At 39.5% G+C, this 72,089-nt stretch overlaps 2 protein-coding genes across 5 annotated transcripts; one reads left to right on the top strand and one right to left on the bottom strand.

The window, feature by feature from the left end:
• Window positions 1–7,002: 7,002 nt before the first annotated feature.
• Window positions 7,003–8,654, top strand: LOC105035124 (presenilin-like protein At1g08700). The gene has a single exon (XM_010910548.4). It carries the CDS (start codon window positions 7,177–7,179, stop codon window positions 8,464–8,466), a length of 1,290 nt encoding a protein of 429 aa, XP_010908850.1. The 5' UTR covers window positions 7,003–7,176; the 3' UTR covers window positions 8,467–8,654.
• Window positions 8,655–42,846: 34,192 nt separating this feature from the next.
• Window positions 42,847–68,751, bottom strand: LOC105035125 (phosphatidylinositol 3,4,5-trisphosphate 3-phosphatase and protein-tyrosine-phosphatase PTEN2A). Of its 4 annotated transcripts, none has more exons than XM_073248714.1 (14): window positions 68,631–68,751; window positions 68,409–68,524; window positions 65,438–65,934; window positions 64,021–64,122; window positions 63,876–63,932; window positions 62,395–62,460; window positions 61,664–61,840; window positions 61,457–61,543; window positions 61,304–61,368; window positions 61,124–61,200; window positions 59,383–59,429; window positions 44,928–45,058; window positions 43,976–44,045; window positions 42,847–43,565 (listed from the first exon to the last, which is right to left on the bottom strand). In XM_073248714.1, exons 3-14 carry the CDS (start codon window positions 65,843–65,845, stop codon window positions 43,029–43,031), a joined length of 1,824 nt encoding a protein of 607 aa, XP_073104815.1. In that variant the 5' UTR covers window positions 65,846–65,934; window positions 68,409–68,524; window positions 68,631–68,751; the 3' UTR covers window positions 42,847–43,028. The 4 variants fall into 4 exon arrangements, with proteins under 4 accessions (XP_073104815.1, XP_073104816.1, XP_019702793.1 ...); XM_073248715.1 differs by lacking the exon at window positions 68,409–68,524 and adding an exon at window positions 66,791–66,849 and having other exon boundaries at window positions 68,631–68,750; XM_019847234.3 differs by lacking the exon at window positions 68,409–68,524 and having other exon boundaries at window positions 65,438–65,924.
• Window positions 68,752–72,089: the final 3,338 nt, after the last annotated feature.

Raw genomic sequence — 72,089 nt, 5'->3', positions numbered from 1 at the left:
AGATTAACAGATGATTTTGTATATTCTCAAGATGTTGAGAATTTGAGACATATATTATTAGTAGTTAATTTTTAAATACTTTCGATCATAAGATCATTACAGAGGATAGTGATCGATCTAGTTAGCTTGGTGCACAAATCACCTCCCTTCCGGATGGATGAGTTTCGAGTCCATAAGTATGGAGACACTGGAGTGAAAGTATAGGTAGTTGTTAGAGAATAACTTGCACTGAGTATGACCATCATGAAAAACTCCTTGAATGTCTACTCACTCGTCAGTGATCTTCTTGATGCTGCAGTGGTGTGAGTGGTGCTTTAATCTGTGGTGGATTGGTTATTCGCAGTGAGGCTACTGAGTTTGACTGCAACTAAGCTTGAACTCTTAGCCATTTAAGTCCTTACGAGTATGTTGGCTTCAGTGGGTTCAGATTCACTATTAAGAGTAGGATGTATCTAGATAGAATCTATCAATCTTGATAGAAAAGAAGAAGTCCTATGAGATTTGCGACACCGAGTTTAAAAAATCTTTGACCAAAGCAAGTGTGAATACTGAAAAAATTTTTTTACAGGATTCATAAATGAACTCAAGTCGAGTCAATCTAGCATATGACTGATGTTGGGATTTGATGAATTCTTCATGACCTCCATCGAGTTGGGACTCATGATAGAAGGATTGAATCACACGATAACTGTATTTAGAGGATCAATATTTTTATTCTGCTGGATTGTCACTACATACTGTCAGATATCATTGGTGGATTGTGGGACTTATCGAGCATCATCTTGATGATCGATGACCTTTGAAAGATAGAGTTGGAATTATTCCAACCCATCGAAAAGAGTTTTGATAATATTATGATGAGGATCATAATATATCTCACTACCAGATAGAATAGAACCTATAAGATCACACATTAAGAGATTTAATCTTGGATTAATCAATTAGACTTGTGAAGTTCCAATTAGGTTAGATGAAATCCTATTAGGTTTAAGATAACTATGCTAATACATGGTTAAACCTAATTCTTCTCTGGATTTAAATTTCTTATTGGATAAGGATTAGATCAAGTCTATAGCCTTGAACCTAATCTAAATTTATTTTGATTTGAATTTAGAGGGGCACCTAATTAGGCACCCAAGAGGATTGGATCAAGCCAATTAGGAGATGCAAGCATTCTTTATTTTTCTCCTTTGAATTTCCTTGTTTAGCATGGATTAAAAGGAAGGATGAGTGGGGGGTGCACGCCACCTCTGGATGAGATCCAGAAGGGGCACACGCCTCCTCTTCTTTTAGAAATTCCAGGGGCGCATGCCCCTTGTGAAAGCATGGAGAAATAGAGGGGCGCATGCCCCTCTCTACTTTGTTCATGGAGAGAAAGAGAGAGGGCATGCACCCCCTCTCTTGTTGCATGAGATGACTCATAGGGGCACCAAAAGTTGGCGCCCCCTCTACTTTCCATATTGGGCATGGGCCTTTCCAATTGGGCTAGATTTTTTTGAAAAGAAAATCAAATTAAAAAAAAAAAGATCCTTATGTGATAGGACTAGCCTTTTAAGCCTGATTGGAGTTTGATTTGGAATAAAAAAAAAGCTCTATCTAAAAGGTAGTCTCCTAAGGTTTGCTTATGAATTTAGAATTCAGATTCAAGACCCCTCCCTGTCTCCATGCCCTCCTCTCCTTCTCCTCTCTGTCCAATGCCCAAAGGTTGGACGTCCCACTTCTCCACACACCCAAGGTAGTTAGGCAATTCCTTCTATGCCAAAAGAAAAGGAGAAAGGCTATGAGTCAAGAGTTGAGATCGTGGATGAAGATCAACTATTGATCAAGGATCCAAAAGGCTGTGATTCATCTTGGGAGAGACTTATCTACAATGAGAAGAAAGATTCAAGATTGATCCTGATGGATATCTGTAGAGATCGGATACGTGTGTGGCTTAAAAAATCTTCAAATCTATGATCGTCAGCTGTGGTAAAGTTCGACCCGCACTAAGATATTGAGATCTGATCTCAAATTTACATTCTAAATTTTAGATTATGTATGCCATAGATCTGGGCACGGATAGTTTATAGATTAGATTTGATGCATGCTGGGTTAAAAGGGTTTAATCTAGATCTCTTTCACTGTATTCAAAAATATTTTGAAATACATGCATGAAACTGCCTTGGTTTCTAACAATTTGTCCTCCAACAAATATCACAGTAGGTCCAAGTATGAAGTTCCTACCATAATGAATGAGATAGAAAATTTGTTTGAAGCTATATCTACCAATACTCTGAGGACCAAATTATATAGTCTTTGTAGATTAGTAATCATTTAAAAACAAGATATATATTTTAAGAACCATAGAGATATATTATCCTATATATAAGATATGTAGGAATATAAGAATGTATAAGAGAGCAAGAATTATATCTAGAATAACATAAGAATACATGTTGACATAAGAATGCATAGTTCCACCATGAAGTACAGGTACAATGATAAAATAATGTACTACTAACAATAGATACATGTGTACAAACAAAATAATCTATAAAGACATAGACTATTATTTTTCCTATGTTTAAGTTGTTAATAGAAACTCACATTATAAGGACCAAACTTAGTTGGTTTTCGAAGTTTGTGGACCATTTAAAACCTTCACATATACTCTAAGGACCTATCAAGATAGTCTAAATGATAGCACCCATCAACTTCAATCTAGCCTAAATAGGGCATAGTAGATCATAGAGCATAATGAAAATCAGGTAGTAACAAACAAAAGGCAGTAACAAAAACATACAAATATAAACATACCCTTTATTGAATCCTTTCCAAATCCATCTCAACAACTGCACTAGGGCACAATCAGTGACAAAGAAAGGCAAGCATGCTAGTGGAGTCACACATCCTAGTTCATGATAATGCATAGCTTTTTATCGACTCCCTTTGTTTTAATAATCTTAGTTCATGATGTCCTAAACCCTTTGATTTCATAATCCCAAACAAATAGAAACAACTTTTTAAAATTTCTGGTTATCAATTCCCAAACAATAGATACATACACATTATAAACCTAATATTTTAACTTGCACTAGGATACATACCTAAGTTTGATGGAAAAAAAAGATGCCGAAGACAATAAGAAAGAAAGATGATGAACAAATCCTAGCCAACGAACAATGTCAATGAGAAATGCCGAATGTATGACCTTGATGAAGATTGCTGGATGATCAGGAAGAACCATATGAAAATTGATTGTCTTGTTCAAATTAGGGAAGAAGAATGGTTTTCAATTAGAGAAGAAGAGGAGAAGTCTTGTGAAATTAGGGCACAAGCTGGAAAATAGAAGATAAACCATCTATTTAGATAGTTTTAGCCATATAATCATCTATTTTGGCCACATCATTTGAATTTTTAAATGTTTAAAACCATATCAAGTCAGTGCCGATTTCAACCATCTAAGCAAAGTTAACACCACATACACTGAGGTTGCTGCATCAGATTTTCGAAGAGAGAAAGTTGTCACAAATGTGTCCAAAGACCACATTTAAATGGTTCAAAAAGTATAGGGCCTAAACATTAGAATTTTCTAGTTTAAAGATATTTTAATAAAATGTGCATTAGTTCAAGGACTAGAAGCATAATTTATCCTAAATTTAATAACTATCTTTTTTAATGAAAATAAAAAAAACTTTAATTATTTTAAAAAATTTGTACTTAAGCATAGTTTTCAATTTTAACATATTATTTCAAGTTTTGCAATTAGGCATAGATACTTTATAAAATATTGTAGTGTTGGCCTACTATCAACTATTATCCAATTTTGCCATTAACATGCTCCTATAGAAATGTGTTTGGAAAAACATGAAAAATAAAAGTTTATGTATATAATTAGAAAGGGAAAAGGGGAAAGAGAGAGCCTTGATGACCATGAGGCCCTTACCAACAGGAGTCTAGGGAAAAGTTGACGGCCTGAATGAGATTAGCAGCTGCATGGTTTAGTGTTACATATATCATTTAGGATTAGAAGAACTGGTGAACTCTTACCTTGGCTTAGGTAAAAGTCCTTGACCATGCCTCCATGGATGGTTTTCTAATGCACTATAGGTGGAACTTTACACTCAATAGCATTGTTAAAGGAGTATCATTAATTATGAGTAGAACTCCTTAAGGATGTAACATATGTTGGTGAAAGATCGGATGCATTCTAACTATCCCCTTGTTTCATATATCTCCCTTATCTAATGGAGTCTTAGGGAAGGAACCGAAGGATGGTGTTCCTTCTCCAACACCCTAGAGAGACCTACTCAAGCCTCCACCTTTTTCAAGCTAATGCTGTAGAGTAATAAAAATTATAGGTCCTCTTTCCACCAACTAGTGGTATTGTATTAACTTTGCTCTTAGCTCTTCTTACCATGCCCCTCCTTCTAAACATCTGGGTCCTTTGTCCAATATGTAAAACCTAAGTAGTTCCATAGTTCTAAACCTAGTGCCTACTTCCTCATAAGGGTGTGGGACTCTTCTCCAAGCATCATCAGGTTGGCCAAAAGAAATAGAGAATATGGGAGAACTTTTTATTGAAGGAGAGCTAGAAAACTCTAAGATTTGCTTGCCAACTGAAAATATTCATTTGCAGTGCTATTGGGAGCATCGCTATTGGTGTGGTCCACTTCTATCTAGTGATAGAGGATGTCCACCATCTGAATGCATTGCAAATAGCTAAAGCTCTATAACACCTTCATTTGATGTTTGACTAGGAACTAATTAAGTTAGTTTAATATCTACTTAATCACATTCCCATCCTAAAACTCTCTAATAATGCTTGCTAGCATGGCACTATGTATCACATCTTTTTCACTTTCTTTATTCAATCTTGGTCTTATAGAGATGGGGCCACTCCTTATTATCTATAGTATAATGTTTTATTTTTACAGCATGCCATCCTATACTTGGGACATAATAACTACTGAGAAGCTTGTTTCTAATTTCACACACATTGGTCAAGTCAACTCTAGAACATTAATTGTTAGAGATTTATCTATCTTCAAAGTTACAATCTTCTATGAGAACTTAAATGAGATCTCTCGCTCCATCAATGCGACTCTTGGAGATGCCCCCTACATAATTTTGGTTTCTATTCATAATGTTGAATTTGATTATTCGATCCATTTTGATATTTATTTGAGGCCAGATTTTGAGCCAGATTGGACTCCCTCTGGTTTGCTGTTTCAATAGGAGAATGTTGTAGGGCCTCCAGACAATAAGAAGGATCTTGCCCCTTAAATCCTTCTTCATTGAATTATACCACTAATGAAGACAAGGAGGACATGCCCTAAGATCTGGAAGCAATGGTGAATGAGCCGCATGAAAATGGAAAAAATAAAGACCGGAGGAGTTTATCATCTCCTCCTAATATTCCTGATGCCTGTGCCCTTGTTTCTCCTATCAACTCTCTTATTGTACTTATAAACTATATTTGAATCTCAATTTGATGTTTTATAGTCTCTTCTTTATACCAAGGCATCTATGCATGGATTTCTAGGAAAAAATAATGTTTAATGATTCTCGTTATTGATTTTAGCAAATTGTATAAATTCATGATGAAAATTGATTGTATTCAGGCAAGGTATTATGAAAACCTACTTTCTTCTATTATAAGCTTTTATTGTCTCGTGATGAAAATATGCAATTCGATGATGGTGTAGAGGTGGGGCATAGGAGAGGTTAGGGAAACAAAGGGAGGATATGGTTGCTCTCATCTTGAAAAATAGTAGGTGAAGGAAGTGTTGAGAGGTCATGAGAATAGTGTTTGAAGACAATAGGAGAAGGAAGCAAAGTGAAGAAGCGAGACAAATGCTTGGAGAAAGAAGAAGATGGGAATAGCTTTAGGGAGGACCTAGTGATAGATGGGAATTAAGATGGCATTCGAGATCTAATGGGTAGTGAGGATGAGACCCTTCTTCCCAAGGGCCTCTTAAGTGGCACTAGAGGAAAAGACCATATTGGTGGTGACGAGGATTTCTAATTATTTATAAAAATATATATTTTCTACATCTTTTTCAAAATATTTTCATGTCATTTGTATAAAAACATGTTAACATCAAAATTGGATGTTGATTGATAGTAGGCCAACATTACAATATTTTGTAAAATATGTTTATCCAATTATAAAAATTAAAATGATATGCTAAAATTTAAAAAGATTAGATATAAAATTTTTTTCAGCAATTAAGCTAATCAAAAATAAAAAATAAATAGTTAAAAATTTTATAAAATTTTAGATAAATAGTTTGTATATTTGCATAGAATGAACGTAATTGTGGGTTTGAAAATTATATAATAATGAGAATTTATAATTTTATTATATATTATTTTAAAAATTTTTATTAAAAATAATTTTGTAAAATTATAAGATATATCATGTTGTTATAAGATGGACATAGTTGTCCCATCTTGACTAAAAATAAAATATAATATTTTAATATATAAAATATTATATAATATCGTCATCATATTGTTATATTATATAATATGTTACTATATTATAGAGTAAGAGGATCCAAATCCATTTAGATAAAATAAATAAAATTAAATTATAATTTTTTACATGTATGTCCTTCTAAACATTGAAATTTATATGAAGATCCTCGTAAAATTACTATATATATATATATATATTTCTATAAATTTTCTTTTTATATATCTATCTATAAGGATATTTTAATCATTAAATTTTAAACTATTAATCTTTTAACGATATTGGATGATATTAGTATATGTGCAAAAAAAATAAAAAAATAATATATATAATAAATATTTTATAAAAATATATATGTAAATATTAATTTAAAAAAATATTTATATAAATATAAATATTTAGGGAGATATATATATATAAATAAAATTTAATTTTATAAGATAAGTTTTGCTAACGTGATCATAGTTGAGATTTGACAGGAACATGTAGTTTGGCCCCTCAGCCAGACCATTGCCCTCTGATTTGTCTAAATGCATCAGTTCACCCGACGAAATACCTGATTCACGTTTTCTCTCTGTTTTCTCCCTACCTCTCAACCATAGTGCGAACTAGAAGAGAGAGAGGACTTCTCCGGCTTGGGACGCCAAAAATGTCTCCCCCATCTGTCTGATCTCCATCCCAATTCCCTTCCAAAACCACCGATCGGACGGCCGGCGATGGAGGGCAGCATCATGGACTCTCTGGGCGTGGAGATCATCGGCGTGATGTCCCCCGTCTCCATCTGCATGCTCCTCGTCGTCCTCATCGTCTCTTTCCTCTCTCCCCCTCCGTCCGCCGCCGTTGCGCCTCCCGTCACCGCCGCCACCCTCGTTTACCTGGAGTCCCCCTCCGACTCCCCCGCCCAGAAGCTCGAGGGCGCCCTCCTCAATGCCGCCGTCTTCGTTGCCCTCGTCGCCGCCGTCACCTTCCTCCTCGTCGTCCTCTACTACTACAACTTTACCGGCTTCCTCAAGAACTACATGCGCTTCTCTGCCTTCTTCGTCCTGGCCTCCATGGGCGGTCCCATCCTCCTTTCCCTCCTCCGCCGCCTCGCCCTCCCCGTCGACGCCCCCACCTGCCTCCTCCTCCTCTTCAACTTCGCCGCCGTCGGCGTCCTCGCCGTCTTCTCCCCTGCTGTCCCCATCCTCCTCCGCCAGGCCTACACCGTCTCCCTCGGCGTCATCGTCGCCGCCTGGCTTACCAAGCTCCCCGAGTGGACCACCTGGTCCCTCCTCATCGCCCTCGCCCTCTACGACGCCGTCGCCGTCCTCTCCCCCCGCGGCCCCCTCCGCATCCTCGTGGACCTTGCCTCCTCCCGCGACGACGACCTCCCCGCCCTCGTCTATGAGGCCCGCCCCACCGTCGCCCCCTCCTCCTCCTCCTCCTCTTCCTGTCGCCCATCCCCTCCCGCTTCCGCCACTGCGTCCTTTGGCTCTGTCGAGCTCCAGCCAATCGATCCCCCTCCTGCCGATCACCGCCCAGTTCTCAGCGCCCCGGACTCCAATTCAGATCATGCCGTCATTGAAATTGAGAATCTTGATGAGGAGAGGTCCCCTTTGATGCCATCCACTGGATCATCTACTGGAGGCGATGAGCCGCAGCAGCGGCCGCAGAGTGCTGCCAGGACCGGGATGAGGACTCGTTCTTCTTCCCCTTCTCCGTCTTCTCCTTCATCGGATATTGAGATGTTTGAGACGACGAGGGGCATCAGGCTCGGCCTCGGCGACTTTGTCTTCTACAGTGTTCTTGTGGGCAGGGCGGCGATGTATGATCTGATGACTGTGTATGCTTGTTATCTGGCGATTATTTCAGGGCTTGGATGCACCCTCATCTTGCTGTCGGTTTGCCGGCAGGCACTGCCTGCTCTGCCGATCTCAATCACACTGGGTGTGGCGTTCTACTTCTTGACTCGGTTGCTGATGGAGCCGTTTGTGGTCGGGTCATCGGCCAGCTTGGTGATGTTCTGACTGACTATTTTTTACTGTTGTTTTTCTTCTAATGGTATACAAAAAGTGAAAGATGAATCCTATTGTTTTGCGCAATTGATGTTTCATAGAGTCACAGATTCTAATGCTCTGTGGATGCTGATGTTTTGCGCAATTGATGTTTCTAATGCTCTGTGGCTGCTGATTTCTTTTGTGTGATACCATTTATATATCAGAAATGAGCTGGATATGTGCCCAATATTTCCTCACAGCAGAGAAGTCGGTTGACAAATGACTATGTTAGTGCTGGGGCTTATATTGCTCGAGAAGAAGGGATTTTATGGTGTTTTTTTTTTCCTAACAAAAAGTTTCTTTATATATTACTCTGGCTTTTGAGGGTATTGGTTAGTCCCAAAGCTTGAATTGCTGTACCTTCAACTTATTAACCAGAATATAACTAGCTTGCTATGCTTGTAGCAGGGGTTTTCTGAAATAAAGATGACATGATGATCAAAACAATAAATTGGTGACATGTAAAAAATCCATGTGTATCTGCAAAATAACATATCAACGGAAATTGTGCAAATGGACTGATTATGCATGTTGCATGTCATCACTTCTTAGGATATAAATTTGTCATATGAGGTTAACACATGCCGTCATATGATGATTATAACATTGTTGGTGAGTCATGTCCTTCTTGGCCACATGGGGGTTTTTTTGATTCGACAATGTGGTGGTTTGCAATGCCTCACAAGCAGAAGAAAGGGGTCATCAAGAATCCACTTTTCACCAAAGAAAGTCACTTTGCTAAAGTTTGTCCTTTGTTGTCTAATATTACCATTATCTGTCTCTTTTATTGTTCTAAGAAGAAACTTTTAATATTAAAAGAGTGCAAGTGTGTTCAAGATATGGTTTGCAGAAACTTCTTCTGGCTATCTCACTTTAAAGCTTGCAATTAAGTCATAGCATTAGCATGACTTGAAATTACATAAAACATGATATCTGATAATAGGTTCCACACTTTGTTGTTGCGTCAGATTACCTTATAGCATTAATGTAACATGACATGATATACAAAGCATGTAAATTTCGTTTTAGAGCTTGTTTTGGCTTCCTAATGATGTTTTCACAATTGCTTTATTGTCTAAAAAATCTTGGTGATTGTGTGTCTTTTGGGATCATACATCTTGGCTTTATATCCTTTTCTGTTCTGCCCGTGCTCCTTATCTCGATAATATTGAGTTTGGGGTTATATGTCTTGGCTTAGTTGCTGATGAAGCATTGACCAACTTGGTGATGATCTGACTCTTTTACTGTTATGAATTTGCGATGGTATGGGAATGAAAGGTAAAATCAGTTGCGGTTGTTTTGTGATATTGATATTGCATAGCATGACATGGCTCCATTCTCTTATGCTTTTTTTTTTTTTTATTCCTTTTCTTTTTGTTGGTTATATCTATCTTTATTTCATGAGAAAAGTGCTAAAAGAACTCTAAATAAGTATACTCCAATATATAAGAGACCGGTAATACTGGGTTATCATTGATTGAGGAGAAGGTAATAAGTGGTGTTTTGTTTTCTATTTTTTTTTTAAAATTTTTTTATTTCCATAGACATTAGTTTCAGACTTGTTTACATGCTATGTCCAGTGATGGCATTTTTTAGGTGTCATTGTTCAATTAGTAGGGCTTTTTAAGTTATAAAACAATATAAAACTGAAACAATACTTTTATCATAGGAAATTTCTGAATTAATCGTGTGCTAATGGAATAAATGCACAGAAAGTCCATAGCATTTGAAGCATAGCACTTGCCTGAAGGTTTCAGCATTCAAAACACATGAACATCAATGTTATAAACAGTAAACTTACCCCACTAATTTGGAATGGAGGCAATCATAGAATTAATTTTAGGTTCTGGAAGTTGCAATTTCATGAGGAATTATGTTATGTGCATCATTTTCTTGTCTGATGTCTCTGGATGTGCAATTTATGCATTTAGTTGGTAATGACACTCTCATGCTGAAGAGGTAACATTTGTGGGAAGCAATGCATTCAGAGAAAATGCAATATTATTTGATCATAATCATGACTGTACATGTCAAGGAATATCTGTTCTCATTGATGTTCATGGAGAACAAAAATATAATGTTTGAAGAACAAACTTTCATAATTTCCCTTTGTGTCACTTGTATTTATGAAGACAATAGCTGTCTTGAAAATCTGGAGAGAAGGTCCATAACAGCATGTTGACATCCAACAATGATGCGAGAAGATCCTGTACTGAAGAGAAGCTCAGTTTTGTGGTGAAAATGTGTGCAAACACCAATAATTCTTTGTCATGCTCAATCCATTTTTTTTCTATCATTGCATACCTTTTGTTTTTAATCTGATGACATTGAAATATGTGAACATGTTAGACTGTTCCCCTTTTTAGGAGATTGATGTGGTTCATACTTTTGAAACCTTGTCGTTTGTTGTTCATTACCGTTAATGTGAAGCTGCAATGTATTTTTGCTAAGGCTTGGTGTTTGCATATCCTATCCCCATCTTTGAACTTTAGATCTGATGTGTTCTAAAGTTTGTTTATTTCTGCACTCCTTTGCTAGAAAATCATTAGAACTTAGTGACCTGAGATGATCTGAGACTAGCAAACACATGAAGGTTCACCAGATTTTTGGCGAAATTTTAGGATTAAAGTTGTGGAATAAAGATGATTATAAGATTGTTGGATCTTCTTAATAGCTCATGGAAAGTTATATGCTCATCTTCTTCACGAAGGTTGGCCTTCTCAGTACCGGTACCATCATATTACAGTATCAGTATGCTCAGTATGGGGGCTTGTTCGGCATGCCGACTATTGGTATGCCTTGTATATAACGTATTAGTTTAGTACCGATAGGGTACAGTATGGTTGGTATGTGTTGGTATTGACCGATACGACAAACCTGAGTCTTCGCCTATGATAGGGATCAAATTTCAATTTTTGGGTTACTACATCTTCACCAACAGGTCTCATCATGGGGACAAATCTAACTTGGTTTCGTTTTCTCCCCGCACCCTGCCCCAAACCCCTTTGCCTTATCACTTTGAATTGATTAGGAGCTTAACCTTCTTCTATATGAAATGTTCTTTGCTCGGTCATGGCAGAAATTGTCAGATTTGGGATTTTGCCCCTTAGTTTGTGTTTTAAATTTCTGGAAAATCATCGCTTTTTGTTCTTGTTGCATTCTCTTAATCATATATTTTGTTAGAGTTTCTCATCATCTTTTTAGCAGTTAATGCATTGTGCTATGTGCTCAACAGGCTTGAGCTAGTGCTAATTGTTTTGGCTTTGTCACATTGCCTGCGCTTTCTTTTTGGGTCCCGTATGCTTTCCTTTTCTTTCATCTCTTTTTTTCCACCTTGGTGCCCCCCCTCCCTTTCTTTAGGTTTTAGGGCATGGGGTTATTTTGAAATGAAATATGTAAATAATTTTGAAGACCTTTTCTAACATAATTTCTCTACTTGCTCAGTTTTCAATGCTTTCCTCCTGCTATTCATGGTATGATACTCTTTTTAATCCATCTTTTTTTATGAGAGTCTACAGGATTGGTTCTGTTGTGGGCTGAAGAGCAGACTAGATGCTTAATGATTTCAGTAAGGAGCATAATAGGATCATGAGATCTTGGCTTTGGTCCCAAAGATGACTTTGTTCTTAGAGATCTTGTAGGCCAAGGTGACAGCTCATCCCATGATTAACCTTGTATGGTGATCGTCTTCTACCAAACATTCAATTTATGAGGACAATTACTGTACCAATGGCTGGCTGGTATGGTATGTAGCTAATACTGTTGGGTACATTGTGATTTTGGGCTGATATGCTCAAGTTTTGAATCTCTGTCTTCCATAGATGTTTATAATAGGTCTCTAAATACAGCATCCCTGGTGCCTTAAGACTTTTGTGTCATTGTTATTTGGTCATATATCATCTCAAGTATGCCTCTTGTGCATGCCAAGAAGTTTACTTGGCTAGTACGTACAGGTTGTTGGCTATTCTTGGTATATGTACATGGAACCTCCATATATCTTTGTGCTTTGTATTCTTGTTATCCATAAATGATTGCTTGTGACATTTTGATCCTATCTAGGTTCTCTTAATGATAGTTTGACCTAAAGGCATATAAATTTTCAGCGCAGGTAGGGAGAGGAAGCTTCTTCTTATATTTACCCATGTTGTGCATATGAGTAGTTTGTTTATTATCACATCATCCACAGCTCTTTCATGTAGTCATCTTTGATTTATTATCTTCATGGTACCATGATGCTAGCGGTCTTTATACCTACCTTGCTACTAATTTAATACAAGGATTCAAGTCCCGATGAGACATCCCACGGAAATTCAAAGATTCAAGTCTCGGTGAGACATCCCATGGGAAACCACGATGGGGTATCATCCCATGTGTTGGGACAAGCCTGTTCCGCTATTGTCCCAACATCCTGATCGGCACATCTTGCACTTCTATAGTTGAGGTCTTTACTAACATAGCTGCACTTACCTTTTGGGGTTTATCACCTAGCTTCACTTAAAATGAGGCTTAGATATGTGGGAAGATGGTCATGAATTGAATGATCTCAAACAAAGCATCCAACTAAGTTGAACCATGTCAACTTGCAGGCAATTCTTCAGCTATGTAAATAAATCTTGCAATGCCATTGTGTGATTTTTCTCGAAAAATTGCACTGACTTCAGGATGCATGCAAGTCATGTAGAGAACTAATTACTTTATTTTCTTTTAACCTTCTACATGTTGAGTCAAGTGAGAAAATAAGTTAAAATTTCCTTTTCATCTGTTGCTTCATCTTCACTACTTAATGCTGGATAGAGAATACTTAAAATTCCCATTTTCATTTGTTGCTTCGCCTTCTCTACTTGGTGCTAAATAGAAAATACTTGCAATTTTCAGAAATCTTTTAGCTTCTATTGATGGAGGGGGGGAGCGGTCTCTTTCTTTCTTTTTTTCTCTTCCTCCGGAACTGTTCAAGCCATCCTAGCTTTTTCTCTCTGTAAATCAAGAGAGGATCTATGCATACCTTAAATCGTCCATATTAAAGCTTTCATGAAACCATGCAAGCATTAGCTGGAAATGCTTATCTACAAATAACTCCACTTTTTTGTTGGATTACACCATCTGAGTGGTAGAAACTTGAATCTTTTGGTTGGACAAGACCATAAATTTGCCTTTCAAGATTAGATGACTGAATGCCAGAGTTCATTTGTGTCAAGAATATCTATGCATTCTTGTCCTGTACCATGCATCAAATTGTGTATTATGGTCTTTTGATTGAAGAAATCAAATGCCTTACGCCACATAGGCCTTGGTAGCCTAAAAGTTCAATGTAGAGCACCTCATTTGTTGTAGACTCTAACTGCTTCCTTTTGCCTATTATGTCCATCATTTCCTTTATCTACCTTATATAATAAGCTTTAAAAAATTATTTTGTTTACTGCTTTGTTATTTTTTAAAACCATCTATTTTTCTTTTTCCATTCCTCCTGTAAAAAGTATCATATGACTTTGGATTCTTAAATATAGAGTGGACACTTCATAACCTTGGGACAGTAACTCGAAGATGGTTTTTTGTATATAAAGAGTTGGGATAAAGTTTGGTGGTTATGGTTATGATCATGGTACTACTTTTTTATTGTAAATGTATCGTAGACACATCCATGTCTAAAATTATATCAAAAGCCGAAATCACTACTTCCTGCTTGTGCATCTGAATCTGCTTTTGCAATAAATCATGGTTCATTCAAGTTAGTAAGGTCTGAAAATTGCCCCAGGTGGTCAGCTAGGGTAATCATTAGCTCTTCAACCTAAGGCTCTAGTGATGATTCATTGTCTTATGTTGGGTTCTGGCCACGCAGCGGAAAGTGATTTTTAAAAATTTTAAAATCAAATAAGTTAATAGCTTTATTAAATAAAACTATCGAACCGGAATTCAAACCCTAGAATCACCTTGCCGATATTGATAAAACAAAAACAAGCATGCAAAAGAGATAGAATTTTATATTTTCATCAAAATGAAAAAGTGGCACGTTGGTGTTCTCCACAAGACCCCAAGATAGAAGTCCTCCAATGGTGATCCACACGAAAGTTAGTCAAGATCCTTCCTAACTGGTGCGCTACTGCAGCCTCGTCCCCTGAAGAACACTGTCGGCTTCGAACTTGTGGTACGATCGCGTCAAAATCCAGTTGCTTTCGATCTCGCCACCAGAATGACACCAAGAAGATACTCTTCAGATGTCTCACAACTTAGGATTTGATTTTTGGCTCCAACACATGGAAAAATCAAACTCTAGGGCACACAAGCAACACGTGCTAAAAATTTCACCATCCTTGCAACTTTTGCCACTCAATTTTTTTTTGCTTTTTTTTCAGATTTTTTTCTATGATTTTCACATCCCTCCTCTCTGGTTTCAGCCCAAAATCACAGCAGGTAGCCATGTGGGACATCCCAAATATATAGGGGATCAAAGGACGTCATATGAGATGAAGGGGCGCCAACCTTTGGCGCTCCAACTTCTCACGCGGTGAATAAATTCACTGTGGAATTTTTGGCGTATCAGATGCTTGCAGCAGAAGGACTCTTCCTTCTTTGCGTGCCATAAAAATTCTACATTAAATTGACGTTAAATCATAGGATATCTGTTTGAGAAATAAAAGCAATGCGTATTAGTTAAGAGCCTTCTTTAAGAAGGACTCTCCATTTCACACGTCGAATTGAGGTGGGCGGCATTTATTTTTTGCCATGGCTTCTGGTGGGCGCAGAGGAGTCCTCCACTTGAAACTATTTTAAGTTGGATAAGGATCCAATCTAAATTGATCCAATCCCATTAAGTCAAAGGCAACTGGTCTAGGTTAGCTCAAACACTTTGATCTAAATCAATTTAGGAACTTGGGTTCATACAATGTGCTAGCATATCTAATTAACCTATAGAATTTATATCAAACTCTAATTAGATCAGACCAAGGTCAAATCCCAAAGTGTGTGACCCATTGGGTTCCGAATCTAGCCAGCAGTGGATCAAGACTTTCGACGTAATCCTAATTCGATGAGATTAGGTCACTCAAAGAGTCCCAATTAATTTAGACTCTTTCAAATTGATTTCAGAATTAAACTCTTTTAATTCTGACAAATCCACAAGTCAAGATTGACGTCTAGCAACGTGTCATGACTATTCGAAAGATTTAAAAAATATCTTTTAGTAGCAAGTTACCGTATAATTCAATTCTTCAGTTAAACAACATTCCAGATGAGCTGTGGGCATGAAAATATGTCAAATCCAATCACTTATCATTATGTATGTCGATCTAAAGGCGATGATTCAGTTGATGATACATTAAAAATTTTTTTCTAATTATCATCCTGCTTTAACCAAAGACTTCCTAATCATCGACCTATGAGATCACATAGGATGTTCGCTCCCCTTATTAGGAGTGACTGATCCCTTATTGATTACTCACAACCTCCATGCATACTTTACCATATCCAGAATACCCCACACAAGGATCAAAAAACTAAGTTAGGTAGTAAACCAAAATATGGATCCATGTACACAAAGTACTATGTTGACCTCAGATTTAAGGATCTCTTACATAACTCTCACTAGAGAATCATCAGTTGACGTGTAAATAAGACTCCATCTGATAGTCTCTCGTAGGTCAATTCAATGAACTCATTCTCTAATGAATACCCATATCTTTGTATTAGTATCACCATACAAGTGATTGTGAGATCAACCATCCTCATTTCTGAGCATACATAGGACATGTCAGTCTTACCGGTATCATTGATCTCCGACTCAATGTATCAACGACTAAAAATATTTTAGGTTACAGCTATCAAGGATTTAGGTTTCACTGGCATGATCTCATCACGGCCCTAAAAATCATTGTCCGGACCTATGGGTTTCATTATAATCTTAAGAACAATAAGATGCAGCATATAATGAATAAAAAATATCTTATTTTATTAATAATATAAATGTCAATTACACGAGTTTGGAAGATAAATTATAAAAACATCCTATTGCATCTCATATGCGATTAGCTTGTAGGATATTATTCTTTCAATCTCCCACTTGTACTAAAGTCAATCGCCCCTATACTTGATACCCATACTATTAAGGTGGCGGTTAAACTGCTGTATTAACAAGGTTTTAGTGAACGGGTCTGCTATATTGTTTTTGGTGTCAACTCGCTCCACGATCACGTCTTTCGATTATTTTTCGAACGAGGTGGAACTGTCTTAGGATGTACTTGAATTTATGATGAGATCTTGATTTTTTGGTTTGAGCAACTGCCCTAGTATTATCACAACAAAGGGGCACTGGTTGTTCAATCTCTGGAACCACATCCAATTCTGTGATGAATTTCTTCATCCAGACGGCCTCCTTAGCAGCCTCACTTGCAGCAATATACTCAGTCTCAGTGATCAAGTCAGCAACCGTTGGCTATTTGGAATTTTTTCAACTTACTGCACTACTATACAAAGTGAACACATATCCAGGTATAGATTTGCTATCATCCGGATCAGATTGAAAACTAGAATCAGTATAACCTTCTAGTTTTAAATTAGATCCACCATATATCAGAAAAACATCTCTAGTCTTTCTCAAGTACTTGGATATGTTTTTCACAGCTTTTCAATGATCCTTCCCGGGATTAGCCTGAAATTTGCTTACAATACTCAAGGCACAAGTCACATCAGGTCTGGTACAAACATAGCATACATAATCGATCCTACAGCGAAGCATAAGGAATAGAACTCATTCTATTTCTCTCTTCAGGTATCTTAGGAGACATCTTCTTAGAGAGTTGTATGCCATGACCTATGGGCAAGTAACCTTTTTTACTTTCCTCCATGTTGAACCTCTTCAACACCAGATCAATGTACCTAGACTGGGACAAGCCTAGCATCCTTTTCGATTTATCCCTATAGATCTTTATACCTAGTATATAGGATGCCTCAATTCTTTTATGAAAAATTTTTGTGATATGGGTCTTGACTGATTGCAATATCGGGATATCATTCTCAATGAGCAGTATATTGTCCACATACAAGACTAAGAAGACAATAGCACTTTCACTATTTTTTTTGTACACACAAGGTTCATCCGTATTTTTGATGAAGCCAGATGATTTGACTGTCTCATCAAAATGGATATTTCAACTCCTCGATGCTTGCTTTAATCCATAAATGGATCTATTCAGCTTGCATACCTGATTTGCTTTCCCACTTGAGACAAATTCCTCTGATTGAGTCATATAGATTTCTTCCTTAAGGTTTTCATTGAGGAAGGCAGTCTTGACACCCATCTGTCAGATCTCATAGTCATGATATGCTGCAATAGCAAGTATTATCCGAATAGACTTGAACATGGCTACCGGCGAAAAAGTTTCTTCATAATCAACACCTTATTTTTGTCTAAAATCTTTTGCCACCAGCCTGGCCTTATAGGTCTCTATCTGGTCATCTGCTCCAATTTTCTTTTTGAAGATCCATTTGCAGCCTATTGGGGTCACGCCTTCAGGCACATCAACCAAAGTCCATACTTGATTGGCATAAATGGAGTCCATTTCAGATTTCATAGTATTGAGCCACTTGTCAGAGTCACTACTCATGACAGCTTCCGAATAGATCGTGGGATCATTCTCAATGATGTGAAATGTATTGTCATTCTCAATGACAAATTCATACCTGAGTGGTACTTATGCACTCTACTTGACCTTCGGAGAGGTGTGTAGTGGCTGTGCCTCAATAATGGGCATATTTAGTTGAGAATCATTTTGTGAATCCTGGATAGATTGTAGGTTTTGAACTTTTTCAAGTTCAATAGACCTCCCACTGTCTCCTTCTTGGATAAACTCTTTCTCCAAGAAAACGGCATGCCTACCAATAAACACCTTTTGTTGAGTAGGGTTATAGAAGTAGTATCCTATACTCTCCTTGAGATAACCTACAAACCTGTATTTTTTTGATCTAGCATCCAGCTTATGTCCATCAACATTTTTCACATAAGTGGGGCAATCACAAATCTTAAGATGCTTAAGATTTGGTCTTTTTCCTTTCCATATTTCATATAGTGCTAGAAACAGAAGGCACTTTATTTAAAATATATGCTGCGGCTTCGAGAGCAATCCCTAGAAAAATATCGGAAGATCCGTAAAATACATCATGGACTGTATCATATCAAATAAGGTGCGATTTCTTCTTTCTGCAATTTTATTTAATTGTGGAGTATAAGGAGGTGTCCATTGAGAAAGCATTCCATTTTGTTTTAAATGATCGAGAAACTCATTAGACAAGTATTCTTCTCCTCGATCAGATCGAAGAGCTTTAATACTTTTACCAGTTTGTTTCTCAACCATTCTTTGATACTCTTTAAATTTGTCAAAGGCTTCGGATTTATATTTCATTAAATACATATATCCAAACTTAGACCTATCATCAGTAAATGTGATGAAGTAAGAGTGTCCACCTCTGGTTTGAGTCGACATTAGACCATGTACATCAATATGTACAAGGTCCAAAATGTCACTTGCCCTTTTTCTATGTCCAGTAAATGGAGTCTTGATCATTTTTTTCATGAGGCAAGATTCACAAGTTCCATATGATTCATAATCATAAGGATCAAAAAAATTATTTTTGAATAACTTGTTAATTTTCGACTCATTTATATGGCCAAGTCGGCAGTGTCAGAGGTATGTGACATTCACATCCTCTCTCTTTCTTTTCTTTATATTATCAATATGAAGTAAATTATCATTAAATGAAAGCAGCAAAAAACCATTATCAACATAAGCACTCCCATAATATTTATTAGAAAAATATAAAGAACAACCATTATTCTTAGCTTTTATTTCAAAATCTTGTTCCAATAACAATGGTACAGAAATAATATTTCTAACAATATTAGAGATATAATAATAGGTCTTCAATTCCAAAATTTTGTCCGAAGGCAACTTCAAAACCTTGATTCCTATGACTTCGGTCTGAATGGACTCTCCACTAGCGTCGAACAGCTCGAAGTCTCCTTTATTCAGATTCTTAATTTTTTGCAGACCCTGTAACGATTTGCAAAAATGTGAACCACAGATGGTATCCAATATCCAAGAATCTGACATTGAAGTATTTAATGATAAATTAGTTTGTATCATATACAAATCTTTAGCAACGTTTGCCGGTTTTACGGTTGCAAGGTAATCCTTGTAATTTCTCTTCCAGTGGCCCTCGCCACAATGATAACAAGTATCTTTGGCGGAGACCTTCACCTTCTTCTTAGAGATGCCAGCCTTAGGGTTTATCTTTTTCTTGAAATCTTCTTTTGTCTTCTTCTTGTCGATCTTATCAACAAGAAGTACTGGAGCCTTTTCATCCTTGAAATGGCTCTCTGCTGTTTTCAGCATGTTCAGCAGTTCTGGCAGGCTGATGTTTAGTTTGTTCAGTGATAATTTATAACAAATTAAGAAAAGGAGTCAGGGAGAGACTGCAGGATCAAATCCTGGCTCAGTTCATCATCCATGATAAAGTCCAGCTGTCCCAGGTGAGTGATTAAATCGATCATGTTTAGGACATGCGTTTGCACGGAAGTGCCTTCAGTCAAACGGGCACGGAATAACTGCTTTGATATCTCATATCGAGCAGTTCGATTTTGTTCCCATATAACTCCTTAAGATTAAGGAGTATAGAAAGAACATCCATGTCCTCATGCTGCCTTTGAAGCTTGTTGCTCGTGGAGACAAGCATGATGCATTTGATAGTCATACTGTCATCTTTCCATATCTTATATGTGGTCCTTTTTTCCTTGGAAGCATCTTCCTCAAGAGAATCTGATGCAGATGAATCCAGAATATAGGAGACTTTCTCCTGAGTGAGAATAATTTTCAGGTTCCTTAATCAGTCGACATAGTTAGGTTCAGTCAACTTGTTTGCATCTAGTATGCCTCTAAGTGATAGTGAGGATGTCATGTGTGTAGTTAATTTACAATAGCAAGAACATAATATAAGCGGATAACTCATAATGACATTCATAACTAGACTAGGATTTTTATCTAATAGTGTCTTCCACTATTTTATCGAACTTCATAGCCCTCATTTATGAAAGTCGAGAAACATATTAATGTTTCTTAGTGGGGTTGAGATCCCTATTCCTCACAAACACCTTATGGATAGCACAACAAATATTCATGAGTTCAAGAGTAGGTAATTTTTTATCAATTGTACCTCTACAATTCTCAACATTCTCTCTGATCTCTAGAACACATATAGCTTTGTGGATAGCACAACAAACTATAGTGTTCCAGTTAAGTTGACCCTTCAATCTCATATGGTCATACTTAAACAATGTTGTCCTTGTGGATAGCACAACAAAGCAACACTATTCAAAATATGCTATAAGCATCAAAATGCACTTGGTCAACATCACATCAATTTCTATAGTAAGTCTTATGGATAGCACAACAAGCTCATTAAGATCTTGACATATTCTATTGATCAAGTTTGAAGGAATGCTCTTGTAATGTCTACATCACTATTCAATCTAAGATTGAAATTCAATAAGACTAAATTGGTCAGGTCAGTAGATGAGAGGCTCCCTGTAGCTTTTCTTAGACACCAACAGAGTTGGTCAGGCCAGCATACGGATCTAATTAGAAAATCACCTTTCACATTTTTCTCGACACCAGTTGATCTTAAAGAATTCGACTTTTGATTAACAATGAATCCCGATATTACTATTTAATATAATTTTAAGAGGGACTTTGAACTGGTCTCGGCACATCCTAACTATGATTACATAAAATGTACATACAAATTATGCAAATTGGCATGTAATCACAAAACATAATAGCAATCATATAATCATGCCAAAAACAAACAAGGGTGCAATTTGAAGTCATAACATATGATAAGCATATTCAAATAATATAACAAATCCTAATCTTATTAGGCATGCATAACATTCTTAACCATACATCAATTTAAGCATCATGCTATCATGATAATAAAAATTTCAAATTATCATAGATTCACAATTCTAATAATTGAAATTTAACATCATGGTAGAAATAAAGTCAAAAATATTTTTTTGAGTTTAAAAATTGATGCTAAAAATAATACAACATTTTTGGCAGGATATGTGATCAATAACAATTCTATGCAACAATTTTATACTTGTTTAATCAAATCAGGTAAGGGTGGCTCTGATACCACTGTTGGGTTCCGGCCACGCAGCGGAAAGTGATTTTTAAAAATTTTAAAATCAAACAAGTTAAATAGCTTTATCAAATAAAATTATTGAGTCGGAATCCAAATCCTAAAATCACCTTGCCGATATCGATAAAACAAAAATAAGCATGCAAAAGAGATAGAATTTTATACTTTCACGAAAATGAAAAAGATGCACGTTGGTATTCTCCACAAAACCCCAAGGTGGAAGTCCTCCAACGGTGATCTACACGGAAGTTAGCCAAGATCCTTCCTAACTGGTGTGCTGCTGCAACCTAGTCCCCTGAAGAACACTGCCAGCTTCGAACTTATGGTACGATCGTGCCAACACTCAATTGCTTTCGATCTCGCCACCAGAATGACACAAAGAAGATACTCTTTAGATGTCTCATAATCTAGGATTTGATTTTTGGCTCTAACACATGAAAAAACCAAACCTTAGGGCACACAAGCAACACTTGCTAAAAATCTCACCATCCTTCTTGCAATTTTTGCCACTCAATTTTTTCTTATTTTTTTCTCAATTTTTTTTTAGATTTTTTCCTATGATTTTCATGTCCCTCTTCTCTAGTTTCAGTCCAAAATCACAGCAGGTAGCCATGCGGGATGTCCCAAATATATAGGGGACCAAAGGACGTCATATGAGATGAAGGGGCGCCAATCTTTGGCGCTCCAACTTCTCACCCGGTGAATAAATTCATCGTGTGGAATTTTTGATGCATCAGATGCTTGCAGCAGAAGGACTCTTCCTCCTCTATGTGCCATAAAAATTTCACATTAAATTGACGTTAAATCATAGGATATCTGTTTGAAAAATAAAAGCAACGCGTATTAGTTAAGAGCCTTCTTTAAGAAGGACTCTCCATTTCACACGCCAAATTGAGGTGGGCGGCATTTATTTTTTGCCGTGGCTTCTAGTGGGCACAGAGGAGTCATTCTCCACTTGAAACTATTTTAAGTTGGATAAGGATCCAATCTAAATTGACCCAATCCCATTAGGTCTAAATTAGCTCAAACACTTTGATCTAAACTAATTTAGGAATTTGGGTTAATACAATGTGCTAGCATATCTAATTAACCCATAGAATTTACATTAATCTCTAAATAGATCAGATCAAGGCCAAATCCCAAAGTGTGTGACCCATTGGGTTTCAAATCTAGCCAGCAGTGGATCAAGACTTTCGACGTAATTCTAATCTGATGAGATTAGGTCACCCGAAGAGTCCCAATCAACTTGGACTCTTCCAAATTGATTCTAGAATTAAACTCTTTTAATTCTGACGAATCCACAAGTCAAGATTGACGTCTAGCAACGTATCATGACTATCTGAAAGATTTGAAATTTTGATGAAAAATTATCAAAATACCCTTTAGTGGCAAGTTACCGTGTAAAATTCTTCAGTCAAACAATATTCCAGATGAGCTGTGGGCATGAAAATATGTCAAATCCAATCATTTATCATTATATATCTCGATCTGAAGGCGATGATTCAGTTGATGATATATTAGAAATCTTTTTTTAATTATGATCCTGCTTTGGCCAAAGACTTTCGAATCATCGACCTATGAGATCACATAGGATGTTCGCTCCTCTTATTAGGAGTGACTGATCCCTTATTGATCACTCACAATCTCCATGCACACTTTATCATATCCAGAACACCCCACACAAGGATCAAAGAATCAAGTTAGATAGTGAACTAAAATATGGATCCATATACACAAGATACCATAGTGACCTCAGGTCTAAGGATCACTTACACAACTCCCACTAGAGAATCATCAGTTGACATGTAAATAAGACTCCATCTGATATTCTCTCATAGATCAATTCAGTGAACTCATTCTCTAATGAGTACCCATATCCTTGTATTAGTATCACCACACAAGTGGTTGTGAGATCAACCACCCTCATTTCTGAGTATACATAGGATATGCCAGTTTTACCGGTATCATTGATCTCCGACTCAATGTACCAATGACGAGAAATGTTTTAGATTAGGGCTATTAAGGATTTAGGTCTCACTGGCGTGATTTTATCACGGCCCTAAAAACCATTGTCTGGACCTATGGGGTTCATTATAATCTTAAGAACAATAAGATACAGCATATAATGAATCAAAAATATTTTATTTTATTAATAATATAAATGTCAATTACATGAGTCTGGAAGATAAATTACAAAATAACTCTATCGCATTCCATATGCGATTGACTTGTAGGGCATTATTCTTTCACCTTAGACCTGATGTCTTGTGTAGAATTACAATATGTGATCCTAGCATTCATGTATTTATCAAATTTTGACTTGATGGGGCCTTGACCCACTTTTGATTGGTGTTTAAGGGGTATAAACAAGCTGAACATGTGCATACTGGGTTCAGCTCAAACTCGGCTTGAAATGCATTATGCTCAACTTGAGGTTGGCCCGAACTTGAATCAAGCCGGGACAACCTTGCTCGAACATGGCACACCAAACACCAGGCCAGCTTGAGCTCAGCTTGATCGGGTTCGTTAAAGGGGGGAAGAAAAGAACAAGGGATGGTGGGGCTGTTGGGGCAGTTGATTGCATTAAACAGTGTAGTACAGCGCTGGTTGTTGTTGATGCATTGGGCAGTGATGTGAACACCACAAGAAATCTGGACAGTGATGTGCTGGGCAACAATAAGATCAATGGCTGGACATAAAGAGATGACCGAGGTGCTGAGATGAGGGATTGCCGATTTAGAGAGAGAGAGAGAGAGAGAGATCGGGATCTTGAGATACTTGAGAAGAGAGCGCTAGGGCCAACCATAGGCTTGCTTCCCTCACTTCTCATTTGAACCATGGGTGTCAGCTGTTAGGTCTTTGATCTAATGGCTGAAGCATCTCAGGTTCTAAATAGTATATAGGTATTTTATGCTGTTTGAGAGTGTAGAGGCAGCCAGGTAAAAAATGATCAGATTTTTGATAAACAAGTCTTCAATGGAATCCAACGGCATAAGATGATATTACATTATAAGTTCACTGGTCCAAATTATAAAACCATATTTGTATAACATTATCATAGGTAAATATATAATATCGATAATTGTACGTATGCCTAGTCAGATCAAGATGAAATTGAGCATGGTAGATCTAGTTTGTATTTGGCTTAGTTACTTTTTGAGCTCAAAATTCCAGCTTGGTTTCAGCTCGTTTGCATCTGAATTATGAGCTGCACATGAGCTGATCACAAACAGCTTGTCCATTTGACAGCCCTATTGTTGTCCATATGAATATGGGTGCATACGGTTGAGCAAACGAAGAAGAAAATTAAGGCAATGAGTATTTTGTGAAATAAGTTTGTTGGCTTCGTTTCCTAACAAAAGTAGTATATTACCTATTTCTAAACTTCAAAAGCGGGAAAGACTAAATACCAGACTAAACAAGGGCTAATAAATCATCATTTGTGAAGCTTTAAAGGGGATGAAGTGCTGTGTGTGTCTGTATATGTATGTTTAGGTTATGTGAAGCTTTATAAGACAATGAAGTATAGACTTACAGTTCAACCTAGAGTGCTACACCCTCTGTCGTGTCTCAACAACTTCCTAATGCAGTCTGGCATTCTTTTTTCCTACTTTATAATATAAACTTGGATTAGTTTTGTATCATTTATTGTTTTGCCATCTTTCAAAACATATATCATGCTTTTTTCCACATGCCAGCTATGGACTAGTTGTAAGTTAGAGGATACCAACTGCAAGGTGGGTGCTATTTTCACAAACAATTGTGATATGGCTTGATAGCTGTAGTCATGCTTATGGTAATACTTCTAACAATATATTGTTCTTAGGTTTTTCCATCGAAATTTGTGTTGGAACATCATCTCTCTGCATTTTTGTCAGAACTCAGGGTTCATTCAAGCTACTAAGATGTAAAATGTCTTTCATGGTCAGACACAGGCTGAAATTGGTGAACCATCTGTCAAAATCCAAGGTTCTACTGATTATATATTACATTAGAGATGATAGGTAGAGATGCGGGTTCTGGTTCTATGAATTCAGGTCTGTTAATTTTGATCTGATTGGACCATGGGCACACATTTATTTTGTTGCTAGTATGCCTCTGGGCACCCATTTGATCTGAATAAGCATTGGGTTTGCCATTAAATTCATTCTTCAGGATCGGATAAACAAGTCAGATACCATCAGTTATATTGGTTGTGGCTCCACAAATAAAAGATGTACAGTGTATGAGAATCATGAATTGGATGATTCAATATTTTCATGTTTAGTTTGTTGAACTTTTCATGTTGAGTAGTATTTGTCTGTCTCTCAGTCTCAGGCAACATTAACCATGTCTCTATCAACTCTCATTCTGCAATCTTGTTTCTTGATTCAATTGCCAATGGCCTTCATAGAGGACTATAAATTGTATCTTGCTCCCTTATATGGTTTTTGTTTGACATGATTACTCTTTCTCTGATATTTTAATGTTGTAGTTTCATGTGCATTTATTGAAAGGTCTTAGTTTCCCTTTTTAAGATAATAATTAGTTGAATAAACTTGGTTTGGAAAAAAGGGCTTTTTTTCTTCTTATTTCAGTATCCTCGTTACTGGGTAATTTCTGCATGACATAATATTTGATAATTCATAAGTTGTTCTAGTCATGACCGATAAATGTAAGGAATATGAACATATGAATTATTGCTGAAATGGCTGTACTGAAAATCTAATATCATGTATTTTTTTCCCCTCGTTTGGTAGGAATTTGTTATCATGGTTAAACAGTGGAGTATGTTGAACATGGAAATCTTGCACTCCTGTTTGCATTTTCTATGGAAAGAAAATCTTATACTCCTGTTCTTTTGGCAGGAATTTGTTTTCTATGCTTAATTAATGAACAGAGTTGCTGCAGAATATGAGTTTCATTTTGTATGTCAATTATGATGAATGGCTTCAAACTGTTCGTGGGCATGTAATTGATAATCTTGATATCAATTGCATGATTATATTTTCATGACAGATCTTGGCAAGATTTCTACTTTGACATTACTAGTTGTGTCATCAAGATATGAAACATTAGGGAAAGGATTTTAACTGTTTTGGCATCTTGAAAGTAAATGATAAGCGATCAGCAATGTGATGCCATGCCAACTTCTTGTAGCAACTAATGCATGTTGCAGCATGACTGGTTTGCTGACAATCTGCATAACATGTAACATGCTAGGGAGACAAGTCTATTCAATCAACCCACTGATAATTAATATCTTCTATTGAGGAAGGAACTTGGCAAAAGAAAGGTAGACAGTATTTGCAATCTTTTTTCAAAAGGTTTGGACAGTGAGGCACAGGAGGTTTTACTTAGGCAGTCCTAATCAGGCACAATCAAGAATTTTCAATTATGATCCTTTCTTTGTAATTCATCTTGCACTGTACCAAAGAGACATCTTGCATATTTTTCACCCTTCATCTTTTCTATCCATGTCTGTATTATGAAAGTTTGAGACGGGTGCATTGGGATTAGGATTTCATTGCGAAGTGGCTTTATTCTTGTACTCGATCCTTTGGATGACAGTGAAATCTCTTCTCCATCCTCCCCTGTGGATATAGGCTTGTGGCTGGTCCATGTAAATTTGTGCGAGCTATATTTTTCCTCTCTTTATCTTCTCAAATCTTTTTGTTCTTTTTTGGTTTCATTGAGATCCATCACAAAGTCATAGGATGTTCAATCGGATCCTGAAATGTTCCACAACCCATTTACTCTGTTGCCACTATGCCTCTGGCCGCCCATATGATTTGTTTGAATATTTGGTTTTCCCTTAAACTTATTCTTCATGAACAGATAAAATCAGTTAGATGCCATTACGTGTATTGGTTGTCATCTTTGTCCAGCTCCACAAATGAAAGATATGCTTTATGAATGAAAATTATGAATGAATTGTTAAGCATGCCTAGAATTTCTTGATCCACCCCACTCCATGATTCTGTTTTAGAAATTTAGAGAAGTGTTGGCAACAAGCGTGTGAGGTAGTGGCACTATCGATGTCCCTTGCTGGTTGCGTCCCAGCCATACGGGAGCACACATAACAGCTGCCCAGGTCATAGATCCTATGAGCATGAGCCACAACTGTGAGGGGTGCATGTGCCAGCTGCACAGGTTGTGGGTCCCATGTGCACATGTCTCAAGATCCGAGCTAATTTTTTGATGTGTGTCTGTTTTTGTTTAGTTAGGAAAAGTTAAGAGACTGGGATGTACCAGGATTAGGGTTTATTGAGAGGTGGCTTTATTCTTGTACTCTATGCTTTTGATGATTGTGATCTCCATCCTCACCCATGGACGTAGGCTTGTAGCTGGTCCATGTAACTTTATATGTGGTGTTTTTCTTTTGTCTTGTCGAGTCTTTTTGTTCTTCTTCGGTTTCATCGATATCCATTACAATATGAATATGAGTCAATATCATGTTTTCTTTTGATCTTTTCCTTAGCTGAGTAACGTTTGACTGTTATCCGCAAGGCAAGACTAGCCATATGCCTATGAAGTCTTGTTTTGGGGTTCTGTTTCTTGATTCAGTTGCTACTGCTCTTTAAAGAGGACTCCCGGTTATATTGTTTTCTGAAATGTTTTTGTATGACATGATTATTCTCACTTACTTGGTATTTTATGTTGTAGTTAAACATGCAGTGTTTGCAGCTGTGAATTCACGCTCAGTTTTTTAAGTTAATTGGACAACCTGGTTTGGAAACAGTGGGCTAGTTTTTCATCTTATTTGAATATCCTATTACTGGGCAATTGCTGCATAACATAATATTTAAGAATTGATCAGAATCCTAGTTCACAGATGTGCCCATGGAATTAAGGCACAAGAACCTGGGAATTCTATCTGAAATGGCTCTCCTGAAAATTTGTTGTCATGGTTGTTTTCTTTCTTCCTTGGGCAGAAATTTGCTATCATGGTTAAACAGGATTGTCATCCAAGTATTGAAATCTTATCTTTCCATTGTTTGTCATGCTTATTGAAAAACAGATTGAATGTTTACTGAGGAAAAAAAAAAAAAGAGAACTGCAACAGAATGTGATTTTCCTTTTGCAAATCAATTATGAAGTCTGGCTTCAAATGTGTTTATGGGCATGTAATTGATGATGTTTACCTCACTTACATGGTGATAGTTTCATGACAGTTATTAGCAACCATTGACTGTGTCAAGATACTAATGATCAAGGAAAAATGTAACAATTTGGACATCTTAAGAAGTAATGGTGAGCGATCAGCAATCTGACTGCCATGCCTTCTAGCAGCAACTAATTTATGTGGCAGCATGACTGGTTGACGAATCTGCACAAGATGTAAGATTCTGTGTGAAGGAAGACAAGCCCGTTTAATCAATCTATCGGTCAAACACTTTTTTTTTAATAAAAGACAGGAAATAAAGGAGGAGATAGTAAGTATTGCACTCTTTTTTTTTTTTTCTTTTTGCCTTGTTTTTTTATTTATCTTTTTTTTCCTCTCCTTTCGTGTAGAAAAGCACTCTTTATTTCAAAAGGTTTAGAAGGGGCTGTCTAGATCAAGCTCGATGAAGAATTTAAAGTTTTGTTACTTTTATATAATTCATCTTGCTCCGTACAAAAGGATCATCTTGCATTTTTTCACCCTCTTATCTTTCTATCCATGTCGGTATAAATCACATTTAGTTCTGGACATCAATCTTTCTATCCATGTCGGTATAAATCACATTTAGTTCTGGACATCAAAAGTGCCTCTGAACAGAATAACATTACCAAACATGAACTCATTTTCAAACAGCAGTTTCCTACGTCGGTAACTCGCACCACCATTTGGCACCTTACTATGGCAATCTAATTTAATGCCTAATTTTTAGCTACCATTCGATCAAGAGCCATATGCCAGGAGGATTGGTGTGCCTCTCTAGCATATGTTTGGCAAAAAAAAAAAAAAAAGAGGAAGTTTGGGAATCTAGTGGCCTGAATTGCTCCAGGATTTCTTTTGATATACAAGATGGGGGGCTCCTCCAGCTTTCGGCCCTGGGCGTGGCATGCAGGGATGTTCTATGACCCTGTACCTGAGTTAGGGTAAGTGGCTTTTGTATTCCACCTTCATGGCATAATTATCACAAAAAAGATTTAAGGCTAAAATTCCCCCCCTGCATGGTTTGCAAATATTTTTCTACATGTCAAATTGCTGCAATATTAATCTTGCATTTTTCATATTGCTGTAATTTGGTCTACCCTTCCTATTTACATCAAAGCTTGCCAAAGGTGCCTACGTAGCAGCTGGTGTGGAGGAAGTTGGCTGATGTGGATATTTTTTTAAGAAAAAATGAATCTGATATGGACCCAATGTTCAGGTGCCAAAATAAACACTTGGCTAAGAAATAGAAAAATATTTAAAAATTTAAAAATAAGAGCTATCTCTGAGAATAGAAGCTAAGCTTGTGACGGCTTGTGCCCCTCTTTGGGCAGCCTTCGGCTTTACAAATGGTGGCTCCCTCAACAACACCACCACCACTTCCTCTCCGTTACCATTGCAACCTCTACGGTGGCAATTGGTTCCTCAACGTTGTTGGAGAACTGGATGGCTAAGATTGAAACAATCACATCATAATTGAGAGTGCGATCTATTGGCCCCACCATTATCTATGTAAATTGGTATTACAAAACTCAACACCCTTCAGGTAGCATTTGGTGATTCAAATAGGATCACTATGATAATCTGCATTCTATGGTAATCTGATCATCAGTGATCTAAGATCACGATATTTGATAGACCATGATCTAGTGATTAAAGATCCTCGAATATTCATGAATAATATGTTTCGTAATTCTATAAAAATCCAACATTATTGATTATATAATACCAAAATTATCCATAATATATTTCATAAAAATATATTTATTAATCATTGTTGGGTATAAAATACCCCAACAGCCGAAGTTCGTGCCAGGAGTGACCCTCCGGGGATTCTGCCAACTTTCGATCTTCGGCGACATCTTTCCGAACCTCTCTGGCGGTCGAGCCTCCGCAACATTTTCGAGTTCTGCCGATGGATAAACCCCCACCAGCGTCGACCAGATTCTTCACGACAGACGGACTCCTATGGGAGCCGGGCTTCATCCTCGACTTTGGCTACAGGAAGACTTCGTCCGGATTCCTATGGGAGTCGGGCTTCGTCCCCGACTTCGACTACAGGAAGACTTCGTCTGGACTCCTACGGGAGCCGGGCTTCGTCCCCGACTTCGGCTACGGGAAGACTTCGTCCGGACTCCTACGGGAGTCAGGCTTCGTCCCCGACTTCGACTACAGGAAGACTTCGTTCGGGCTCCTACAGGAGCCGGGCTTCGTCCCCGACTTCGACTACAGGAAGACTTCGTCCGGGCTCCTACGGGAGCCGGGCTTCGTCCCCGACTTCGACTACAGGAAGACTTCGCCCAGACTCCTACGGGAGCCGGGCTTCATCCCCGACTTCAACTACAGGAAGACTTCGTCCGGACTCCTACGGGAGCCAGACTTCATCCCCGACTTCGACTACTGGAAGACTTCGTCCGGACTCCTACGGGAGCCGGGCTTCGTCCCCAACTTCGACTACAGGAAGACTTCGTCTGGACTCCTACGGGAGCCGGATTTCGTCCCCAACTCCGGCTGCAGGAAGCCTTCGTCCGGACTCCTGCGGAAACCGAACTTCATCTACAGAAAGCCTCTGACTGGGCTCCTATAGCAAATAGCCCTCGCCTATAGTACTAACGCCCAAGGCACCCAACGGTAAACGGCCCGCCAGCAACATCCGAGCTCCTTTCAGAGGGATAGCCGCCTCTCTCCGTCAGGCGCATCAATCGAGCTTCGGCCGATAGGCCTGGACTCCCTGGCTGGCCGCAGTAACGGCCACGACTCTGCTCCACTTCCTGCAATATATTCCGCGCGGCTCCATCACTCCCTGGCTAGCTGCAATAATGGCCATGATTCTGCTCCACCTCCTGCGATGGATTCTGCACGGCTCCACCACTCCCTGACGAGTCACGACAACGGACGCCGCTCCACTCTTCGCAACTGACTCCATGTGGCGAGCCATGGTGACAGCCACAACTCCCCCCATTACTCTTCATAATAAACTCTTCCTGGCCTCGAGCGGCCCACTACTAGGCGGTTACACACGTCGCTATCAATCCGTTGCTCCCTCTGCCTATAAAAAGGGGACCCCAGATACGTTATTCTCTAAGTTCTAATTTTCTATCCAAAAACTCTGCTAAAATTTTCGTTCGAGCACTCCATTCTTGTTGAGGCAGAGAACTGACTTGAGCGTCGGAGGGTCTTGCCAGAGCAACCCCAACTCCGGTTTAGGCTTCTTTTGCAGGTCCCGGCGGCGACCGCGACTCCCTCGACTCCAGCTTCTCCAATGCAGGCAGATTTTTGCACCAACAGGATTGGCGCTAGAGGAAGGGCGTGTCTTCGCAGTACCCTTGTTCTTAAAGGAGCGCTCAACGGGACCACCTCCGGTCATCTTTTCCGATGTCCTCTCCTCCTTCCCCCACTAGATCTTCGCCCGATGCCTTTCCGCGAGGCATCCATATGGCGACCCACGGCCTCTGCGGCCAGATCTCAGGCTCCGACCTCGCCTCCAGTTTTTCAGGCTCCTCCTCCGGCAACGGCCGTCGGCATGGAGCAGTCAGATAATCGACCTCCGACGGATTTCGCCAACACCATCTCGGAGGAATCCCGACGGGGAGCGGCCGGCGTATTGGTCGGACCTCCCAAGCGACAAAAGATCGAGGAATCCATAACTTTCACTGAAGAAGATGCTCGGGGAGTTTAATTTCCTCATAACGATGCAGTTGTGGTTTCCTTGAATATAGCTGATTACGATGTCCGCCGCATTCTAGTTGACAATGAAAGTTTGGCCGATATTTTGTTCTACGATGCCTTCTCAAGAATGTCCATCCTTGACGGCTGTTTGGGGCCGATTAGCTCCCCTCTGGTAGGATTTATCGGTGATGCTGTCCCGATGGAGGGAGTAATAACTTTGACTGTAGCTGCGGGTCGATATCCAAAACAATCCAGAGCTTTGGTGAATTTTCTGGTGGTAAAGGCACTGTCGGCCTACAACGCAATCCTCGGCCGACCTGGCCTCAACGCTCTCCGAGCCATCGTGTCAACCTACCATTTGAAATTGAAGTTCCCTATCAACCAGGGGGTTGGAGAAGTCAGGGGAGACTAAGCCCTGGCCAGACACTGCTACAACATAGCCTTGCAAAGAAGTGACCAATCCGACCTCTGTCCAGTTGATGGGCTGGACGCCCGTGACGACCTCACTGAGGAGAGGGGTGGCCCAATCGAAGATCTGGTTTCGATCCCTTTGAACGACGGGAATGCAGAGCATGTGGTGAAGATCGGCTCCAACCTGGGGGAAGAGGTGTGGGCGCATCTCGTCGATTTTCTATGAAAGAATGTGGATGTTTTCGCTTGGGTCCCAGCCGACATGTCGGGGATTGACACGAAAGTCATGGAGCACCGTCTGGCCGTCGATCCAAAGCATCGACCGACGAAAGAAAAAATCCAAGGTCATACATCGGAGAGGCAGAAAGCGATAGCCGAGGAAGTGGACAAACTCTTGAAAGCCAGGTTCATTAGGGAAGTCAATTATCCTGACTGAATTTCCAACATTGTCCTAGTCAAAAAGACAAACGGTAAGTGGAGGATGTGTATAGACTTCAAAAAGCTGAATAAAGCCTACCCAAAGGACAGCTACCCTCTGTCCAGAATTGATCAATTGGTGGACACGACCTCGGGCCATGAGCTTCTCACCTTCATGGACGCATTCTCCGGCTATAACCAAATCACGATGGCGTCGGAAGACGAAGAAAAGACTGCTTTCATTACTAATCGTGGCCTTTACTGTTATAGGGTCATGTCTTTTGGCCTCAAAAATGTAGGTGCGACCTATCAGCGGCTGGTGAACAAAATCTTCAAAGAGCAGATCGACCGCAACATGGAGGTCTACGTGGACGACATGCTCGTGAAAAGTAAATCTTCCATGAACCACGTCGCCGACCTCGAGGAGACCTTCGACACCCTCTGAAAATATAAGATGAAGCTGAACCCGACAAATGTACTTTCGGAGTGACCTCGGGGAAGTTCCTGGGCTTCGTGGTGTCAGGGCGCGGGATTGAAGCCAATCCAGAGAAAATTCACGCCATCCAGAAAATGGCCGCCCCGAAGTCGATAAAAGAGGTTCAATGCCTTACAGGGAGGGTAGCAGCCCTGAATCGCTTCATCGCGAGGTTGGCCGAACGGTGCTTACCCTTCTTCCAAACCTTCAAGCGGTCGAAGAACTTCTGTTGAACCCCTGAGTGCCAACAAGCATTCGAAGAGCTAAAAAGCTACCTCGGCTCGCCTCCGTTGTTGGCGAAGCCCGAACCTGGAGAGGAGCTATTTTTGTACCTAGCGGTCTCCCCTATGGCTCTCGCAGCAGTCCTTGTTAAGGAAGAGGCGAAAATTCAATGGCCGATCTACTACGTCAATCGCGCGTTGAGAGACGTCGAAACCAGGTATACTAAATTAGAGAAACTAACTTACGCCCTGTTGATTGCAGCCCGGAGGCTCCGACTCTACTTTCAAGGGCACACCGTAACGTTACTCACCGACCAGCCGATCAAGGTGATTCTGCACCGGGCAGATGCCTCTGGGAGGATGGCAAAATGGGCGATCGAGCTCACCGAATTCGACATCAACTATCGACCCAGACCGACGGTAAAAGCCCAGATTTGGCAGATTTTATAGTAGAGTTCACTATCTCGGAGGAGGCCGAACCGGAACAGGGTAAAATGGATGACCCCGAGCCCCGACAGAACTCCCCTGAAGAAGAGGCCGACCTCCTTGGTTGCTTTTGGGTCCTCTACGTGGACGGGTCTTCCAACATGTCGGGCGCAGGTGCGGGCCTGATCTTGATCAGTCCAGAGGGGATCGTCGCGGAGTACGCTCTGCGTTTCGAGTTCCCCGCAACAAACAATAGAGCTGAATATGAAGCTCTGATCGTAGGGTTGAGGATCGCCAAAGAATTGGGAGTAGATTGGCTCCAAGTTCACAGCGACTTCCAATTGGTAGTGGGACAAGTCAACGGAAACTACGAAGCACGGGAGGACAGCATGGCTAAGTATCTTGAAAAGGTAAAGGAGCTCGTCTCTGCCTTTAGTAGCTTCCACATCAGGCAGATTCCAAGAATGAAAAATATCAGGACCGATCTTCTCTCCAAGCTGGCTACGCTGGCTCCGACTGAATTGCCCAAGGGTGTTCTCTTTGAAGTTATGAAGTGCCCAAGTATGGAAGAATCGCGGCCCGTTATGAAAATTGATCACGAGCCCAGTTGGATCGACCCACTGATGGCATATTTCAGGGACGGAGTTCTCCCTCATGATGCAAAAGAAGCTCGAAAGCTCAGAAATCAAGCCTCCCGATACATCCTTTATGAGGACAAGTTGTACAAGAGATCATACTCTTTGCCCCTTCTAAAATGCCTCCGGCCTTCGGAAGCTGAATGCGCCTTGTGGGAGGTGCATGAAGGAATCTGCGGAAGCCATCTGGGGGCTAGATCTTTATCCCACAAGTTGCTCCACCAAGGATATTACTGGCCGACAATGCATCATGACTCGATTGAATACGTCAGAAAGTGTGACCGATGTCAGAGATATGCCAACATCCAGAGATAGCCCGCCACCGAGCTTACACCCTTGAGTGCCCCATGGCCTTTTGCGCAATGGGGGATGGATATCCTTGGACCCTTTCCCATGGCGTCAGGGCAGAGGAAGTTCCTTCTGGTAGCGATTGACTACTTCACCAAGTGGGTCGAAGCCGAACCACTGGCGAAAATCACAAAAGCTAAAGTGCAAGATTTCATCTGAAAGTTAATCGTTTGCAGGTTCGGCCTGCCATGAACCCTAATCACTGATAATGGGCGGCAGTTTACAGGAGCAAGATTCGTCGAATTCTGTGAAGATATAAACATCTCCCACAACTTCACATCAGTAGCCCATCCTCAGGCGAACGGCGAAGCTGAAGTGACCAACAGAACCCTGCTGCAAGGGATCAAGACAAGGCTCGAAAAGGTGAAGGAAACTTGGGCAGACGAACTTTATCATGTGCTGTGGGCGTACCGAACTACCCAAAGACTGCCCACGGGGGAGACCCCCTTCGCTCTAGCCTTCGAAACGGAGGCTGTTATCCCAATTCAGCTTAAACTCCCGTCGGCACGAGTCGTAGCATTCAACGAACATCATAATTCGCAAGGTCTTAAAGCCAACCTCGACTTACTGGAAGAAAAGCGGGAGGTAGCTCAAGTTCGGATGGCAGCCTACAGACAGAAAGTTGCCCGCTATTACAATTCCCGGGTCAAGAATAAAGTCTTTAGAGCAGGAGATCTAGTGCTTCGACGAGCCGCTGTCTCGCAACCTCAGGATCGAGGGAAGCTCGCCCCAAATTGGGTAGGCCCATACGAAGTCAAAGAAGTAGTCCGGCCTAGAACTTATTACCTCAGGGAGCTCGGAGGATCAGACCTCCCGCGACCATGGAGCTCGAAAAACTTACGAATGTATTACCGATAACTTTATTTTAAATAAAAGTTTCATATCTACATGTCTCCTCTCTTGGCACGAGCCTATATCGACAGGACAGTCAAAACAAACTGTGTCGGGAGCAGGAGGAGAACTTCGTCTCAACAAAATTGAAGGCCCGGTTCTCCTTAGACCGGATGGGGGGAGAGGCAAAACAGCGTCCATATGTGCCCCCACAGTCCTGTTAAGGACAGAAGGAGGACTTCGCCCTAACTTGAGCAAAGTCAAAGGCCCGATTCTCCTTAGACTGGATGGGGAGAGAGGCCAAACAGCGCCCATATGTGCCCCCACAGTCCTGTTAGGGACAGGAGGAGGACCTCGCCCTAACTTGAGCAAAGTCGAAGGCCCGGTTCTCCTTAGACCGGATGGGGGGAGAGGCCAAACAGCGCCCATATGTGCCCCCACAGCCCTGTTAGGGACAGGAGAAGAACCTCGCCCTAACTTGAGCAAGGTCGAAGGCCCGGTCACACTTAGACCGGATGGGGAGAGAGGCCCCGCAACGCCCATATATGCCCCCATAGCCCCATTAGCGACAAGAGGAGGACCTCATCCTAACCTGAGCTAAAATCGTACGTCAGAAATAGGGGAAGAACCCCGTCCTGACACCAATTAAGGTCTGGTCATTCAAGATCGGATGGGAAAAAAAGGATCTTCCCAGCGGCCCCTTCGCGCTCCCGCAACCCCACCAAGAGTAGAGGAAAAACCCCCACTCGAAAAAGAAAAAGGAGAAAGGGGAGGGGAGTTAAAAAGGAAAGCGACGGACTGCGTTAGCGACGAATGAAAAACAAACGGCATCAAAGATGCAGGAAACCTCGTCCCAGCAAGGATTGGGGTTCTTATCAAAAACCCTGGCCTTCAAGAAAGCCCTCAATGCAAGTCCGAGATAAGATAACTTCCTCAGGGTGACGAGAAGCTCAGACCTCCGAGCTCGAACTCTGAAAGAGGGCATCAAACCTGAGTGGCCCCGGGCAAATCTGCGGCCATGGATGAAAGGATGGGTCAATGCGACGGCAATCGGGTACCTCCGAACGGTATCGATTTCAAGCAAGGCAAAAATCGAAAGAAGCTCGGCAAGCGACAATTCAACACATGAGTAAAAGAGGTAGCGGAAGATTTCCTTCTCATGTTATTTATTAAATATGCATTACAGAGCCATTAAGGCTGAAGAAGAAGGATGACTGGAAAAGCGAGCTGACGCGACAACGATCAGCGACCTCCGAACGACGTCGAAAAAAAAAAAGAAGAAGAAGAAAAAAAAAAGAGAGAAAAAGAAAAAGAAGGGAATACAACAATAACAATGGTAAATGAAAGAAGTTCGGCAGGCAGCAATTCGACGCAAAGTGCAGACGAAGTAACAAAATCTCCTTCTCATTCTTGATTAACAAAGGTGTACGTTACAAGGCCCTGGGGGCCGAGAAAAAAAAAATATTACTACAAGACTCAAAAGGAACACTTTGGAGATCACTTCGAGCTCCCAACTTCTCCTTCCGATTCCATCCTTCTCGGCAGTATTTTCCAGTGCGTGTGATAAATCCCTCAGCTCTCGCCCCCCGCCTCATTCTGCTCTATCGTCGAAACCCTAGCCCTAGGGGGAAAAGGGGGGATAGAATTTAAGGGGCAGCGACGGCAATGGCAGCGGCGACGACGACCTGCATCAAGAAGAACCGGAGGCACCCGGGAGGCCGCGATGGCGCCGGAGGCATGCACCACCACCGTATGCTCCACGACAACCACCATCCTAGGTACTTCGGCAAAGTCGGCATGCGCTACTTCCACCGTCCCCGCAACAAGTTCTACTGCCCCGCCGTCAGCGTCGACCGCTTCTGGTCCCTCGGCCCCGACGACATCAAGAATCCCGCCACAGCTTGTGACGACAACTCTGCCCCCTTGACCGGTGTCACCCCATTCAACTACTCTGAAATTCTCAGGTGGAACGCACTCACCGGTTGTCCCCATTATTAAATCCCTGTTGTTGAAGGAATTCTCCCTCGAGCCCCCTTTGAGGCGATGGGAACCCTCAGTGACAGTTCGACAGTCGGAGAATTTGCAGGCTGCTGTTTTTTCCCTCATACTCCTCTCAGTCCGTGGCATCCTCTCGAGGTTGGCCTCCGGGGCAGAAGCCCCGACGGAAGAACCCCCCGAAGGGGCTCGGAAGACTGAAGGCAGCGGGGAACCGGTGGAGATGGCAAAAACTGGTGCGAAGAGTGCTTGGAGTCAAGAAGGGCGCCGATGGGGGGGCTAAACTCTCAGGCGGAAGAAGGGCGCCAACTCTCAGGCAAAGTGAAGCCTCAGGAGAGAAGGAGGGGGCTTAAATAAGCGACGGGGCCTGGCGCAGTTATGGTGGCGGATATCCCTAAGTCCACCAGTGTCCGCCACATGTCCCACTCATCGCGGTGTAGGGCTAACTGCTGGCGGGACCATTATGGTGTGGCGCTTGGGACTACGCTCCGGTAGAAATTCTGAAAGGACCCTTCGGATCGCCTCGGTTGGAAAAAAGCTCCGGCACGCGTGCATTAAATACCAAAATATCTGAGGGCGATCGTGCACAGGATTCAAGGGGACAACTTCGGCTGTGAAGTTTCTTCGTACTTCCTCCATTCGAAACTCGAACTTGAAAGTAGGGAGACTGGTGTTGGGTACAAAATACCCCAACAGTCGAAGTTCGCGTCAGGAGTGACCCTCCGGGGATTCTGCCAACTTCTGACCTTCGGCGACATCTTTCCGAACCTCTCTGGCGGTCGAGCCTCCGCAGCATTCTCGAGTTCTGCCGATGGATAAACCCCCACCAGCGTCGACCAGATTCTTCATGACAGACGGACTCCTACGGGAGCCGGGCTTCGTCCCCGACTTCAGCTACAGGAAGACTTTCTTCCGGACTCCTACGGGAGCCGGGCTTCATCCCCGACTTCGACTACAGGAAGAATTCGTCCGGACTCCTACGGGAGCTGGGCTTCGTCCCCGACTTCGGCTACAGGAAGACTTCGTCCGGACTCCTACGGGAGCTGGGCTTCATCCCCGACTTCAACTACAGGAAGACTTCGTCCGGACTCCTACGGGAGCCGGACTTCGTCCCCGACTTCGACTACAGGAAGACTTCGTCCGGACTCCTACGGGAGCCGGGCTTCGTCCCCGACTTCGATTACAGGAAGACTTCGTCCGGGCTCCTACGGGAGTTGGGCTTCGTTCCTGACTTCGACTACAGGAAGACTTCGCCCGGACTCCTACGGGAGCCGGGCTTCGTCCCTGACTTCAACTACAGGAAGACTTCGCCCGGACTCCTACGGGAGCCGGACTTCGTCTCCGACTTCGACTACTGGAAGACTTCGTCCGGACTCCTACGGGAGCCGGACTTCATCCCCGACTTCGACTACAGGAAGACTTCGTCCGGACTCCTACGGGAGCCGGGCTTCGTCCTTGACTCCGGCTCAGGAAGCCTTTGTCCGGACTCCTGCGAAAATCAAACTTCGTCTACAGAAAGCCTCTGACTGGGCTCCTACAGCAAATAGCCCTCACCTATAGTACTAACGCCCAAGGCACCCAACGGTAAACGGTCCGCCAGCAATATCCGAGCTCCTTTCAGAGGGACAGCTGCCTCTCTCCGCCAGGCACGTCAACCGAGCTTCGGCCGACAGGCCTGGGCTCCCTGGCTGGCCGCAGTAACGGTCACGACTCTGCTCCACTTCCTACAATAGATTTCGTGCGGCTCCATCACTCCCTAGCTGGCCGCAATAATGGCCACGATTCTGCTCCACCTCCTGCGACGGATTCTACGTGGCTCCACCACTCCCTGACGAGTCGCGACAACGAACGCCGCTCCACTCTCTGCAACTGACTCCACGTGGCGAGCCATGGTGACAGCCATGACTCCCCCCATTACTCTTCATAATAAACTCTTCCTGACCCCTAGCGGCCCACTACTAGGCGGTTACAAACGTCGCTATCAATCCGTTGCTCCCTCTGCCTATAAAAAGGGGACCCCAGATACGTTATTCTCTAAGCTCTAATGTTCTATCCAAAAATTTTGCTAAAATTTTCGTTCGAGCACTCCATTCTTGTTGAGACAGAGAACTGACTTGAGCATCGGAGAGTCTAGTCGGAGCAACCCCAACTCCGGTTTAGGCTTCTTTTGCAGGTCCCGACGGCGACCGCGGCTCCCTCGACTCCAGCTTCTCCGATGCAGACGGATTTTTGCACCAACAATCATATATAATATATTATAAATAAAATATTACTATATTTATTAATATATTAATAATTAATAGATTCTATAAAAATATATTTATTAGTCCTATAAATTATTAATCCTATAAAAATATATTAATTGTTATTATAGAATTAATATTTTTATTTATACTTATAATATATTATTTATTAATATTAATATTTACTTTAATTAAAAAAATAAGGTAAATAGAAATAATATTTTAAATATTTTTATTATGTAAATATAAAGTATAATAAAATATTTTTATTCTAATTGAAAATTATTATTGAATTATAATATGACAATAATATGATAGATGATATATTATAATATAATATATATTATAAATATAATATATAATATCAAATATAATATAATATTATATATTACAATATTGATATAATATATTAATGATATATTGATACACCAATTTTTTTGTTCGACAAAGGAGTATTTTTATTCTTATATTTCATTCTAAGATCATTATCTTGAGGTGATCTTGGATTTTCGATCTCGAGGAAAGATATCCCGTTAATAAGTTGGAGAGTGATTTGAGAAGTGGGGGTGATTTAAAATTACTATTATGATCACTATGGCGCAACCAAATTTAGTGATTTTATCACTTTCATTTGCATAATTTTTGATCTTGAGTGGATCACCTCATAACAAATATCCCATTGAGAATTTATTTAGTTTATCCCCACCTAAGTTAAAGCTATTGTCTTGTGCGTTGTCCGTTCGGCGTGTGGAAGCCAACCAAGATGCCGGGGTTGCTAGCCTCGTGTAGAAAAGGGGTTGCAGTGGTGGCGGTTGCTATTGAAGTGGCGTGGGTGGTGCATGCCGTCACCATCAAAGTAGAGGGTCAAAGCATGCTATCTCTACTGAAAAGATAACAAGCTCGTGGAGGATGTGATGGTGTTTGGGCTCACTGCATCTGTAGGTACCAAGGCTGATGTTACAAGGGATGCGGTTGTAAATGGCAACCAATGGGGGCTTGGTTGATAGGACATGTTACTGGCCCAAAAGGAGGGGGATTTCTCTCAACAAGATTTGCAGACAACAACATCATAGCTGAGAGTGCAGAGATCATAATTGAATTGGAGCAAAAATCCTCACTCAATCGTGTCAAAAATGGTGGAATTAGAGATGGGGAAAGGCTGGAGATGGGAGAACTTATTGTCGCTGAATTGCCGGAGGAGTCACCGTAATGTGCCTGCTTTTGATGGATATTTTGACATATAGACAAAACTAAAAAGATATCTGGTTCGCAATCAGAATCAGAATCAAAATAAAAATTAGAATTGATATTGAAACGACCAAATTTTTCAAAGCATTTAGTTCGTGATCGAAATAGAAATTGAAATAAAAATTTGAATCCTTCGAAAGAAATTGAGTTTTAGATGATCATTTCTATTCCACTTCAAAATCAGAATTGGAATAAGACTTTCAATCAATAATTAGAATGGGAGACACATATTCTCATTTCGATTCCAGATCTCAACTCTGTCCTATCAAATGCCCTTTAAGTCCATGTCAACCAACTTTCTTTATGCCAGCTGCCACACGGGCACATCCATCAAGCCCTAATTTGAATTGGGAGATGGGTAAGCCACATTACTGCAGTGTGAAAAATACAAGATTGGTACTGCAGCAATTTGCAGAGAAGTATTTGTAATTTTATACAAAATGTAGGAAGATTTTTTTTTTTAATCCAAAATTTAAAATAAAAGAATTCTTTAGGGATAAGGAGTCTTGCTGATAATTAAAATCTTGGTGGCAACTGTGCTTCTAATATGTCAGCACTCTGGTAGTCAATCAAATTTCTGATTTAATAAAAGCTTGGGTCCCTCTCGATGTGTGGCAAACCAGTATCCTGATTCTCCTGAGATAAACTATTCTCACAACAGATAAGAATGTTAATTAATCTGCTGCTAGATGGCATAGCACCTATTGGTTGGTGCCTTGGTGGTCTTAGCAATTTCCCAGGACAACAGCTAACGCCATAAGCTGAGGTCACCCTACGAAACGTTAAAAAAAAAATGTTTGATTTCAGTTGATGCTGGAAAATATGAAGGGAACCGAACAAGCTCCTAGATACCCTACGAAGGAAAAAGGGTTTGCCTCAAAAACACTTGGATTTTTAATTACAGGCCCCTTTGGTATTGCTTTTGTTTTCTATTTCTGTTTTCAAATCCATAAAACAACATCAATCTCATACAGATGCTATCTTCGACATCTCTCTATATGGTATTTTACTAATTTGTGGAGAAATAAACATAGAAACAACAACAATACCAAATAGGTACCAAAAAAAATCAAATCCATAGAGAAGATTCTTAAAGGATAAGAGTTTGGATACCATATGTTGCTGAAATCAATTAAACAGTCATAAATTGTATATAGCTGGCATGACAAGAATTTTTAAGAAATGTTATATGAAATGGAAGAAAAAATGAATTGATTTTCCTAGTTGAGATCAGGCATATTTCACAAACTTTTTGGCCCATTATGCAACCTATCCACAGAACATGAAGGACCTCAGATGGCTAGATCACTCACTTTCATAGTCATCTTCATCACCAAAGGAGAAGACAGAAGCATCAGCAGCAATTGCCTTGATTACACTTGCACTAGTTGAATCCAAACTGTGGGCTTCCAACATCGAGGAACTCCTATCACTGTTTCCTTCATTTCTCACTCTAGCATCAGGGGTTTGATTAACCCCTTCATTTTTCAATGAAACTTGTTTGATGCCCTTTGCTATGTCTGTTGTTTCTTTAACTGAAGCCTTGCTTTTGGACCCTCCAAAAATAGCAGGTCCTCTGCCATCACTGCCTGTTTGGGCATGCCTGCTGGAAGAAGACCCAGTGTCTTCTGCATCACTGTCTGAGAAGATATCATCCTTGTCATGACTCCCCAAGTCCTCATTTGCTTTAGGAGATGGTTTGCTGCTTTCTCTTGAGGCACTCTCAGTTACCAAGCTCCCACCAGCCCTACTGACATCTGTGCTTGGAGGCTTCTGAGGTAGAGAACCATCATAGTCTATCATCACAATATCGACTTGGAATCCTGGAGAAGGTAGTTTCCTCTGGAAGGTAAAGTTGATTTTTTATAATTATAACAGGAAGAAATGTAAAAGCTGAAAAGGAAGATTTTTAAATACGAACAAATAAACAGAAGATAATTAGAAGCTTTAGATGTAACTTAATTGATGGACATATACTTTTCTAACATAACATGTAAGGTTCTTAATAGAAGCATATAGTATTTAAATTACCATAAATAAGAGTGAAGGTGAAAGAGAAAATGAAATTCCTGCAATTTTCCCTCATGGAGAATATGATGAACAAACAAGATTCTTTTCTTTAGGTTTCACATGTGAGTACAAAATGCTTGGTATTATATCTTACTTTAATAGCCTACAAGCACTGATCATCATTGCTTCCTAGCACAAGATCTGACCTATCATTCTTTCTAACCCAAGGAATGACACATTACCTTGTCAAAGTCATCAAATTCAGTAGTGCTCAAGCTTATCCTGTTTTCTATCATTGTTGTATTCAACCAACTGCAAGGAAGAAATATGACTTGCTTCAGCCAATGTTAGGTTTGTTAAAATACTAAAGAGTGAAGAATAACTAATTGTGCTCAGTGTCAAGGTATATATGACAGCAATTAAGAAGATTTAAGGTAATTATAACTTATAAGCACATCAATAATGACAAATAAGAGGAAATAAATTGTTTGAATGGTATTACGAGTTCTATAATTTGACAGTCAAATAAGCTATGAGTCAATTATGCCATTTATTAAGCTCAAATGGCACTTTGCAATTATTTGCTTCCTCTTTTATCACTGAATCACCAAAGAGGTCTTGTATTTTTCTTCCTAGAATTACTTTACCAACAACAAATATTCGACTGTCATCTAGCACAATATGGATCTAGGATAACCAGAAATTTTACTTAACCCTAGAGATAAAAGGGGTGTTAGTACAATAGTTATACACTGTAAAACAATCTTTTCTTAATAAGGGGGTTTATTCCAGTATAATTTGGTTTTTAGCATTTTAAACAATTTCAGATTGCATGGTAATATATGTAGAGGAGTTCGTAATCATCCTTAGACATGATTGAGTCAAATAACATGTCAGAATCTCTAAGATGACTACTCAATTAGAGTAGGTAATGTGTTCTCTTCTCTGTGATGCGACATTGTAGCTATTAGATTTTCCCCTTTTTTTAAAAAAATGAGTTTTGCAACATCCAGTAACTCTCTTAATGGAGGTAGTAAACATATCAAATACAGAAGCCTTACCCCATAAATCTGGGATCTTCCTCTAATTTAAAGTGCTTAAGAGCCATAGTATAAAATACCAAACAATTCATGGTAGCAATGGTCGAATTTGTTTGATTCACTACATGGTGATAACAAAAAGTAAAGTCCTCACCAATAGAAATCACCTTGGCGATCATGAAAATGGATTTTGAAGTCACCAGCTAACTCTGTTAGACCAGGTTCTCCTGGCAAACCAAAAAGCAGAATTCCCTTCTTTTTGGAACTGAACCAGAAATCTTCTGGCTGGAATTAATTTTGACATTAGACAATAAATAGCATATGGCTCAATGCAATCTAATGAACTGCAGAATACATAAAAGCATTTTGACTTTTAAAATAAAAGACAGTATTTACTCAAAAAACAAAAAAGCTTGTCCTAGAAGACCCAGAAAGGCTTAGTTGTTCTGCTCCACATGACATGCTTTTATAGTGTCTAAAGAACATAAAAAAGTTATCTGAAATGGTCGACAATGCATTAGACACATGAATTAAGGGCTTGCAGGTGCTGGCCCAATGTATACCTGGATGAATCTATAATGTTCATCAACATGCAAGCCCTTTACATTTTCCATGAAATATGCAAGTAAAATCCTAGTGATCTACTACCATATGCTTCAAAGAGTGAGTGATGTAAATGTGGAGAGCATGGACCAGTCTATTGGTTGGCATGGCTGATACAGCTCAGTATGTATCATGACCCTGCCTTACCAGTTTGTTGCCACGTTAGTCCTTGCTAAGCATGTCAAGAACTAGAAGGGCGTATCATGGAGTGGTACATACCATGCCAATGCTAGGCTATAACAACATAGGCATGCGCTAAATCCATGGTAGAATATATTTCTGTGCTAAGTGGTACCACATTATATGCAGTCTTAGGTACATAAGAATGTAAGATGAAATAAAGACTTATTGGGTGTTTCAACCAATGCTTTCAGAGTCACAGTGGAGATGAAACTGATATGCATTCAATCTAGATCAACATGACATAACCTGCTGGACAGTCGATTTGAAAGGATGCATCATTGATTGCAGAGCAGATTCTTTGTTATGTTGTTTTAGATTTTCCAATTTAGTCTTTAATGATAATGGACTCGATAATTGTGGTTGGTGGAAGAGTTGTAGATCTATTTAATTGGTCCTAATCAATTTGACCCAGCTAATTCATAAACATTGGTTGGTTAAAATGATTCAATCAGTTTAAGGCTTGAGACATCTGGTTCGGCTGGTTCTTGGACCGATTTCCAGAATTCTAATCAGATGACTTAACCCAACAGCACCGTTCAGCCAGATTTCTATAACATCAGTTTGCATGCCGCCAAAATGTTATATAAAGAAAGCTTGATTGGTCTTGAATCTCTACCAGTGAATAAGTTGTGATTGTAGTATGGCTAAAGAAGGACCAGATGATGACAAAATGGAGATAAGGGAGAAGATAGAAAACCCATAACATCTAAAGTTGACATATCAAAATTTATATTTGTGACAATGATATCCTCTAGGGTATTGGATTCCACGTAAATAGCTAATACTACCTGCAAATCTGATGCCTGACATGCTGCATTTCTAAAACTTGTTAGTTTATATAAATACTGCCATTTTAGTGGATTTAGAAATTGGACTGCACAGCATAAAGGTTCATCCATTAGTTGGAAGTATAAAAAAGTGAATGGATATCACAATATATTGTAGTATTGCTAAGATGGAATTGTTCATCATTACTAGCACATTAATAGAAGAGAATTATTGTCATAAGCTCTTCATGGTGCTAGTACAACTGAAAGCATAGCAATGCAGGCGAGATAAAATCAAGTTAAAACACTAGATTTTTCCCAATGATGTTAGTAAAAGCTTCATTTAGAATAATCACTTTACATTGAAAATTTCCAAGACACTAGCTTATAACCCCATGCCGTGCATGGGACATGTTTTTTTCTTGAAAAAATATTTTATTTTATTAATTTATTAATATCTATTCTATATACATTTCAAAAATAATTAAAATAATAAAAAAATATATTTTGTGCATAATGTGGATTATAAGTTATTTATAAAATATTTTATTTTTTCTAAATTTAGAGTTCCTCATCGATCTCTTGCTGTCTAGCTTCTCCTAAAACCCTCGCCCTCTTCTTGTATTAGCTCGCTCTCTCTTCTCCTCTTTCGCTGTCATGGCGGAGTTCAAGAGGCTCTTGAATAGTCAGGACCATACCACCTATCTCTCTCCCCCTCCTCTTTTCTCTTTCCTTTTTTTATTAATTAGTGCTAAAAAAAGATTCACCTTCTTCTCGTGTTAATAAACAAAAGGAGAGAGAGTGAAACAGAGCATCACTCCCCATTACCTTCTTCTCCCATCTCTCTCTCTCTCTCAACTCTATTCCTCCCCACAGAGCCCAATCCACTTCTTTCTCCCCTATTCTTCTTTTTGCTTCTCCATCGTAGCGGAGGAGACTCAAGAGTAGTGAAGAGCAAAGGAAACATGTGTGGTGGTGCCATCCTCTTTGACCTCCTCCCTCCCGAGAGCCAACATCTAGCCCGGTCGCAGCACCAAACCAACCCAAAAAGGTGACACCTTCATCCGATTTTCCCTTCCTTTTCTTTTTATTTTCTTCCTTTTGATGTTTTCCAAAGGAATCGGGGACTGATGATGGGCTCTTGGGGTGGTTTAGAGCTGAAGAAGAGGGAAAGTAAGAACCTTTACCGTGGGATTTGCCGGCGGCCGTGGAGGAAGTGGGCAGCGGAGATCCGTGATCCGACGAAGGGGTTAAGGTCTAGCTAGAGATCTTCAGCACCGCTGAGGCCTCCTCTCGGCCTCCACCTCCACTCCCCTAAATCTCTCCCATCTTTCATTAGGGTCCTTTTATCATGAGTTTGCTCCATGCCAGGTAATGTCATCCACGAAGGGAAGAGATCGTTTCTTCTGCAATTGAGCTCAAGTTGGTCGCAATGGAAATGGTGGTGTGGCTATTCTGTAAGCTCCCCCTCAGGCCACCATCGCCTCCTCAGACCACCACCACCTATCGGAGTTGCTTCCTTGCTCCGCAAAAGATCATCCCCCACATGCCTTCTTGCTCGTAGATCTTCACGGATAAGCGCTTGTCATGTGGCCTCTGTAAGCTCAAGTGTGGTGCTCCCAAGCCTTGGGAGGCTAAGGGAAGAGCCAAGGCCGTGGCTCCATAAAGCAAAAAGGCTACAAAGGCCACAAGGCCTTGGTTGGGCAGCCTTAGGTCGGGGCCTGTCCATTGGAGTTGCTAGGGCCGGGCTTGGCCCTAGGATAGAGGCATCCAGCCTTCACACATCCTCCAGGCCCAAGAGGAAGGGTCTTGAGGGGCGGAGCTACATTTTAGGCTGGGTTTAGGTCCAAGGGGTTGAGAGTATGCAAGGCCCAGGCATACATAGGCTTAGATGAGTGCTTTCACAATGTGGGCTTGGCATTGGGAGTTTTTTGAGGCTTGGACTTGGGTTCAAAATTTGTAACCATATTTGTATATAAGTACATGTGGTGTAATCAGATTGAAAGAGAAGAAAGAAGTGAATTTTCTCCCAAAATGTTTCTCTCATCGTCTCTCACATTTCCATGTGAGAAAACCCTAGATCACCATTTTTTGTGCACAAACTCTCACCAATTCAATTCCAATCTGTCCCAATTCATTCAAGCACTAAATCAAGCACTTCTTAAACTTTAGAACATGCCATTATCAAGCTCCAACATGTGGTATCAGAGCAAGGATTTGCATGGTGAAGAAGAAGAAGTCAATCCACCTTCAAGGTAATTTCTCAATCAGCTTTGTGGGTTGTTGTGATTGTGGTAGGCGCCAACCATGAGCAATAACATTAAAGTAGATTTTGAGAAGTTTAATAGGAAGGATGGTTTCTCAATGTGGAAGGTTAGGGTGGAGGATCTCTTAGTACAAAATGAATTGGATTTGGCCTTGGAGGATAGGCCGGAGGATATAATGGATAGGGCATAGAAGAGACATTGGAGATGAGGGCTCATTCGACCATTAGGGGTTGTTTGGCTGATTCGGCCTCATATAGTGTGTTAGAGGAGAGGACATCCAAGAGTTTGTGGTCTCAGTTGCACGCCAAGTATATGAAAAAAAATATGCAACAAGCTGATGCTGAAAAAAAGATTGTATAGCTTGCGAATGAGTGAGGGAGGTGACATTATGTGCATATTCAGAGGTTTGATCAAGTTAGCACTGATTTGTAGAACCTTAGGGTGAAGATGGATAAGGAGGATAAGTCTTTACTCTTGCTATGCTCGCTTCCATTTTCATATGACCCGTTGGTGACAACCTTGCTTTATGAAAATGAGACAGTGTACTATGAGAAAGTAGTTTCGGTGCTTCGGTCTAATGAACAAAGAAAAAAATTGATCAAGGAAGAAGGTCCTCAAGAGGGCTTAGCCATAGGGGAGAGGCCTGGAAGAGGGAAGGAAAGGAGCAAGCAAAGGGGGCAGTCCAAGTTCCGAAAAGGTAAGGAGGCGAGGTGTTTCAAATGCAATGAAGCAGGACATTTCAAGCAGGATTGTCTGCTTTGGAAGAAGAACAAGGGAGAGCAGAAGGCCATGGGTTCAGCAAGTGCCGTGGCTGATCTTGAGATGGAGGATGACCTCTTGATGGTTTCGGATGGACACAAGAACAACATGAACACATGGACATTGGATTTGGCCTGCTCTCATCACTATACACCAAACCGGCCTTGGTTTGCTATCTACATCAAAATCGAGGAGGGGAGTATGACATTAGGGGATGATCATCCTTACAAGATGTCCGAAATAGGGACCATCAAGGTGAGGATGTTTGATGAGATGATGCGTACTCTTACCAATGTGAAGCATGTCTTAGAGTTGAAGAAGAATATAGTGTCACTCAGCTATTTGGAGAGGAATAGTTACAACTTTAGCAGCCATTCCGGGAGTGGTATTCTGAACATAACCAAGAGAGCTATGGTTGTGATGAGGGGGAGGAGGTTGGAGAACAACTTATATAGAATGGAGGGATCCATGGTGAGTGAAGAATCTGAAACAGCTGCAGCAGTACAAGAGCAACAGGATGCATACCGTTTGTGGCATTTTTGCCTTGATCACATGGACAACCATGATATGAAGGTCCTGAGCAAGAATGGAGTTATTCTGGATGGAAGTGTTTCAAAGGTGTATGAGCCATGCCAAATGGATAAAAAACACTAGATGAAGTTTGCCATCAGTGCTATATGCAGTGAAGGTCCCCTGAAGCTTGTGCACACTGATGTGTGGGGCCAGCCTCGGTCAGGAATGGGGCAAGGTATTTTCTAATCCTTATTGATGACTTTTCTAGGAGAGTTTGGGTGTTTTTCTTGAGGAAGAAGACTGAGGTTTTTTCTAGATTTAAAGCTTAGAAGGCAAAAATAAAAAAGGAGAAGGGTTATAGTATGAAGTGTCTATGTTCTGATAATGATGGTAAGTTCACAATTAGAGAGTTTCTGTGATTTTATGAAAAATATGAAATAAAGAAGTATTTTTCAGTTAGAAAAACTTTCCAATAGAATGAGGTGGCTGAGAGGATGAATGGGACTCTCATGGAGACGGCAAGGTGTATACGGTTGCAAGCAAGGCTTCCCAAGGTATTTTGGGTGGATGCGGTAGATGCAGCTTGCTATTTAGTGAACCAGTCCTCTCATACCAAGCTAGATGGGAGGATTCCAGAGGAGCTATAGTCTGAAAAGAAGGTAGAGTTAGGCCATCTCAGGATCTTTGGTTGCACGGCTTATGTGCACATTGATGCTAGTGAGCGGAGCAAGTTGGATGCCAAGTCGAGGAAGATAGTATTCATTGGATATCCGCATGGAGTCAAGAGCTACAGATTGTGGAATCTCCTGGAGAACAAGGCCACCATCAGTAGGGATGTGGTCTTTGATGAAAATTCAATCCTAAAGATGCAAGGGATCGTAGAGGAGAAATAGAAGGTCTAATCGGTCAAGGTTGGACAGCTAACCTCTTATACTATTTTGTCTTTTGTAAGTACATCAGGAGGATGTGGAATTCAGGTGGAGCACCATTCTGAGGTGCCTCCATATATGGAGGGAGGAAAGACACAAAGTCGAGGCCAAGAGGTGCAAAGGGAGGAGCCAAATCCCAGCACAAATATTGGTGTTGCACTACACAAGCCTAAGCGGAATGTGAGGCAACCATAGAGGTATGGCTTTGGTGAGATCGTGTCTTATGCATTAGAGGCAGCAAATAGAGACCCTCAGACCTATGAGGAGGCCGTGGCAAGCCAAGAAAGAGATAGGTGGGTTTAAGCCATGACAGAAGAGATGCAGTCCCTCCAGAAGAACCAAACATGACGGTTGGTACAGCTACCGAATGGAAAGAAGCCCATAAGATGCAAATGGATATTCCAATGCAAAAGACCTGCAGAACGAGGGGTCAGATTCAAGATCAGGTTAATCACCAAGGGGTACTCCCAAAAAAAGGACATTGACTACAATGAAGCATTCTCCCCGGTTGTCCGTCATACATCAATTCGAGTGCTGTTGAGCATAGTTGCAATCTAGAACATAGAATTGGAGCAGATGAACGTCAAAATGACCTTCCTTCATGAAAATTTAGAGATCTATATGGAGCAGCCCAAGGATTTCAAAATCGGTATTGAGCCCATACCGATTCTGATGCGGTACAGTACTGCATATTGTACCGTGTCGGTATGCGGTAGCGTACCGGTTCGGTACCAGTATGCCATTATTTTTTTTGATTTTTTTAGTTGAATTTGATTTCAAATTTTTATTTTACTTTTTAAATTACTTTATATCCAAATTAATGTTTATTTATGCCATATAATAATTGTACCATCCAAAAAAAAAATCTAAAAGACTAAAACAATGCATTTAATATATCTAAAGTGCAAATTATAAAGAATAATATGCTAACCTTAGGATCACTACTGATCTAATATCTCGTCAAGTGTCTGTATCGCTCGTAGATATCCGGATCATCCACATACTTCGGAAGAACATTTGTCCATCCCTCTAATCAAGTAGCACTGTAATCCTGAATATTCATCGCATAAGGTATCCTCTCTGAATTGTAAGACATATCAGATCTCTCGCTCAAATTCTAACTCTGAGAGGTATCCTCGGGATAATGGTATGACTGTAGAGAGACCCATCCAAATATGTCAGTAGCAAAATTCGATCCATAAGATGCTCCGAGCTGCATAAGATAGTAGCCACTGGAAGCCAATGTCTCGGATACACCATATCCATATGGATCATAAGCTGCCTGCGGGTGATAGAGTCCACAATATGAGGATGATCTAGATACATTCATATATCCTACTCCACATGCAAGATCATCTGCAGCTGTATCATGCACTGGACAATCTCTGGGAGGCCATCGCCTATATGAGATATCTCCTCATGGAGTTTATCAGGTCGTCCACCGTGGTCTCTATCTTGTATGACATGTGTAAATTGAGACTCATCGATGAATCGAATATCATCTTGCGATTGTGTCTTGTGAATAGTAATCTCGTATCCTCCAGTTTCTTTCTGATCACCAGATCCATGACTGCTACCATCACTCTCACTGCCGTTGGTCTCTGAATCTGAATCAACTGACTCCTACACTCTCGAGGGTGCTGCAACTGACGTTTCTTTTTCTTTGCCTTTTTAAGCTCCCTCAGTGCCCCACTATGACCAACCTCATCCCAGTATTTCTCACTCAAACATCTAGTCGGATGACTCGAATATGGAGACACGTGATGAATGACTCCTCTGTGATCCCTCAGGCTGTGGCAGATCAGTTGGAACTCTACGTGGAATATTTTTTTCTGTCCACTATCCTGAATCCATGCTAATCTCTCTAGCTACCACACTGACTGATCGTGGAGGAGATCCTGACTCATCAAGTTTCGGCTCCTACTGCTGGCCTACAAGCCATTTAATCATCGGATCCTCATCATTAATGGCATAATCATCTATTGTCAGATCCGTATACTTCAATTGTACTTCATCTTAGACACATTTTAGCCTCAATCTCAAATTATAATGCACATAAACAAGATTGTTGAAGCACTTTTATTTCAGACGATTTTTCTGTTTGCTGTGGATAAGGGTAAAAATCGACCAATTGCACTCACACCATTAGAGAAGACCGTCTGAAAAAGAATACAGATGACCACACTTTTTAAATTTGGTGTGGATTGTCCAAAATAGATCCACCATTCAACTATCACAAAATTAGACAATTATATATTAAATTTTATGATATAGTAATATAATTTCAATAAAGTCCTCACTGTTGATATGTAATTTACTTGGATTCATCTTCTTTTTGCTTACGACAGCTAATGAGACTCCAAAGCTGTCTGTCCTCTCTGTAAACTATTTTGTCTGTGAAAAATATATTCATTTTAGTAACAAATATATTATTAAATTAAATAATCGCATCTTAATTGATCTAATGTACCTCTTGCAGACACATAGATGCGATTTCGGAATGGAACACCATCTTACATATAATATTATGAAGAGCAGTGAGGAGCTCATTATCCATATTTATCTCGGATATGCTGTGCTGAAATCTCGGATTCAAATAATAAGCTGAAAATAAATTTCACAAATGATTAAGTAAACTTATACTAGTACAAGAAAAAAAAATTTCAAATGATTCTTGAATTCATGCTTACCAGCTAGATGTAAATGCCTACTCATCTGATAATCCTAGCGATGCTCAATGATGTTGATGTATTCTTGGACATGATTGGGATCTATCTCATTGATCTGTTGCTTTACCCTCTCCATCATGTGATATAGGAAGCCCATCTGGAGGTATCTCTCGCTATCCATGATACGAAGCATTTCATATAATGGCTTGATAACCTTTACTATTTTATCAGTCCGTTGCCAGAATGACTAACTGATCACTAAGTTCTCCACATGACTTCTCTCAGTGCCGGCCCTCGCATATCTGTTCTTCTGCTGCTCAACATGACAAACATCTGACGCAAGGATGCTTTCTTCTGCAAAAGGCTATCAAGTGTATGTAGTTTGTAGCAAACCGTATGACATCCGATCTCAAGATCTCCCCTCCAGTATATTTTCGCATCAATGATAGCACCCATGTATGATTGTAGATAAGTTTAGTAATAGACTGGACTGTATCTACTGCCTGCTGCACTCTACGAAGCTTCTCAATATCCATCAACATGAGGTTAATACAATATACAGCACATGATGTCCAGTAAATATGCAATCATTGCTCCATCAGCAACTCACCAGCAACCTTATATTGCGGTCCATTATGTATGACGACCTGCACGACATTCTGCTCTTTAACTGAATCAATCATCTCCTCTATTAGTCCAAAGATGTATGCGGCATCGTGCGCCCTATCTGAAGCATCAATTGATTTGTGAAAAAATATTTTTCCATCACAATATGTTAAAAAATTTATGATACTCCGTCTAGTAGGATCGATCCAACCACCACACATCACCGTCAATCCGTATATGGGCCATTTACTCTTGTAAGAAGAGATTCATCTCTCTAGCTCTTCTTTATTACTGTCAAGAAGCTGACCATGGATATCCCTGGATGCTGGGGGATCTACACTGGGGTCGGCAGCCTGTATTGTTGAAATGACAGACTGATAGTAAGTATTGTCCGCTGCATTTGCTAGAATGTGGCTAAAATGAAATCATGATCCAATAGCTCGTCACATATCCTTCTTCAGCATAGTATCAAGCCTTTGCTGTTTTGAATTTCTGCTAGAAAAAGCATGTGGATCCACATCATAAATGGTGACCCCAATTGAAATATCTATGTCAGATCTCCTTCTACTGTCAAAAGCCCCTAGCATCGATAAAATATCCCTCTTCCCTTTACTGATTGGCTCCTTGACAGAGATGGTCCTCCTGAACTCAAACTCTCCTCTAGCGGTCGTAGATCCAGACCACATTCATAAAATGACAGTCCAAATCACTCTCTATATCTAACCATCTCCTCCAGCCTGTATGATCATCCAGACTTACCTGAATGGCAGTCTTAATCTCTGTCTCCTTATCCTATGGAGTAGAGGCCTCCTTTGACTCTCTAGAATGATAAGCTAGCTTTCCAGCTCGACGGTCCACCTCTACCCTCTTCTCTTTTGTCTTCTCTTTCTGATCAGCGAAGTGCTTTTTCATAAATTGTCAGATCTCTTGTGAGCATTTCCAACACATGGCCACATCCTGATAACCACCAACTTTATGCTGCTTTAACCTAGTCATCCCTTCTCTCTTAAACTCTGTCGCACCATTTATATCTCCAATGGTGCCGAACTGAGAGCATCTCACCATACTCCTAGTAATGGCACGCTCTAGATCCTTTTTCTTACTCATTTTTGCAAGTTTAAAAAAATACGATAGTTTAATAATTTTTTAATTTTTTTAATTTAATTTTTTTAATAATTTTTTAATATATATATTTAAAAAAAATTAATAAAAATTAATTATTTTAGTGTCATCATGTAGATCGTCCAATGATCTACAACAAATCATGAAATCATACCAAAATCATAAATTTTGACATGATTTTTTTTATTTTTCTACTTTTTAGCGGTTATTGACCAAAAAAGATGAAAAAACAAAATATTTAGAGATAGAAGGATTACCTTACTTCTGATCAAAATTTGTCGCCCCATCGAAGGAGTTGTGGAATTTTTTCTGAATTTTTCCTCATTTTTTTTTGGGAGGCCGTCGCACCTATCGTCGAATTTGAGAATCTGAAAGTTTGCTCTCGGGTTTCTCAGGATCTCAAGCTAAAGGGAGACAAAGCCACCCCCTAAGCCCCCACATGGTGTTGTCAGTATGGCTCGATTCCAAGCCGTTCCGACCCGAAGCAAACCACACCGAACTAGCTCGGTTCAGTGCGGTTTGGTTCATTTATCGAAAATAAGGGCTGAACCGCACCAGTTCCCCCCAGTTCGGTTTGATACACCCTGTATTGACCTTAATCGAGCCATACCGACCTGAAACAAACCACACCGAACCAGCTCAACTCGGGATGATGTGGTTCATTTACCGAAAATGGAGGGGGACCGGCGATTTGGTTCACTTACCGAAAATGGGGGGTGAACCGCACCGGTTCCCCCCCAGTTTGGTTCGATATGCCCTGTACCAGCCGGTTTGGGCCTGTACGGAAAACTCTAGAGCAGCCCAAGGGGTTCGATGAGCCAAAATCAGAAGGGAAGATTTGTTTACGGCCGGTTTGGGCTTGTACGGGAAACCCTAGAGCAGTCCAAGGGGTTCGATGAGCCAAAATCATAAGGGAAGATTTGTTTGCTACAAAGATCTCTCTACAGGTTGAAGCAGTTATCAAAATAATGGCACAAGCATTTTGACACGTATGTGAAGAGCATCGGCCTGACTAGATGTGAGTATGACCCTTGTATTTATATTAAATTACTTGAGGATGGGTCTAGCTTATATTTACTCTTGTATGTGGATGCTATGTTGATTGCTTGCAAGAGTATGGGTGTTGTGGATAACTTGAAGGTTGCCTTGTCTCGTGAGTTTGAGATGAAGAATTTAGATCCAGCTACTAAGATCCTAAGCATAGATATCCTTGGGACAGAACTAAGAGGGTATTGCATTTATCTCAAAGGTGTTACATCAGAAAAATTTTAGAGAGATTTGGCATGGAAGGTTCAAAAATGGCAGCACTACCTTTAGCCGGTCATGTGAGTCTTTCTAAGGGTATGTCACCCCAAACTGAGGTGGAGGCTAAGAAAATGGAGAGAGTACCGTATGCTTCAGGCATTGGGAGTCTAATGTATGCGATGGTATATTATAAACCTGATCTTGCCTATATATTGTGAGCCACATCAGCAAGTTTATGGCTCACCCAGGCAAAGGGCGTTGGAAGGCACTCAAGGGTGTTTTCAGGTACTTGGTTGGTACAGTTGGAGTCGGTATTTGCTATCGGCAGTAAGATAGCAACAAGGGAAGTTCCAACATGTCCAAGGATGCTCACGGCCGAATGGTTGGGCTTGTGATGGTGGAGACATGGACACTAAGCATTCAACCACAGGTTATATGTTTTGCTTGAATAGGGGTCCGATTTCATGAAGATCAAGCTTGCAGCCAATCACGGCTTTGTCTCCAACTGAAGCTGAATATATTGGCATCTTAGAGACTACCAAAGAAGCTCTATGGCTGAAGGGTTTAACATTGGAGATGGAGCTTGCACAAGGGGCTGTCCGGATGCATTGTGATAGCCAAAGTGCACTGTTTTTGGTCCAAAATTCGGTCTATCATGCAAGAATCAAGCATAGGTACCATAGGATTAGAGAGTTAGTGGAAGGAGAGATGGAGCTAGTCAAAGTTCACACAAAAGAGAACCAGGCTGATGCACTAACCAAAGCTCTTCCAAGAGATAGCTTCCTCAAATGCATCAAGTTGATGGGTTTGATGGATCGGGCTGAGTTTGCAAAGACTTTGAGGCACCAAGATGGAGATTGTAAACTCAAGTGTGATGCTTCCAAGCCTTGGAAGTCCAAGGGAGGAGCCAAGGCCGTGGCTGCATGAAGCAAGAACGCTACAGAGGCTGCAAGGCTTTGGTTGGATAGCCCTACGCCAGGGGCTGCCCATTGGAGTTGCTAGGACCGGGCTTGGCCCTGGGATGGAGGCATCTGGCCTTCACACATCCCCGAGGCTCAAGAGAAAGGCTCTTGAGGGGCAGAGCTATATTTTGGACTGGGTTTAGGTCCAAAGGATTGAGAGTGCGCAAGGCATGGATGTATATGGGCTTGGGTGAGTGCTTTCACAATGTGGGCTTGGCATTGGGAGTTTTTTGGGGCTTGGACTTAGGTTCAAAATTTGGAACCACATTTGTATATAAGTACATATAGTGTAATCAGATTGAAAGAGAAGAAAGAAGTGAATTTTCTTCCAAAACATCTCTCACATTTCCATATGCATAGAAAACCCTAGATCACCATTTTTGTGCACAAACTCTCACCAATTCAGTTCCAATCTGTCCCAATTCATTCAAGCACTAAATCAAACACTTCTTAAACTTCAGAACACGCCATTATCACGCTCCAACAACCTCAAGAGACCACCCTTTTCCCCTCTATGAGAAAGAGGAGAGGCAAGAGCTCTTATGGGAGTCTGATGACCGTTGGACCAGGCCCATTGCTCGCGAGGCTGCCTCGACCAGTCCCTGGACTTGTTGGCTCAGATGGAGGCTTCCGGGATGCACCCCAATGCTATATCCTATGCCCGTCTTGTCCGCACACTCAGGAGCATCGGCCAGACTCTGGAGGCCGATGCGGTCTTCCGGGAGATGAAGTGGGCGGGTATCCGGCTGGGCCTCAGTGACTACAACGCCCTACTGCGAGCATTCTTGAGGAAGGGGTAGCTATGGCTCACCAACTGTGCACTATGACATCTCTTCTCTTTCGATTTTTTTCCACATGGCTCCTTCCCATCTCTCCCTAGACCCCACGTGGCAAATGGAGGCCCTTCATTGGCAGGGCCTCCATTTTAATATACATATATATTAGATGTGAAACATATGATAAGGAAACATAAATGAAAATAAAGTCGAGATTACATCATTGGCAAAACATTTATAGTCTTGATAACCACAAAAAGAAATGTTTAAAGGGTAAAGCACTAAAGCGCCCAACTGGGTCTTGGATGAGTCTTTACAGCAAAATTCACCATATCCAATGAAAACAAATGTTTCTCCAGCTCAAAAGTCCAGGTGGAATGTGGTTGAATGTTATGTGAAGTCTTACAGACAGAAACTGCTAGTGCTTTATAGAGTTTTTGACTGACATGTCATTTTTTTGTGCAAGCAAAAGACTTACTCTTGACTCGAATGGCTAAAACTATGAAAGTTCTTACAGACATTACTAGAGGTTATCCTATTTCTGGCACAAACTTTGCAAGACATCCTAGGTCCCAGAGGAGGGTTTCCTCTTTTATGGTGGAAGGGTAGGAATGTAGGATAAATGTGAGATGCAAATATCATATGTCAGCATGCCTAGCTTCAAGCACTTTAAAAACAGAAGAATACAAGTCCTAATCAAGCAGATATCATTTATAATTACAAAAAAATATTAATTATAAGGACATTTCTTTATAGATAAGACTTAACAATATACGCATATAAGTAGATTTATCGCAAACAGAGAAAGATAAGGACTGTAGAAGGGTTAAGTTGGACATGACAAGAATTGAGCCAGATCAATTCCAGTTCAAATGGTGCCTAAATATAATCCACTCAATTCTCAAGATATTTTTGGTTGATTGTGAGTAAAGTCTACATTATAGTGTTCATACTTGACTTCTGTACCATTTTATCAATTCAAGCAATGCCATAACAGCTTGGATCCAATATTGAGTTGTTAGTGAAGGTAAATAGGTTTTTTGCATATTGATGATCTGTTTAAATTGAGTCTAGTCGACTCCAAGTCAGGCCTGATAAAGATATATTCAAAACATCAGCAGCGCTGGCAAAGATCAAAAATGTGGTTAAGAAAAAACTGACCTTGACAATAAACAATAGTGAGAAAATAAAGATGTTGAATAATATACCATTAGGTTTTTGGTCTTGGGATGCTTTTTTGTCGAGAAGAGGACTCCTGGATAGAAAGAATGTTAAGCATTATATATCTTGCAAATCCTAGCACAAACAATGATCTATAAATATGAGAAAAATAGAAATATGTCCACAAGTGTGTGCAGATATATATGAATCAGTCATTCTAAAGCCTAGAATAGCACAGATCAAACAACTGTAGATAGAAAGTCATAACAGAGACAGTTTCAGCATATCAAACTCCCTAGAACCTATAAGCATCACAGGTAAATCAGCAATCTGCAAAAACACGAAGAGATAAGCTTCTAAACTTCACCCTTAAGAATATTTAGTAACTAAATTAGTTGATACCTGATATGATATGATGACTTTTCATCTTTCTCCAATGCCCACAAACCCATGTCCTTCTCTAGATGCCCACATCCCTCTCCAACGCCCACTAAACCATGTCCTTCTTTAAATGCCCATGTCCCTCTTTAACGCTCACGCCCACGCCCTTGCTCATGTCTTTCCCACTCTTCAACGCTCAAATCTATTCTATTTAAAGGATAGAATGCACCTTGCAATGGGGGAAGGGCAAGGTTCATGCAATCCAAAAGCAAGAGCTTACCACCCTCCTTTTCAAGTTTCAAGCCTCCGCCATCATGGCCAATCCAAACATTGATGCATCGGGCACCTCTTCCATACAAGAGCACAAGGCCTTCCTCCAAAAGTTCCACATTGTGGACGATGCTATATGACGTGACAAATTGGAGAAGCACCTACCCCATGTTCTGATTCCCAAGTGGGAGGTAGGACTTGTGAACCTATCGGAGGATCCATTGCTCAGCGGGGTGATCCCCTATAGGAAGAGCAAGCTCGCTATCGAGCTGATCAAGAATATACTGCCAGTGAACCTGACGAACTCACTCCCCAATAAGAGAACACTAACAGCTGCCAAGGAGAAGAAAAATGAAGACCTGACCAAGGCCCTCAACTCTGGCTCTGCTGACACCTGGGCCGTTACCACCCACAACCACGCCTAGCGTTGTCACCCTTGACGCCACCATCCTTGACATCACTTGTTGCCAAGATTGCTTCATCGCTACCAGCATTGGTATCAACTACATCGACTTTGCTGCCAGTGCCTACTACGGCATCACCATCACTAGATCCGACCAACTCCAGATCGGCCAAACACCGACTAAATTTGACCATCTCCAGATTGGTCAAACGCTGACCATCTCTAAATCGGTCAAACACCGACCAGAACTGGGTAACACCATTTTGACCATCTATTATTTTCTTTACTGTTATTCCAAAGCCCGATCTGACTTAGACATCGAAGGATCTGGTCGAAACTAATCTGGCAAGCTTTTTCATTCTTTTTGCATGCAGACTCATGATTCCAAGGCAGACCATATTCCACCACTGTGGATCGAACGGTGCCCTCTAGATGGTCCTAAGGGCCAGATTTTGGCAGTAACAATGCCAATGAACAAATTAGTTTTTTACCTTCATCACAGCAAGGTTTGTTCAAAATATCCCTAATCCTTTTTGTTAACATTTCAGCATTTTTTTTTGATAAACCAACATTTCAATATTCAGTTGGGACAGATAGAAGAAAAAGAGGAGTCAAAAGGGCATAAAATTTGGACATGGTTCACTGATATAGACAATAACTTTATTGTTCCACAAGCATTAGTATGAGATGTGAAATTTGGTGCTCTAGTATGGGATCATATGAGTTGTTATTACCATTATGATTAGAGATGGTAATCGAAGGCCTGATCCAGTAAGGGCATTTATGAAGGCGCAAGCCCCTCAACATGCACCTGGAGAAACATAATATAAATAACCAGTAAAAGCTATGCATTTTGACATTCAAAATACACTACTGATTATGAAAATTAACAAACTGATTGAAGAACTGAATACCTGCGGGCTGGTGGATTTTCACCATTGAAATTCTTTAGAATGCATTCAAAATACTTGACATATCTCTGGAGACATTACAAGGTAAGTGTCATGCACATTGTAGACATGATTTCCTCTTTTAAAGAATCATCAAAACAAGCAACAAATACTAACAATCTGACTTGGGAGGACAAGCCCTTTCCCATCTACACATCTTTTCTGGTTGTAGTAATTAATAGATTCCTCAGTGGTTGGAAACAACTGCTCAGAAAAAGATATTGTTTATAGCTACCACATATATCAATCATTGGATCAAATAGGCAAATGAAGTCTCCCCATCATCGCTCTGGTATCAACAAACGACAGTCAAGATAATCTCACCTTCAAATATAGTAAGAGGCTAGAAATCATTAACCCAGTTCTTGCCATACCAGCTTTACAATGAACAACAACTATGTTTTCAGTGTCCTCCTTCAACCATGAGTAGGCACTTTGACAAAACAATGTTATAAGTTGGATTGGAGGACAGTTGTGGTCATCAAATGGGAAACAAGCCACCTGAGATATGCAAGATATATCAAACAAAAGGATGCAATAAGAAATAATTAATTAAACATATTTCATCTAAATGATTGCCTTAAATCATACCAGATAATAACTATCCCATCTATTTATTTACATTTTGCATATTCTTTTCCACAACAAATTCCTATTTAAGGTCATACTCTCCTCCAAAGTGTGCATCATGATTAGAGAAGACAGACCAAAGAATTTTTTGAGAACTAGGACCAGAGAAATCCTGGACAAAATCCCTGGAGACTTAGATGGAAAAAAAAGATACATTCTATCTTGGAGGCATGGCCCTGAATAGCTATTGATGACGGTAAAATAAATAAAATTCAAACCCAATATTGTAAACTGAGAATTTTTCTTATTGTTTATGAATGCAAATAATAAAAGTTATGCCATCGAATGCAAATATATTACTCTTTATGTGCATCTCAATGATAAATCATGAATTTCTACAAGGATTTAATAAGAGTGATTTACTTGAAGGATCAAACAGAATATAAATAAGAAGAATGAAAATTAATTAAAAATTAGAACCATACCTTTCCCTCAAATAATGATGCATCGTACAACCTCTCTGAACAAAGATTGTACACTTTGTATTTTCCCTGTAAAATATAAGTTCAATGAGAAACTTGTGCAAAAACTATCGCATATTCAGATTAGCAAGAGGCAATAGATATTCTATCTAACTCAGTTCTTTAAACTGGAGACCAATTTGTTGCTGAAAAACTGATAGAAACACAAAGAGACCTACCTGAGATAACATGTCCAGTCTTTTTTCGTTTTTCAAATAAATACTAGAGTGAGGGTGGCATCAAACCCAACTCCAGCCCCCCTCGATAATTTTTTCCACGGTCTGATCACTATCACAGTGACTTCATATAAAATTAATAAAAAAATAAAAAAGATTACATATGTCCATATACATATATATGGATGAGAGAGAGAGAGAGAGTACTCTCCATTTGCTAAAAGTAAGTCTTTAATTGTATTAATGCAAGACTAACACTAGCTTAAAATGAGGGCCCACAACATTGATTTAGGTCTACAACAGCATGTATTGAAAAAAATTCAAATCTCTTTACATATCATCTTCCAATACTTTAAGTGAACAAATGATAGATTTTACCAATAGTATTAAATGTTAAAAACTTAAAATAAACAATAAGCAAGCAATTTTTAGATTTACATCAATGGTTATCATCAACATATATTAAAACAAGTGTAAACCAAAATTCTATCTGTTGACATGCTTCTACTCATATCAAATATTTTATCAAGCCACTCTCTCTCTACCCCCTCCCTCCCTCTTCAATCTCCCACCATTCTCTTACCAAACACGGTGGCCTCCCTATCTCCTCCCATCAGATACTCCCTGTTGCTGCCACAATCCGCCCAATTCAAGCCTTAATCTCTGGTTCCGGCAGGATTCTAGGGTTTCTGGGATGCCTGGGGCTGAACAATGACCCCAATCCTCCTAGTTTGAGCCTTGATCATCCCTAAAGGATAATTCTGCAGCAGGGAGACTGTGATTGTCAGCAATAATGGACTGGGACAGCCTGGTTTTTCATCTATCAAGGTCCCAGACTCATCCCAAGATCGATATATTACTATCCTGATGGCCAAGATGGACCACAATGAACTAGGACTTAATCCTTGTTAGAAAATATTTCATTGCTTACTTCAAGTATTACACTTTTTCCTCCGTTAGGAGAAAGTTTTTATGAATATATCAAGATATGGTACACTACTTTGAAAGCCATCTCCTGCCCTCTCTCTGGTGCATGATTATCCTCCCTGCTGTAAGAATGTAACTATCTCTCAAGTACCCTCTTCTTTAGCTCCAGTTTTGTTTTTTCATCCTTGCTTCATTAAAAGTCCAATTTGGCTATATTAGACAAAAGTTTCACAAATCATTATGTAGCATACTTTGAAATCAAGAGAAGTGCAGAGCTTGATTAAGCTAAGATCAAGTGAATATGATTTCAGTAAACAGAGATGCTCACAGGCGCATATGTACCTGGTGATGGGTCTCGAAAAACTTGATCACTTCTTCCATATGGTTCCGGTAGAATCCCTACACAAGCAGCATAGGTCATACGATGTGAAAATGATATCTTGGAAGCCAATTGATTTGGCATGAATGCAAAATTGTACTTCATTACCTCAAAATATCCAAACAAACCAGAGCTTATGTGACCAGCAGGAAAACCCATAGCAATAATATTCTTCATGATATATGTCATATCCAAATCAAATTCACCTTCCTGAGTGGGCAAAGAAGTGGAAACACAGATAGTTGATAATGATAAGTTGCATAAATCCAGCAAATTGTCTTGGTTGTATGTCATGGGATATTCAGAATAAGTGAATAACCATCAAAGCTACTGACAAAAGTCTATTTTATAAATGTGTTTCAGGGCAAGCATTGTCTGATAATATCATGAACGATTTATTGTTGCAGGCTTGATGCAGCAATAATATTAGTTTTACATGCAACTGGTTGTTAATTGGTAACCAATGATTGACATGTTATCAGATTTCATTTAGAACAAATGCTTCAAGTGAAACCATCCAGGCATCATTAGAATATGAAATAGTTTCATCACTTCAAAAATATTGCGGACAAAACTCCAAGAACCATTGTTTACACAAACTACTTTTTCAGCTATTTCAGAAAAAAACATATTTCAAATTTAAGCTTATCGAAAGAAGCTCTAAACTTCAAATTCTATTCAAAAATATAATATATAAATTAGACAAAGGCATGCTAGAATCCTATCGGGTAAAATCATGGTAATCGTATTAAGGAAACACTCAAAATTATTGCCACCAAATGTCACATTACCAAAAACAAAGGTCAAAAGGAAAGTACAACAAGCACATGTCTATATCAGAATAACATCTTAATCTAGTACAACTTTGAATATTAGGAACAAAAAGAGGAAAAACCAATGCAGTTAAAATAATAATGTTACATAGCCCCCTAAATAACTAAAGAGACTTAAACAAGAATGGGGAAGAATACCTTACAACAATAAGTAGGAACTAAAATTGCTGAAGATTTTTCAAAAACAATGACCAGAGAGAAACATAATGGAACTTGGTGAATGAAAAATATATCCTGAACTTTCAAAAACCCCTTATCTGTAGCAATAAGAACATTCATGACCTCAACCTAATAAACTTTCAAAAAAAAGATGCAGTTACTTTCAAATTATTCCTCTCTAAACTTGAGAAAGCATGAACATTAACTTTAAATGCTTCCGTGGTACTATGATGACCACAAACAAAAGTATACACAGTTGCAATGATAATACTAACCAAACATGCAGATATACCTTTTTATTTCAAAGGCCATACCAACAACCAAGCAATGTCCTTGCCTAAAAAGCTTAATCATTGCTTGGAACAGCATTGCAAAAGAATTAGCACAACCAAGTATCAAATTGTAAAAATGCTTTAGATTAATAATGATGAGACTGAACTGAGATGAAGATGCTAATCTTTAAAATTCTAACATGAATTTGGAGAAATGGAAATAGAAAATGTTTCACAAAGATCATGATGAAGCAGAATTACCTGGTATCTCCTTTTGTTCTGAGATACAATATGGCGAGTCTTGACCTGCACAGCTTTTATTGCATTCATGGATGAGTCCACTATACCTTTGGTGAAGGACCCCAGACCACCAGATTGCAGAGCTGTTGAGTTGCTCTCAGCACTCTCATCTTTCATGGGAGAGTTTGGAGACAAGCGTAAACCTAATCCACTTGTGAAACGTTCAAAAGTTGATTTTCCTAGATTTCCAGGCTGTGAATCTTCTTGGTCTGATTGTTGTGGAAGTGGAATTTTAAGGCTTCTGGCCCATGAGAATAATATGGTTGGTGTTTCTTGTACAGTAGCATCTTGTCCATTAGATGCAGAATGCTGAATATCGGGGGTTATAACAGTTGTTGAGGATGATGAATCATCTTGCTGTGGTTCCATAGCTTATACAGATTTATAAGTGTCAAGAAACTAGTCACAGAATTCAGCACTATAGCAACAAGCAAAATGCACCAACCGTCTGTTGATTGCTGCAAGAATAATTATGAGCATCAAGAAAAGCCTTATTTCATCAACATGCTCCTCATTATATGTTGATTTGCATAGTACTAACTGTCCATATAGGAAAAGATAATTAAAATATGAGGAAAAAGAAAATTCATTAACAATTCATGTTATATTTTCCTTGATGAGAACAGGCACGGACTTAGTCCCCAAATAAAAGTCTTGCATCTGTACTAAAGTACCTATTCAGCTAAATTTAGGATTAAATACAAGTTCATGCATCGTGGGCTGCCTGGTGAGTGAACCAATTTGAGTGGTCAGAACTGTTGCCACTTGACAAGTTAGAGCCGTGGTTTCATTATTCATATAAGCAATTACTGGCTTAGCTAAACAATCTAGTTCCTATTATTTGGAGATTAAGTCCTAATTTGAAGATTCAATCCATTAATTTGAACTAATGTTCATCTGCACATAAAAGAGGAATGGATATTCAGAAGCAAAAGGTTACTAGGATAATGCTTGTCAGTTAAATTTATGGTATTTGAAGATATCACACCCAGCAGAAAGACCAGTTCCTGGCCCCCATGGTTAGCATAAAAGTTGATTATTTGAAAATTGGATGATCAGGGAACAAAAGATGGTGCTCAAGTACAAAAAGAGAGAGATGCTCAGATAATTGCAAAGTCATCACTCATCAAAACAGATACAAAACAACCAATTACAAGTCAAAGGAAGATCATACCTGAACAAGAATATGAAAATTCAAGGTTGCAAGATAAAACATAGATGTGATTAGTGATGCAGAGGCAGTCACAATCAAGGAGATATGTTTTATGAATTAAAATCAGAAACTTGAAATAAGATAGGTGTTGTTAACCAAACCTTCGAGCAGAAAGAAGCTGCTAACACAAAAATAGCTTATCCACAAAGTAAGCTGAAGCCTAAGGCCAGTGAGAAAATGATGCATTAAAAAGTAGTAAGACTGCCTTTAGATTTTTTTTAAAAAAAAAAAAAGAAAATATAAATCTTTGTTTAATATCAATAAAATATTTTGAATCTACAAGCAGGATGAGAACACTGGCTGATTTAGTTCTGGGGCGAAGATTTGACACATCCCAATTTTTCGTGAAGGTCTCAGGCAATAAATATAGGCTCTAATACTTAAAATTATAGGAGAAGATGTTGGTACATATAAGCCATTATGTTGAAGCATGGAACTAAAAACAACTCAACTTTTGTGTAAATACGTCATATGGAGTGCATGTAGTGTAGTAGAATCTCTCTCCACATATGGATGCCCCAACCCCCAAAGAAAGCACTGTATGTTACCGAGATAGACAGAAAGCCTCTGGGTAATTTCAGTTATATGTGGAAAGTTGGAGGAATACAGTTGTATGCTTTATTTCCTTGTTTTCTGCAATTAATTAGGTGGTCATCTATAAGAGTTCCAGAACAAAACCATTGGAACTGCATTTGGCATCATTTTGAAGAAACATCTTAATGACCTTTTTAAGAAAACAATAAGAAAGCACTTGTTGAAAAACTTGTTTGGCGATGCTAAATAAAAGGTGCTCACACAGGCAAATTTAAAGAGTTTCTCTTCAAAGAAACTAGAAAAAATGTGTAACATTAACAAAAAAAAAAAGGGGGGCTAGAAAAGCTAGTCTAGGCTTATGATCATATGAATCCATCAAAAAAGAATTTGCTTCATCTTTGAGAACTAGGAAATGTGAAAGCCATGCCAAATACCAGAGGCCAGATCCCTGATATCAACACAACAGCCTTTACCAACTCAGTCAGTTGGCACCCTCAGTTTTCTTCAGTTAAGAGCAACATACTGTAAGTTAGGTCACCTAAATTTAACCAACTCATTACAGACACAACTCATAACATGATTTCAAGGTTCATCTCGAAATCTACAAGTCCACTAGAGTTAGATCCGAACATATTACAACTAAATAGAAGCATTATCCATTATCAAACAAGTAAACAAGTGCTTGTCTTCGAAGCAATTTCGTGAGTGCATCATAGAAAGCTCTTTGTATTCCATGGATAAGAAATGTCCATGTAGTATCATACAGGAAAAAGGCAAAAAAAAAAAAAAGAAATGCAGACACAGCAAAATGGGCATATTCTTTGTTCTTTTTCTCCTACTGAATTTATTGACGCAGTCGTTCTTTGCAATGTCAATTTCTTTGCCACTTTGCCCAAATGTCTTTCTAGAACCGTGCATTTTTAAATTCACCAAATGCCTCATGCATCAGGATCTAAATTTATGCTGTCTTGGTACCACAAAAGCTATTTCATTTGTTAACTCCCTCGTCCCTGCCATTGTTCCCTCTAATAACCTGTTTAAAAGGATAGAGTATGGGCTCTATTCTAGGTTGACATTATGAATAAGCGGATTTGGTGACGGAGATTGGCTTGGATTAATGCGTTTAGAGGGAAAACGTAAGAAATCCTAAATGAACGTTTTGAAGCCGAATTCCAGGAAGCTCACATTGTCGAAGGATTTGATGAAGCGGGAGAGAATGGCGAAGCTGACTTCGAAGATCTAAGTTTCGTGCTTAATTTCAATCTTTGGCATTCATCTTCTTTTATTCCCATTTTTGGTGGCTGTTTATCCAATCCGGTGGAAGTATACTTAGAGGACGCTTTAATGGGAGACAATTGAGAAGGTAAACAAAAGAAAAGTGGGAATAAAAGGCGATAGAAAGCTGACCTTTTGGATGGAATAGAGGAGCTGGATCTTGTCCGGGATCTCGTTTTGGATTCGGTGTTGAGGAAACGAGAAACAAAGCAAAAAATTTCTTTTTGACAATGAAGGACATGGTAACCGCGGCAAGAATGATGCCTGGGGCCGCAGCCAGACATTGGTACAAAGGGATCATTGCCACGTGTCATGAGAGAATTGGTGCTTAATGCAATACACATACATATATGTATGGTACCAAGGGATCCATTGCCACGTGTTACGAGGGAATTGGCGCTTAATACGCACGAACATAGTTCATTCATGCTTAATGCAATACACATACGCATACGTATGGTATCAAGGGATCCATTGCCACGTGTTGTGAGGGAATTGGTGCTTAATACGCACTAACATAGTTTATGGACGATGGTCGGATATTTTGTAAATACAGAAAAATAACAACCACAATAATAAATTTTGATATAAAATAAATTATAAATATTATAATTTAATTTATAATTTAATTAAAATAAATAGAAAAATAAATGAAACATTCAAAATAATAATTTAGATCATGAATTGAAATAGTGAAATTACTTAAAAAATTAATAATTTATGATATTTAAAATATAATATATATAGTAAATTATAAAATATATAATATTTTATTTCAGATCATTCAATCTTCATCAGAATATACGATCGTATTTTTTCTTGGTTATTTGAATGTGGTTGATGATTGAAATTCGTGAATGATTTCATTAGTTATCTTTTTAAGATCAATCTCTTCTCGAAAATTATCTTTTTCATGCTCCTCTATGCCTTCGCTGTTTTGTTATGATTTCGTTATAGAACATATTTATCGATAGTTGTTTGTTTATAAATATATAAATAACTTATATTTTTCCGTCATTATATCAATTTTGTCTTCAAACTATGGTGCAAGATTCTTCTTAAATAATCTGCATATGATCTCTGAAAGCTCATTGGCATCATTGCTATTTCTTTTTTTGTTCTTTGGTTCCTACATGAGTGACAATGCAATCAATATAAGATGAGAGACGTGTCTGATTGACACAAGGAGTCGATGGTGAAGTGTTTTAGCACAAACTAGAACATTTGATATTGATAATGTAGTTGATGCCGATATTTCATTCTTTTTATCTATAGGAACAATCTGAAATAGTAAATTATAGTTAAAAATCTAATTTATGTAACAGTAGCCGAAATATGAATATGAAATTAATGACATAATAATTTAATAAATATCTTAGAATTTATAGGTGGCAGTTGAATTGATGTAGAAGTGTCAATTACTTTGGCAATGATAGTAGCCTGCAATGATAGCATGTGGTTTAAGGATCAACTTGTTAAATAATTAAATAATATAATGATACAAACCATCCAATACATATTTAATCTAAAGGTGTTTATTTTTTTATAAATTTTTCTTCTAGTTTTGTATCTGGAATGAATGTCCTGATCACTATGTAATTGTTAAAATCTTGAATTACATTGTAGGTTGTGACTTTGATCTAGAAAATATATGTCCTACTATAAAGTTTGTTAATAATAGAAAGAATATCTTCAACATCACCATTTTATACTTTTAGAAGCTCCATGGCTGATACTTAGATTTATTTTTTTTATTTTTTTATCGAATATCATAAATATAGCAGATCTGCAATCATCTTCGATATCAATGTGCACTTCATATCTATGGATTTTTAGGGACTCTATGAGTACTAGGGATCCAAATATAATTTAAATGAATGATATATTATGAGATTGTGGAATATCTCATCTTGTCATTGAAAATTCAGAGATCTTGTTGCACGAAGCACACCAAAAGTACATAGCTATCCACTTTATTGATCTTTTTTTTGCACTTTTTACATGCCATATAACACTAGTCTGGAATGTTGTTTATATTTTTTATAACATCAACAACTGTGCAGATCTTTATGTTAAAATTATTTTTCAAATCTATTTCAAAAATTTGACTGATAGTGTGTCTGTTTAGGAATATTTGATCTTTAGATGGTAGCCTACTTGTCCCATCTATTTGAAGCTACGTTGCATTTGACTTGGTTGGATCTTGTATCTACAATTGATTTATTTTTTGGTAAGCATAAGAATGATTAGGAATGATAAAATGTGGTGATATTTTGTGTTCACATTTGAAGTACACCTTTTAAAAAGCTGCAGGATTTGAGGTACTTACAAATTGATATAAGTTCTTGATGTGTAGGTTGAAAATAAAATTATTTTTCCTATAAATTTATAGAGTTAGAATTTATTTTATATTATCATTTATATTGTTCTTCACAATCATAATCAAAATTATTTGATTTACTCATATATTGCTTGATTAATGCGGATGTGATGATAAAGATATGTGGTAGACTGAAATCTTAATACAAGTCCTGCTTGTATTAGAAATCCTTATTACTTTAGTTATTTAATCCCTTTTAGGAGATTCATTAAGCACCAACTATTGGAGCCTTTGCACCTACTTTTGCACATGCCACATGGCACTTATGGGATGGCCCAATCTGATCCCACATGCCTTTTTTTAAGTGGCACATCCAACTTGATCAAATCAAGTAGCGCCCTATCCAAATAATCAAGAAAATTGATTAAGGATTTGATCCCTTAATCCATATGATTCAAAACCCTAGACACCCAACGATTGAAGCCCAATGAATCTAATTTATTAAGGTTATTAGCAGATAATTAAACTTGAATTAATCTTATCAATTTAGTAATTCAAGTGCAAAGAGAAAATTGGTCCAACCATATGTTAGCAAGGTTATCATGAACCCAATAGAGTTTCTCTAAACCCAATTGAGACTTCATAAGCCCAATTACTTATTCCAGATCTAATTCCTTTATTGTGTAATCCCATAGGTTCAATTCTATCTGGTAGTGAGATTTACAATGATCACTATCAAAATATCATTGAAACTCTTTTCAATAGGTCAGAACAATTTCACTCTAACTCATCAAGGATTGTCGATCCTGAGCAACCCTAGTGAGCTCTTATAATCCATCAGTGATACCTAGCAGTATATAGTGACAATCCAATAGAATCAAAAAAGAACCTCAAGATGTAGTTAACATGTGATTCAATCTTTTTATCGTGAATCTCAACTAGATGGTAGGTCATGGATAAATCGTCAAATCTCATCATCAGTCATATGATAGACTCGATAAGCTCAATTCCAATTGTGATCCTCATAGAAACTCTTTTCTATCATCACACTGCTGTAGCGACAGACTCTCAGATTTAGCCTCTCAAATTTCATAGGACGATTCCTCTCTATCAAAGTCAATAAATTTCATCTAGATGTGCATCTTACTCCTATAATGAACTAACTATCGCCAACATCCACTACACAGTCTCAATGAAGTCATATTTATGTGTCAGTCAGACTCCAACAGTTTCACTATGAGCAGTTGTACCATCACAGATCAAAAGATCAT

Source organism: Elaeis guineensis, chromosome 14, assembly GCF_000442705.2.
Source record: "Elaeis guineensis isolate ETL-2024a chromosome 14, EG11, whole genome shotgun sequence".
In the NCBI taxonomy this organism is placed as follows: domain Eukaryota; kingdom Viridiplantae; phylum Streptophyta; class Magnoliopsida; order Arecales; family Arecaceae; genus Elaeis; species Elaeis guineensis.
This window is presented reverse-complemented; position numbering and strand designations above follow the sequence as displayed.

Bases quoted from the DNA above. Each gene is read 5' to 3' on its own strand.
- LOC105035125 (XM_073248714.1), bottom strand. From the start codon at position 65,845: ATGGAACCACAGCAAGATGATTCATCATCCTCAACAACTGTTATAACC. The intron at 64,123-65,437 runs GTAATTCTGCTT...TTGCCCACTCAG, and splicing joins AGAACAAAAGGAGATACCAG to GAAGGTGAATTTGATTTGGA. The intron at 44,046-44,927 runs GTGAGGACTTTA...TCTTCCTTGCAG, and splicing joins CGCCAAGGTGATTTCTATTG to TTGGTTGAATACAACAATGA.
- LOC105035124 (XM_010910548.4), top strand. From the start codon at position 7,177: ATGGAGGGCAGCATCATGGACTCTCTGGGCGTGGAGATCATCGGCGTG.